The following is a 72,089-nucleotide window of genomic DNA, read 5'->3' on the forward strand; positions in this document are numbered from 1 at the left end:
GGGGAGAAGTATACCCTTTAGACATAAATATGCATATATATGTATATATAAATATAATTATCCTATACATACTTATATTTATCAATTCTTTCTCTAGATACAGATAATCTTACTTCATCTTTTCTATGTAGTTTGGTTACTTATAATAGTCAAAATAACTTATTTGCTCAGACTCATTCTTAAATAATATTAAAGTGATTGCTATAAAGCGTCTGCCCTACTAGATTTACTTCTAAGTGTGGCAAAGGCTTTGGACAGAGTAGTTGCCTTGCTGCAGGGCACAATGTCTGTTGCTATTTATCCACTTCTGGGCTGAATCAAGTGCTTTGCTTCTCAGGTCTGCACTCTTCCCTGGTCTCAGCTGTGGACAAACTCTTCAATGGATTCCATTTCATGCCCTAAACAGCTTGCTTTCCTGACTTGTTGCAATTGAAGAAGTCAAAGTCATTACCAATCCTTAACCTAATCATTAATAATCCTTCCTCTATGTTGGGGGAAATGTGGATTGTTGATGGAGTTGTGAAATGATCTAACTTCTGGAGAGCAATTTGGAACCATGCTTTAAGGGCTGTAAAACAGTATATAGCCTTTGATCTAGCCATAATACTGCTAGATCTTAACCCCAAACACATAAAAGGATTTATTTGTACAAAAAAGTTTATAGTAGCTTTTTCTGTGGTGGCTAAGAAGTAGAAATCAAAAGGATGCCCATCAATTGGGGACTGCCAAACAAGCGGTGGTATATAATTGTAATGGAATATTATCGGGTTATAAGAAATGATAAAAAAAGATGATTTAAGAAAAACATGGACTTAAGTGAATTAATTCAAAGTCAAGTGAGCAGAATCAGGAAAACATTGTACACAATAACATCAATATTGTTCGACAAAGAACTTTGAAGGATTTAGTTGTTCTCAATATTGCAATGATCCAAAGCAATCTAAATTCAAAGGACTAATGATTAAGCACATTATTCACCTCCAGAGAAAGAACTGATATTGTTTGAATATACACTGAAACATGCTATTTTTCTCTTCTTTTATTCAGGTCTTCTTGTACAAAATACCTAATATGTAATAATATGCACATGTATAACCTATATCTGATTGCTTGTCATGTCAGGGAGGGAGAGAAGTAGAATTTGGAACTCAAAACTTTAAAAAACAACAAATGTTTAAAAAATTGTTTTAATATGTACCTGGGGGAAGTAAAATATATTTTAAAATAATCCTGTGAGAAGAAAAGACATAAGAAAGATAAAAAGGAGTAGCAAGGTCATATGTTCATAGCCCAGCTCAGAGACTTACACATGTGGTCATGCTCATCTGAACTGGCTTCCTCTACCTTTCCACTCTTCTTGCACTCCCTTGCACTCCTTATTCACTCCTCTCTTCCACCCAGTAATATTGAATTGTCACTGGACAGTCTCCACCTGCTGGCTTCCTTCAAGTCCTAGCTAATGCTGAACCTTCCACAGGCAGATTTTCCCAGTCCTTCTTAATTTTAGTTCCTTCTCTCTGTTGATTATTTCCAACTTATCCTGTACATAGCCTGTTTGTGTATCTTGTCTTCCCCACTAATCCCTGAGCTCCTCGAGACCTGGGACTGTCTTTAGCCTTTCTTTAGATCCCCTAGCACTTAGCATAGCACTTGACACATAGTAGGCAGTTCAAAAATGCCTACTGACTGGCTGGCTGATTTTAAATTCTAAATTCATGATCCTCCTAAAAATCCTATAAGAGATATTTCGGCATGTTGATCATTCAAATGAGGTTCTGTGACTAATTTTCCAGAAGTCATCAGGCTGCATCAGTTGGAGAATGACTAAATAAATTATGGTATATAATGGAATGGAATATTATTATTCTATAAGAAATGATCAACAGGCTGATTTCAGAAAAGCCTGAAAAGACCTATATGAACTGATATTAAGTGAAGTGAGCAGAAGCAGGAGAACATGGTACACAGCAACAAGATTATGTGATGATCAACTTGTGTTGGACTTGGCTCTTTTCAACAATGAGATGATTTGAAGCAATTCCAATAGACTTGTGATGGAGAGAGCCATCTGCGTCCAGAGAGGGAATTATGGAGTTTGGATGTAAATCAAAGCATAGTATTTTCATCTTGTTGTTTGTTTGTTTCTCTTTCTTGTGTTTCTTTTCCCCCTTTGATCCGATTTTTCTTGTACAGTATGATGAATATGGACATATGTTTAGAAGAATTACATGTTTAACCTGTATCCGATTGCTTGCTATCTAGGAGAGATGGGAGCAAGGAAGGAGGGAGAAAAATCTGGAATACAAGGGTATGCAAAGCTGAATATTGAAAACCATTTTGCATGTATTTGGAAAAATAAAAAAAAAACTGTTAAAAAGAAAAGGAAATCATAGAGCTAAGTCAAATCACTGAAAGCTGATTTTCTCATGCCAGTAACCTGACATTGTTTCCTCATTTTAGTAGGTAAATGGCCGGAATTCAAATCTAGCTTCTGACACTAGTTATGTAACCCTAAACAAATCACTTGACTTCTACTTGCCTCAGTTTCTTCAACTGTAAAATGGGGATAACAATAGTACCTTCATCACAGAATTGTTGTGAGGAACAAATGAGATATTTGTAAAGAACTTATCCTGGTGTCTGATACACAGTAGATGCTCAATAAATACTTGTTTCTTCCCTTTCTTCCTCCTTTTTCATCCCATTGCTTTTTCTCCTAAACCATACAGCTTTCAGTTCAGAGTAGATGATTTCTTAGTATCATAGATTCAGATCAGGGAAGGGAATTGAAAGTCATGTGGTCTAATCTCATTTTTCAGAAAAAGAATTTAAGACACAGAAAGATAAGATTTGCTAAATGGGACACAAGTAGGAGATGGTGGAATGGTGATTTGAACATGGATTCTACCAACAAGCATTTATCAAACACCTACTATGTGCCAGATGTTGTGCTAAATGTTGGGGACACAAATAAAGTCAAAAATTGTCTCTGCCTTCAAAGAATTCACCTTGTGCTAGAAGTCTCTAACTTAAAATTAAAAAAAAAACTAGTCTTTCCATTGTGTTGTGGTACCTGAGGCAGGATCCCCAAATAATGTCAGCAGGTAAAAGAAAAAGTTTTGTTCTTGGAATAAATAAAACACTACTAGCAAAATTGCAAGATGATAGTCACACGATGATAGTCTTTGTGAAAAAATCTGGGGATTTAAATGGACTATAAGTTCAAAAGAAGCCAAATGGGGTGAATCAGCAAAGAAAACATCAATACAACATCAGAATGTATTAACTGAAGTACAAGATAGAACTAAAGGATAGAAATTTTTCCATTTAAGAATCAGATGGTCATTTGACCTTTGAGAATGATTATTAATAATAATAATAATGTCACTTTTCTATGGCATTCCATGGGACTCCCTTCGGGTCAGTAGAGTGCTATGATATTATTTCCATTTAGAAATGATAAAACTGAAGTTCAGAGTGCAAATGACTCATTCCTGGTCACACAGCACACACATAACAAAGCTCTGACTCCAAGTTCTTTCCATGCTGTCCATGTTGCCCACCAAGCTGCTCTCACTGGCTCCAGACCATTGCGGTTTCTCAGTTATGATAGATCAGAAAACCTTCTGACTCAGGGAAAGATGGGGAGGGGGGCAAAAATACCCTGTGTCTGGATCTACCCACCCCGTATTTATAAAGTTTCTAGAGGAACAATGGGAAGGAAATAAGGGAGGCAGATGTCCAAATCTATCACTTCCTCTTCTATTTCTCTGATGAGGGCAAAGGTTCTGCTCTTCCAACCAAGACCCAGAGTCAGGAAGGTCTCCTACAGACCGGGCTGCTCCTAAAAAGACAAGAGAGACAGAAGGAGAATCTCAGAAAACAAGACCCAGAGTAACATGGCACCTCAGACTGAAAGGGGTGAGGCGTGGGGGATCCCTGGGATGGGTGGAGAAAAGGACAGTTCTCTGGAAAACCAGATCCAGATGGTTAGATCTTTCTGAGAAGTCACTAAACCAGCCCTCTCAGAATGGGTGAGGAAGTTAGGACCCAGGGTCACCCAACGTGTCAGTGGGTGAAATTCAAACCCAGATTGTTCTGACTACCAACCCAACCCATTATTCACTAGATCAAACAGCCTCGAGGCTCATTCCCACAAGCCTCATCATTAGGATTGTCTTTTTTTTGGGGGGGGGTTAAGTTTGCCTCTTGAGGAAAAAAAGGAAAGCTGAAGTCTAGCCTGTGCCCTCAAATTCTGGTAAAGTAGACAAGACAGTCCCCCTGTAACCAGAGAAGATGAGCCTAGAGCAATCTACTTGATGTTGGGTCCAGCTCTACTATTTACGAGCTGAGTGATCTTTGGGTCTCAGTTTCTTTATTTATAAAACAGGGAAGGAATGAGTGGGTAATGAACCCGAGGGTCTCTAAGGATCTTTCTCACTCTGACATCCTGTTTCTGGGATTCCTTCTATCTATAACATGGATTGTCCTTTTTGGTCCTTGCCAGACTACATTGGGAATTGATTATAATTGATTATATAATTGATATAAGTTTCAAGTTCTGGACTCCAAAATTTAAGAAGAAAATTAAGAAGTGGGAGATTATTCCAAGGAAGGCAGCCAGGATACTGAAGGGCGTTGAGTCTATTTCATATGAGGATTAGGGATTTTTAGCTGATAGAAGACTGGAGGGGTGAATGATATCTGGGTTCAAGTCTTTAAAAGATTTTTTTAAAATCCTTCTGTTTAAGGGATGATATTTGTATTGTTTGATCCCAAGCTACACAACCAGGACCAATAGATGTGAGTTTCAAAAAATCCAATTCAAATCTGATGTCAGGAAAAAAAAATCTCCTCTTAATGATGATGGTTATTCCAGAGTGGGCAGCTGGGAGAACCATTGAGGGTCCTCCCTCTATGGCATTTTTCATGCTGAGATGAATGGCCAGTTTTTATGTGTGTTTTAGTGGTGATACCTTTTGGATATGAACTAGATGGATACCTTCTGTGATTCTATGACTCTGACTAGATTAATCCATCAATGGGCGATATTTATCTGTGTTAAATCAGAGGAGTCAAAAGAAAAATGAAACAGGTCCTGAAATCAAGAACCTTATATGTTGCATGAATGGAAATAATATTCAAATAAGCAGAACTAATGTGGATTCAGGGAGCCCAGATTTTTGGACTGGATCTATCAATCAAAGTTGCTAAGAATCAGTTCTTAATCAACCTGGGAGAAGTAAAGTGCTCTGAGTCACTACATGTAATTAGATGGTACTAAAAGGGAATTGTATTCAGATTGCTTGAAAAAATTAGACCCACATCTGGATCTATGTATAAGAGATAAAGGAGTTCTACAAGGAAGACGTCCTTCTTGTCCCTTTCTTGCAGGGGAAGAATTCCTGTGCCTGATTGTGAGCCAGAGAGCATCAAGGGAGTGGGGCAGAGGAAGTGATCCCAAAGGGAATGTCACATTCTCCACCACAACCTTTACACTGACCATGTCACCATAGAGACCATCCCAGATCTGAGAAAGGACAAAGTAGCCATATCAAGAAAAGGCATTTTCTGGAAGTAAGAAGAAAGAAGTTTAGCTAAGGATTGTGCAAAGGCACAGTTGCTCACAACCTAACATAGAGCATCATCCCAGGAGGATTCATGAGGGTACAATAAGGACAAAAGAACCCCTAATGAGGAAGAGCTATGAGTTGCCTTTTAGCCATCTATGTTTGAGCCAACTTCCCCCAGAAAAGTTGTATGTGGGTGGAGAGTGTTTTTATGCCAATCGTTCTTACTAGGACACCTTAGTAATACCTCTTTTAAAAGCTAATTAAATGTGACTGGCTGGCAACCAAAAGGAAGCATACTGGATGGGGGCTTGTGAACAAAAGTATTAAGAAAAAAAACCAACTTCTCAGAATTATTCTTAATAGCTTGAGGTAGAAACTAGGCACCTTCTGACTTCCCAATCTGAATAATATTTAAGAGAAGTATATCTAGATGAGGAGCCACCTAGATATATATAAATAAAGTACAAAATACTTTCGAGTGAAGATCCCAGCACCCGTGGGCAGCTGGGTAAGAGGTGACACTTAAGCTGAGCTCTGAAATAAACTAGTGGGATTGAAAATCAGACATTTTTAGTTGACGGATGAAGCTCAGAGAAGGAAAATTCCTTCTTCAAGAAACAACGAAGCTAGGGATTAGAGACATTTACTCCAGGAACATTTTAAGGAACTGAGGCCCAGAAAAGGAAAGTGACTTTCTTGGAGCTGATTCATTAAAGAGTTGTCTCTAACAGGCAAATTAGACTCTTTAATGCAAAGAAAAAGGGAAAGATCCTAGAGTGAGGTCCAGACTTACTAATCAAGAGCAAGAGGGTTTGTGAGGGTCAGCCTGAGAGGTTGAGACTGCAGAGGAGTTAGTCTCAGTGGTCAGGTAGGAATCCACTGCGTAGAGAGGAAAGGATAGTGATGGACACTAGACCTGACGTTTCAATGGTATCGGCAACTCCTGGATACAGAAAGTCTAGAAATGAAAATTGGTCCTTCGTCTGTAGTTCAGAATTAGAAAGTTGCCTAGAGAAGTGATATCAAACTCCAGGATCACCAGACCAGATCATGGGGATCCCCAGAGGCTGCATTTTTACATAGAAAGCACACATATTAACATTATGTTCCCTTTTTTTTATTTTGTTGAATATTCCCCAATTATGTTTTAATCCATTTTGGCTCCATTTGGGAGAGTATTGTGGACCCCTTGGGCATGCATTTGATCCCTCTGACCTTAATCAGTGGGAGACTAAATGAGTTGTCCAAGGTCACCTAGAGGTAGGGCCTGAATCCAAATTTTTTGTAGTTTTAAGGCTAGTTTCTAATGATTGTACCATGCATGTACCCCTTAAAGGGGAAGGGAAAAAAGAGGGCATGTTAAATATATGACCACAGACCCACTACTGTAGCCCAGACCAAGAAAACTCCATCCCCCCCCCAAAAAAAAAGAACAGTCCTAAGGATGAGGCTCATGGGAATGAGCCTCGAGGCTGTTTGGTCTAGTGGATAATGGGTTGGATGGGTAGTCAGAACAATCTGGGTTTGACTTTCACCCACTGACACATTGTGTGACCCTGGGCCTTAACTTCCTCACCCACACAATGAGAGGGCTGGGTTTAGTGACTTCTCAGCTATACTGGGACCCTTGTTTTTGTTCTGTGTCAGAAAGGAAGCCTTCTGAGCTGGCAAGATCCCTAGCAGTGGAGGCAAAAATCCCAGGATGGGGTGAGAGGGGCAGGGTGGGGGAGGAGTCCTGGTTCTAATTCTTGCAAGCTGTGTCACTGAAGAGAAGTCTCGACTTCTGTCCTTTCCCTGAACACTGAGGGCTGCCCCCTCCAAACTGGCTGACCTCTCCTCTCCTGTTCCTCTCTCTGTGATGTTACAATCCCTTGCCCTCAAGGTTCCTGTATTTCTATTTCAGTAATGTTCCATCATTTGGTCAGGATCAGGCCCATAATAGCAGTTCCCCATGTCACTTCCTCCAACTTTTTGAGCATGAAATTATCATTTAGGGAAGTCATACATCTACCAGCTGCTTTGCTTTTGGTAGCGTCAGAGCACCAGCAAACATTAGGATGCTAGAAGTCCCCAGTCACTAGAATATCATGTGTTTATGCTAGATATGTCATGTTTCCCCAGTTCTTTATTTCATTTCTCCTTCAATCCATCTCTTTCTCCCTTCCTTGCTTTTTATCCAAATGCTTTTCCTTTATCGTACTTCTTGCCCTGAGTAACTGTATTTCCTCAAAAGGGCATATTTTCTCACAAGATAATAATGTATAATCAGACCATATACCTATTTTGTTTCTCCAGAGACATAATCTAAGTTACAAAAATCATCCTATCAAGCCTCATAGATATTTAGGAAATCAAAATTTCCTTCTTCTACCAGGATGTTTTGTACTCCTTTTGAAATAGCTAGGGGGTAGAATGGATAGAACATCAGTTTGGGGAGCAAGAAAATCTGAATCCAAATTATTTCTTAGGCACTTATTTGTTGTACAGCCCTGGAAAAAATCACTTCATCTCTCTGAACCTCAATTTTCTCATCTATAAAATTGGGATAATGGTAGTACCTATGTTACAGGGTGATTGTACAGAATAAATGAGAGATAAGATGCTTTGCACTTTCAAATATTCAACGAACTATCTCTTATTATTTCCCCAGATTTATTTTTAGACATCTGAAAACAGAGCATGTTATTGATGGCCCTCTTCTTAGAGTTTGCTTTCTAATTAATTCATCTACCTTTTTTCTTCCTGTGTTATAATTCATCCTTTCTAAAATGTCTGAATTATGGGGAAGTGATCCTCCTTCCATTATCTCTGCTTCCTCTAAGCTTTTGTCAAAAGCTTTTCATTTTCTCTTTCATGTTAACATTTTATTTAAAGTAATACATGCACCATGCTTAGCTAAGACAATTTCAAATGAGCATACAGTATGAGAGCACATTCTAAAACAACGCCTAAAGACTGAACCATTTGGTACCACAGAACAATTGTATGAGACTAATTAAGATACACAAGACTGGAGGTAGAGCCAAGATGGCAGAGAAAAGGCAGCTACTCACCTTAGCTCTCCCCCAAACAGCTTTAAAAATTCTAGAAAATAATTCCTGGAGCAATCGAACCCACAAAAAGATGGAGTGAAACCTTTTCTAGCCAAAGACAACTTAGAAGGTTAGCAGGAAAGGTTTGTCGCACTAGTGTGAGAGCGGAGTCCAGCTCAAGCCAGGTCATGTCAACACAGCCTTGACCCCAGCAAACCAGGAGGGAGCAGATGCTGGGAGTCACTAAATCAAGAGCAGCAGCTGCTGCTTCCAGTCAAAGAAAAAGGGGGTTGAATAACTGGTCAGAAAGAGATTATAGAGGTCTCTTTGTTAGCAGGGAGGCAGGACTCTATTGCTTTGTTCATACTAGATCTGGGTTGCAGATTTGAGTGTCAGTCTCAGGGCCAAAAGGAGCACTATCACACAAGACATTGAAGTTATAGTGAAACAGGAATTCTCATCACAGTTTCAAGAAAAAATTCCTTGTGATCACTCACAGACTAGCACACAGGTCAGGAGAGGAATAAACACACATCTCCTTAGATTACACTACTTTGGGGAACTTAAAACTCACAGTTCCCTAGAAATATTTTTGAGAAAAACAATGAAACTTAGGACAATGTATCTTCTACCTTGGAAGCAGGGCCCCACTTTAACAAAGAATTAAAAGAAGCAAATTAGAAAAATAAGCAAACAACAGAAAAATATTCTTATCATAAAAAGTTACTATGGTGAAAAGGAGTATCAAAACACACACACACAATACAGAAGAAGATAACAAAGTCAAAGCTCCAACATCCAAAGCTTCCAAGAAAAAATATGAATTGACCTTAGGTCTTCAAAGAATTTCATAAAGATTTTTAAAATCAAATAAGAGAAACAGAAGAAAAATTTGGAAGAAAAATGAGTGATAAAAAAAGAATCAACAATTGGTAAAACACACACACACACACACACACACAAATACTAAAGAAAATAAGACCTTAAAAAACTGAAATTGATTTTAAAATTCAAATTAAAACAACTCTGAAGTACCACTTCACACTAATCACATTGACTAGGATGACAGGAAAAGATAATGATAAATGTTGAAGTGAAAACGGGATATTAATGCATTATTGATGGAGTTGTGAACTGATTCATCCATTCTAGAGAACAATTTGGAAGTCTGCCTAAGGGGTTATCAAACTGTGTAATCCAAAAGTGTCTCAATTGGGCCTGTATCCCAAAGAAATTATACAAAAGGGGAAAAGGACCCCCATGTACAAAAATGTTTGTAGCAGCCCTTTTTGTATTGTATTGTATTTCCTTTAGAGGAAAAATTAATATTCAACAAAATAAAGGACTTTCAAGCATTTTTTCCCATTTTAAATTTAAAACTAAATATAAAATAATAATAAAAAATAGAAAAAGAAAAAAACAAGACAACACATTGTCATGTGTCCAGCAGAACAATAGGAGGGTTTTAAAATGTTACAATACATTTCCATTTCAAGAGACCATATATAATAACAGAAGACATTATATTCATGACCTTCCATTTTCTTTTTACTTCCTTGGATGATATTCTTTTATTCTCTGCTGTATCCTTTTTAGTTTATTCTTTTTTTCCACTTTCATTCTTCCCATCTCCCTGAAGCAAGCTACAATCAAGCATACACACACACATACACACATACACACCCTGAATACATGTAAAAATACATATATCTATATCCACACAAACATACATCTACATGTGCACACATACATATACACATGTATTTATGTATGCATAACACAAATATGCATACACAGATATACATAGTTAACATGAGTGATATAGCAATTTCTCTTTTGATTGAATATTTAAATTTGACTTTATTTGAGATAATGATAACTAGCTCTACTTTTTTCCCTTAATAAAATCTATTACTAATTCTTATTACTACTTTAGTTCTACTCTGCAACTTGTCAAGGCAAGGATTAATTAACCTCCCCCCTCCCTTATATCTCCCTTTACCCCTCCCTCTTTATCCTATTCCCATTAAGCTATAGATGTTGTCCCACTGCCATAAATCTACACACCCTACTATAATCCACCTTTAGCTCATTTCTTATGTGAATAGGTTTTCAGAACGACCAAGCCTCCTGCCCCATCTACAGCCTCTATGTTGTTTCTTCCTCTGCATCTCATTCATGTAGCATAATTACTATTTTTGCCTTTTCCTAGTCAGTTTTGCTTTTTAGAATCAGATTATACTCAGCTCTGTTTCAATCTTTCTTTAGAGCAATCCAATTACTGATGTCAATTTTAGACATATGGTTTACATTTCCACATATAAAACATAAACAGTTTGTTCTTGTTGAGTCCCTTGAAATTAATCTCTGATGTTGGCTTTTATATGCTAAATTTTCCATTGAATTCAGATTTGTTGAGACAAAACCCTGAAAATCCTTGCATTTTCTTTTTTTTTTTTCATTCAATATTATGTTTAATTTTGCTGGATAGATTTTTGGTAGCAGGGACTAGTTCTTTTAATGATAATAATATTCAAAAACATGTAGTCTTTTATTGTAACTGATGATAAATTCTGTACAATTCTAATTGTAGCTCCAGCACATTTGAATTTTTTTTTCTTGTAAAATTTTCTCTTTAATCTCTTTAATCAAAATTTTAAATTTTGAAATTTAGCAATAGCGTTTCTATGTGTTTTCCTTTTAAGATATCTTTGAGATGATGATCAGTGGATTTTTTTCTATTTCTACTTTCCCCTCTCATTCTATCATTTCAAAATAATTTTCTTTGATTATTTCTTGTATTATTGTGTCAAGATTCTTTTTTTGGTCAAAGCTTTCAGGTAGCCCATTTATTCTTTTTTTTTTTAAATTATAACTTTTTATTGACAGAACCCATGCCAGGGTAATTTTTTTTATAACATTATCCCTTGCACTTGCTTCTGTTCCGATTTTTCCCCTCCCTCCCTCCATCCCCTCCCCTATATGGCAAATAGTCCTATATATGTTAAATATGTTGCAGTATATCCTAGATACAATATATGTTTGCAGAACCGAATAGTTCTCTTGTTGCACAGGGAGAATTGGATTCAGAAGGTAAAAATAACCCGGGAAAAAAAACAAAAATGCAAATAGTTTACATTCGTTTCCCAGTGTTCTTTCTTTGGGTGTAGCTGCTTCTGTCCATCATTTATCAATTGAAATAGAATTAGGTCTCTTTGTCAAAGAAATCCACTTCCATCAGAATACATCCTCATACAGTATCGTTGTTGAAGTGTATAATGATCTCCTGGTTCTGCTCATTTCACTTAGCATCAGTTCATGTAAGTCTCTCTGAGCCTCTCTGTATTCATTCTGCTTAGCCCATTTATTCTTGTTTTCTTTTTTTGATCTGTTCTTCAGATCTGTTGTTTTTCTTATAAGATGTTTCACATTATCTTCTAGTTTTTCATTCTTTAAATTTTGTTTTATTATTTCTTAGTCTCTCATACCTTCATTGGCTTCCTCTTGCCCAATTCTAATTTTCAAAGAATTATTTTCCTCTTTAAGACTCTGTATCTTCTTTTTCTAGTTGTCTGACTTTCTTTTCATTTTATTTTTTTTTTGGATTTTTTTTTGTTGTTGTTTTTCCTCAGTCTTTCTCATTTGATTTTTAAAGTCTTCTATAAATTCTTTTATGGGCAGGTATCTATTTAAGCTTTTTTTTTTTACTTCAATATCCTCCTCTGAAGGTGAATAGCAGCTTTCACCTCTCAAACACTATGAGGAGTCCAGGATCTCAAGTCTGGGAGGACTGAGGGAAATTCGGTTGATTCAGAATCAGGTCCAGTTATGCTATACTCAACACTGGGCAAGAAGGAACCAGCATACATTATGGGAATGAAGACACTGTGGGACAGGGATGTTGCCAACTGCAGGCATTTGCAGGAGTGTAGAGTTCTTGGTTTGGGAGTTCCAGGTCAGAGAAGAGAGACAAATTAACCCCAGAGACACAATCCCCTTCCACCACCCTAGGATCAGAGGTGCTTACGCTATTAAGCTTTTATTTAAAAAATGAGCTGAAAAGGAGAAAGAATCTAACATAAAAACTTACTATGGAAATAGAAAAGACAGGGTTCACCTTCACATTTAATGCATTGTTGATGGAGTTGTGAACTAATTCAATCATTCTTTAAAGCATTTTGGAACTATGCCTTAAGATCTATAAAACCATACATATCCTTTGACCTAGCAATACCAATATTAGATCTGTATCCAAAAAGAAATTTTTTAAAAAGGAAAAGAATCTTTATATTAAAAAATAATTACAGCAGCTCCTTTCTGGTGACAAAGCATTGGAAATTGAGGAGTGCCCATCAATTGGAGAATGGCTGAACAAATTGTGCTATGTTGTTGTGATGGAATATTATTGTGATATATAAAATAACAAGCAGGATGCTCTCAGAAAAACCTGGAAAGACATGAGCTGATGCAAAGGGAAACACACTGTGCATAAAGTAACAGCAATATTGTAAGATGATCAACTATGAATGACTTAGCTAATCTCAGTAATACAATGATCCAACATAACTCTGACGGACTTATGTTGAAGAATATTATCCATCTTTAGACAAAGAATTGATGGTTTCCAAATACAAACTGAAGCATATTTTTTTACTTTATTTTTCTTGACATTTTTTGTTTTGGTCTACTTTTTCTTTCACAACATGACTAATATGTAAATATGTTTTGCATGAGTATATATGTATAACCTATATATTAAATTGTTTGCCTTCTCTGTTTCTAGAATATTGGGGCAGTTTTCTTTAATGAGCTCTTGTAGAATGCTATCCAGGCTCTTTTTTTTGTCTTGGCCTTCAGGTAGGCTAATAATCTTTAAATTGTTTCTTTTGGATCTATTTTCCAGGTCAGCTATTTTCCCAAGGAGAATTCATATTTTCTTCCATTTTTTTTTTAGTTTGACTGATTCTTGCTGTCTCACAGAGTTATTAGTTTCCATTTGTCCTGTTCTAGCTTTTAATATGTGATTTCCTTCAGTTAGCTTTTGCATCTCTTTTTCCTTTTGGTTAATTCTACTTTTTAAGGATTTATTTTCTTCAGACAATTGTATCTTTTCCTTTTCCAAGCTGTTGACTCTTTCGTGCATACTTCTCATTTCCTTTCTCATTTTTTCTTCTGTGTCTCTTATTCGTATTTTAAAGATTTTATGAGCATTTCCAAGAAGCCTCTTTGGGCTTGAGACAAATTCATATCACTCTTTGAGATTTTCTCTGTGGACATTTTGTTCTTGTCTAAATTGGTCTTCCCAATCACCATCGTAGCTCTCTATGGTCGAGTTTCTTTTCTATCTCTTGCTCATTTTCTTTCCTTTTCTTTTGGTATTTCCTTGTTTTTTACTTTTGTGGTTGAGCTCTGCTCCTGGAGCAAAGGGAGAGTTATTCCAAGCTTCCTGTACAGTTCTGAGCCTTGGCTCGGAGGCTAGCTTTGACTGCTCTTTTCAGGAAGCAGCCTGGTTTCCCAGAATTTGCCTTCTGAGCTGGAACTGAGGCTTCCCCATTGATGTGCTCCTGTACCAAACCAAGACTGAGGGTCTTAGCTGCTGATTTTCTGTGATCAAGACCCTCTCACCAGCTTTCCCAGAGTCTGTCTGAGCTTGGCTCAGCACCCTTTTCACCCCGATGAGACTGACCTTTCTTGAAGTTTTTCCAGTCTATCTTGAGCTGGAGAGAGGTTTCATTCTGCCAGACTGTTCAAAGGCTCGGTTTCGTATGGTTTTTGAGGAAAACTGGGAGAGCTCGAGCAGCTTCCTAGCGTCACTCTGCCATCTTGGCTTCACACCCAGAAGTGGGAATTGTTTGCCTTCTCAGTGGAGAAAGAGGTGTGAGGAGGGAGAAAGGGAGAAAAATTGGAACTCAAAACTTTTAAAAACAAATGCTAAAAATTGTTTTTACAAGTAACTTAAGAAAAATAAAATACTAAATGAAATTTTTAAAAAGACACAGAGTTGAAAATGACTGTTTCATTCTCATCATAAAAACTCACATTTTCCAGTGCACTTAATTCACTCTTTTAAAGCCAAGTATAGCATTATCTAGTCACTTTGATGGATAGGAAGGTATACTTAGAATTAATCAACATTTCTGGTTTTTAAGTAGATTCAACTTAGGATTCATTCCTTGTGATAAGTGAGGGAAAAAAAAACTATTTACATTTTTTCTGAAATGCAAAATTAGATTTTTCCAGAGATGCTTGAGATTTATTTTCCAAAGATGTTTGCCCTTTGTAATCTGGCTCCTTCCTATATTTTTCAATGTTCTCACACCTTAGTCTTCTCCATGTATCTTGTGATCCAATGATATGAGCCTTGTTGTTGTTGTTGCTCACATAAGAGCCTCCTAACATATCTTCAGTTTTCTAGAATCCTTGTAACCCCATTTGGGTTTTCTTAGCAAAGATACTGGAGTGGTTGGCCATTTCCTTCTGCAGCTCAATTTACATATGGGGAAACTGAGGCAATCAGGGTAAAGTCACTCGTCTAGGCTCACAAAGCTAGTGAGTGTCTGAGGCTACATTTGAACTCAGGAAGGTGAGTCTTCCTGACTCCAGACCCAGTGCTCTATTAAAACACTGGGCCACCTGCCCATGTGTCCTATTTTATAGTTTTTTTATAATCCATGCCTGAAATGTTCTTTCTCATTCTCTCCACTCCTGGCTACCTTCAAACCTCAGCTGATATCCCATGTTCTATAGGAAAACTTTCCTGATCTTCCTTATGTTAGTACGTTCCATCTGTGATTATATATTTGTAATATATCCTGCTATATGTAGTTGTTTGCATTATCTTCCCTATGAGACTGTGAGCTCCTTGAGGACAGGCATTGATTGACACATTTTTGTAGCCTCAGAACTTAGCACTTTGCCTGACAAGCACTTGATATATGTTTACTTCGACTTGATTCCCACATTGTCATCATAATCTAAGGCAGTGCTGATCCTGGAGCTAGGAAGACCTGAATTCAAATCTGGCTTCTGGGAAAATCATTAGATCTCTTTTTGCCTCTGTTTTATTATCTGCAAAATAAGAGTAATAAATCCCTTGCCTCCCAGAACTGGTATGAGAATCAAATGTGATACTTGTAAAGCGCTTTGCCCATCTTCAACTACTCTCTAAATGCGAGCAATCGGGGTTATCTAGAGAATCCAAAAGTAAAAATTACAGGACTGAAGAGGTAGCGACAATACGAGGCACTTTCTCTTTCTGCCAAATCACAGCATTGAAACTCTCATGAAAATAAACAAAATCTCACGGCCAGCTTTATGGATCGATGATTTACAGCATCATGCTCATAATCTGACTATTTATAGGAATAATTTTAAAAACAAACACCACCAGAATCCGACCTTCTTCATGAATTTTTAAATAGCCTGACGATCATAAATTCCCTAAACCAAAGATTTTACTTAAAAATCAGACTTTTAGGGCAAAGTTTGGCTCCTGAAAATAGGCATTTATTTTGATGGAAGAGAAATGTCTTGAGATCTTCTGCCTCAAAGGCTTCTGATATTCAGCATGGCATTATCTTATTTAAACAGAAGAGGAAGCCTCAGTATTTTCCCTAGAATTTCATGTTCTTTTTTTTCCTTTCTTTTCTTTTTTCTTTTTTTCTTTCTTTCTTTCTTTTTTTTTAGAATTTCATATTCTTAACAATATTTTCAATGTTTTTTTCTGGTGGGATCATGAATTTATTTGTCCCTACACAAAACACTGGAAGTATATAGTAATTATGAAATTTGACAAGTCTCTCAAAGTTCTCCATTATGACCCAGATACTTGTTATGAAAAGAAAAGAATCTCTTTTGTTTATGTGAGGAAAAAATATATCCCTTAGAATGGAAATATTAACTGCCTGCTTCATGTCTTTTCCTGTTGATCCTTACTAAATGTCCATTCACTTGAAATCATCATCACTCCAGGGGTCCTCAAAATTTTTAAATAGAATGCCAGTTCACTGTCCCTCAGACTGTTGGAAGGCCAGACTATAGCAATAGTCCTTGAGATAGTTCAGGTTGTTTTGTAGGCCTTTAAATAAAGAAATTTCGTAGCACTGGGTGAGGGGGATAATCATCCTCAGTTGCCACATCTGGCCCATGGACTGTAGTTTGAGGACCCCCTGCTAAACTATCACAGCCACAAAGAAGCTGCTTTCTCCAGAGATAGCCCAATTCCCCCTCTCCAGAAAAAGCCTTAAATCTATCCGTTCCAGAAGATCAGAATTATTTCTTCTTCCCTTCCTTCCCAGCATGTCATTTCTTCACCCTCCCATCTCATGGCATAAGTGAGAATTTCTTTGGGCCTTCTCACCTCCTTTTTTTCCTAAGGTTTTTCCTTGAAGCGCTTTTTATATTCTTTCAAGGAACACTTCATTTTTCCTGACAACCTGGAAAGTAAACATCTGTTTCTCCAGCCCTTTCACTTCCACCATCACACATCCTTTTTAGGCCCCACCAAAATCCTCCTTGCCCCTTATATATGTTTGAAGTAAGGTCCATGGTTTGGGTCTTTCCCTTTACTGGCCCTGATGGCTGGTGTAGCAGTTTGCCACATATATCTTCTGCATGATTGCTCCATCCTGGGAGACTCATGACCAAAATGTTTCACAGTTGACCCTTTCCTTTTCCAGAAATAGACTGCTGCAATCTGTTGAGCCTTTATTTGGATATTAAGATATTATTGTCATGACAACACAGATAGAAGCAAAAAACTCGGTCAATAAGCACACACTCATTTATTTAATTAGATCTGTCCACGTTTTCCTCCTGCAAGGTACCTCTATCATTGTAGTGCAGTTAGAGGAAGGCAGGAGAGAGTTTGACTAAATTTATTTAGCAGTAAACATAAGATAGAAGCACATAATACAGAAGGAATCATTTAGCTCTTTAGAGACTCGGTTTCTTTAACTGTACACAAAGAGAATGATGACATCCAAGCCCCTCCCACACCCCAGCTCTGGAACTCTGGATGTTCATCGTTTCCCCATTTCTGAAATCCTGGAGTTGGCCCAGAGTGGGGGAAATCTTGGAGCAGTCAGGGAAGGATGGACACAAGCAGACCCCAGATCATTTTAACACCTCACACCAAGCTACCTCTTCCCTCCTCTACAGACTCTGGCTAATTTCTTCCTACAGAATAGAACTGAAACTTTCTAGGCAAGCTTTCTGGGTCCTACAATTCGTGGCTCCAACTTAGCCGCCACTGGCCCTCATCAGGAACCTTCCCTGGCCAAAGAAGGATTTTTCTCATCATTCTTAGAACATAGGTTCCTTTTCTGGTTCTAGCCACTCCAACCACTCCATCAGTCAGATCCAGTACGCTCACTCTCTCACTGATGAATATCTGACTTCTCCAGTAGAGGGCAAGTCTTCCCCATCTCTTAGTTCCCACTATGCTTCAAGCTGGGACCAGCATGTTAACATAGTAACCTCCAGAGTCTTGTATGATGTTACATGAGTATTTCTTCTCTCCCATACTCCTTGAGAGCAACACTGCCTTGTATTTAGGATCAAGATCTGAAACTGGAAAGGATCTCAGAAGCCATTGGGTCCATACATTTACAGTTTCCAGATAAAATTCCATACTTTTACAGATGAGGAAAGTGAGACACAGAGGTGAAGTGACTTAAATAAGATCGCACAATTAGTCAGGCACCCAAGGTGGGTTTTGAACCCAAGACCCCTAACTCCAGAATCAAAATTCTTTCACTATGTCATTATATCATCTCCCTGCTTCTCTGTCTCTACAGTACCCAGTACTCTGTCTTTCTGTCTGTCTCTTTGTGTCTCTGTCTCTGTCCTGTCATGGGATACTTGTGTTTTCCTGAGCAGGTTGATTAGCTTTCTCAAAAAATTGACATTAGATCTTCATGTCATATCAGGGAAACAAATGAGACAGTCATTATAGTAGTCTCAATTCTATTCAACAAATATTTAGAGGTGAGACACTTTTCAATGACGCTAATGCTATACAGTTGTCTGTGTTTGGGTATTATCCCACTTTTTAAAGATGAGAATTAGGTCTTCTCTAAATGTCCTTCTTCCCCCGGGCTCTGGCATGGAGCCCTGCACACTGAAGGTGATTATTAATGTGCTCTGACGACAAGAAATACTGTATTAAAAGATTTGCTGAGTGAATGAAGGCACTTCTTGTGTACAGAACAGGGAGCTAGGCAGTTTGGAGATCTAAAAGTCATGGTAAGACACGGCCCTTGTACTTTTAGAGTTTGGACACTAGTGAGGGATCAGACACCAATTATGAGAAGCTCTAATATACCATGATCCAGGACCAAAGCATCCTAGAGGTGCACCATGAAGGGTCATGGGATTGCAGGGGCAAAAATGGCTGTCAGCAACAGGGGAGATCCGAGGAGGCTTCCAGGAGAAGGGAGGTTGAGTTGGCTTCTCGAGGATGGCTAGGATTTCAATGAGAAATGAAAAGAGCGCTGGTTTCAGGGATAAGGAGAACACAACAAAAGACACTGAGCCAGGAGAGAGAGAGAGAGAGACACCCCAGGAACAGCAGACATAGGATGGTAGATGGAACATATTTACTCAGGCAGGGAGTTGGGCCGGTTACAAAGAATGGTCCAGGTTAGCTGGAGCATAATTACTGAGGGAGCGGAGGTGGGGGGTAATTGGGGATAAGACTTGAGAATGATGAATGGTGATAGGCTGTACAAGGTAACAGAGAGAGCCACTGACTTTTTTGAGAAGAGGAAGAACAGAGAAAGACTGAAGGCTAGCAGGTAACTGTGTCATCTCATGCATGAATCAGATACAAATATAAAGAGGAAACAAAATATAACGATAGCAGTTCCATTTATTTTGCATTTAAGTTTTGCCCAGCACTGTTAAGTATGTTATCTGGATAGATAAAATATTGTGAGTTAGTGGAAAGAACTTTGTATTTGGATTCAAGGGACCTGGGTCCAAACCTCACTTGGGACATTTACTATCCAAACCTCACCTAGGTTCCTTATTATTTCTTTGACTTTGGGCAGGATTCTTCACATCAGTCAAATGAGGGTGGGATCAGATTAGTTTGTCCCTTCCAGACCTAACATTCTGATCTTATAGTCAAGATATGGAAGTAGTGAAAATTCTGGGTGGATTCTGTCCTTGGAAGTCATGGCCCCCAGGCCCTGCTAATACCCCTTTTCTCTCTCTCCCTTGTCCAGGCTTCAGGAAGCTAAGGATCACCCAAACTGTCCTGTCACTCTTGGTTCTTGCCTTGGCTGCTGCTCTTAAAGTTGTGGTTATTCTCTGTAAGTTCTCATCTTACCAGCATGTCCCACACTTCTTTCATCAATAGGGGGCAAAACACCAGAGAAAATGGTGGGAGGGAGCAGAGTCTAGACTGACATGGGAGTGGAGAATCATCCGGGCTCCACAGACACCCCTTCTGCTCCTTCTTATAGATTAAAAAAGTCAAAGGCACCTGGAATTCTAATAGAGCAATCACTTATTAAACCCCTATTGTATGTCAGGCAAAATTAAAAATTGAGAATCCTTGCCCTCAAGGAGCTGATATTTTGTCAGTATAAACCACAAATACTCCTTAATGTAAACCAAACACACAAAGTAATTTGGGGTTGTGGGTGTGGAGGGAAGCCCCAAGTATGGGGGGAAGAGTCAGGAAAGAGCTCCTGTAGGATATGACTTTGAGTTGAGCCTTGAAAGACTGTGGGCAACTGGATGGCACCATAGTGCACAGAGCACCAGCCTGGAGTCAAGAGGAATTGAGTTCAAATACAGCTTCAGACTCTGCCGAGCTATGTGACCCTGGGAGAGTCACTTCACCCGGTTTGCCTCAGTTACCTCATCTGTAAAATGAGCCAGAGGAAAAAAATGGCAAACCTCTCCACTATTTTTGCCAAAAACAAAAACCAAAAGGAGCCATGAAGAGTCAGACACAGCTGGAATATGACTGAACAACAATGAAAGGATTCTAAGAGGAGAGAACATGTGCCAGGAGTGGGAGATGAACCCTAGAAAGGCTCTGAGACGGGAGATGCAAAGTCACATGAGAGGAATGACGAGAAGGTCGGTTTGGCAGAATAGGACCAGGAAACTGACCAACAGTCCAGGGTCTCATAGGACAGCAGTGATCCTAGTCTGGAGAGCAGATCTTTCCATCTTTCTTCAGCACCATGTTGTCTCCCTTATCCCTTTATGGAGAGTTCCTCCCAATAGAATATAAAGCTGAGGGTTACAGGTCTTAATTCGATAGGCATAATTTGGTAGGCTGATAATCATTATGCCCTCTCCTTTCTACTGCTTTGTTTCTCCGTTTTTAATCAGCCAACCGTTACAACAATTCTCTGCCTCTGTCTCTGTCTCTCTGCTTCTGTTTCTCTGCCTCCGTCTCTTCCTCCTCCCTCTCTCTTTCTCTTTATGGCTCTATGTCTGTCTCCTTTCCTCCTTCTCTTTGCCTTTGTTTCTGTTTTTGCCTCTGTCTTCTCTTTCTCTCTATCTCTCTTCTTCTCTGCCTTTCTGCTTCCTTTTCTCCTTCTCTCTCTCTCTCTGTCTCTCTCTCTCTCTGTGTGTCTCTCTCTCTCTCTCTGTCTCTCTCTCTCTCTCTCTCTCTCTCTCTCTCTCTCTCTCTCTCTCTCTCTGTTTCTCTGTCTCACTCTCTCTTGTTCTTGCTCTCTTTCTCTTTGTTTCTCTGTGTCTCTGTTTCTAGATCTGTGTGTGTGTGTTTCTGTCTCCGTCTCTCTCTGTTTCTCTCTCTCTCTCATTTTTTATCTCGCTGTTCTCTCTGTTTCTCTGTGTTTCTGTCTCCATCTCTCTCTTTCTGTCTCTCTCTCATTCTTTGTCTCTCTGTTTTTCCCTCTCTCTGACTCTACTTTTCTCTCTTTCCTCCCTCTCTCCCCATCACTGTCTCTATCTCCTTCCTTTCTCTTCTTTGTCTCTCCTCCCCCCTCTCTCTCTCCCTTCTCTCCTCTCTCTCTCCCTCCTTCTAAAAATCTAGAGATAATGTAATGAGACCCTTCTTCTGATGCTTCATGGAGTTTAAATTAAATTAAAAGTTAGGAATATAATCACAATAGCTCAGAGCTTCCAGTTTGAAAATAACTAATAGTGTCTCAGCCTTAATTTAAATGAATGCTTAAGTCTAATTAATGACCGGCCTCTATCACTGAGGAAAAGTTGAAGTTGCCAAAATCGTAGATGTAAAGAAATGAGTGGAGCGTATTCCAGACACTGAGAGGGGAAGTTGGTAGAAGAACAGAGCTTTTCTGGACGCTTTCCTTAGTCCTTGCAATAGTCAGCACAACAAGCAGCTTCATCCCCAGTTTTCTGCCCCAAGACGCCTCAGTGGGCCTCCTTGATGTCTCCCTGCTGGGCCCCAGCTGAACCTTATTTTTTCCTTGCTTTCATACTTATCCCTCTGACACCATTTCTTGGTGGCTCCATTCCTGAGCTCCTTCTTCCCCTCAATTTGTCTCTTGAAGACTGTTTGTGACTCTTAAGAACTCAGGAACCGGACTCGATCCGCCATTCTAGTCAAAGATCTAGATGGCTTCAGATCCTTCTTAGGACCCAAGTAGAAAGTTCATCCTTTCCAGCTGCAAGGTCTAGGATGGCAGTCGGTTCCCAAATCTCTGCTCCAGGGCCTTCGCTGCTTACTGAGTTATGACTAACCCCCTCTGTGGGCTTCCATCTCCCTAATGCCTTGCCCCCGGGATTCTAGATCTTCAAGGAAAAAATGACCAACTCGAGAGGGCCAAGGTCTCCAACGCAGCTCTACAACTGCAAAACCGTGAGTCCCCTCCCCTCCCCCACACCCTCTGCACTGGCTTCCAAGCTCCTGCCCAGACCCTTTCTCCCTCAAGCTTGTGTCTCACTTGGAAATGTATCTGAGATGCAGACCGCCTCTTCTTCCCCTGCCAGCTTCCTCACTTTACAGCCACTTCAGAAAAATGGAGGAAGTGAAAAGTACTTCATCCCTAACCCAACAAAAGCCCCCCGAGATTCCCCGGGCCCCAAGAGACTTGTGCTCCGACAGCGATAGTCTGACTCCGACTGGCAGTGACCAAGCTTGGCTCAGTGGCTTGTACCCTGCCCTCTGAGAGGCAGAGCCGGACCCTGCTCAGCTGCGGCCTTTCTCTCTCCTCATTCTTGCTTCTCTTTCTCCCCAAGAGATCCTTATTCAGAGAATCTCAGAGCGGGACATTGTTCATGGCGGAAATCTCTACTACTTCTCCTGTGGCAAACTGCCCTGGGATGCTGCTGAGCAGTACTGTGTGTCAAGGGGCTCCCACCTGGCCTCGGTGACCTCGGAGGAAGAGCAGGTCAGTGGTGGCCCTGGAAGGGGGAGGCGGAGAGGTCAGCGAGTTGGGCGTCCGCGGGCAGCTCACGCCACCTTTCTGCCAGGCTACAAGGGACCCAGACATAGTCTCACAGGCTTATTGAAAACACACAGAGAGACATAGACTCTAAGTATGATCCTGGGCAAGTCACTTACCTTTTTTCTCAGTTTCCTCATCCATAAAGTAGGAATAATAATAATAATAACTTCCTCCCAGATTGAAGAGAAAATAATTGTAAAGTACTTGGCATAGTGGCTGGCACATAGTAGGTGCTATGTTTATGTCATTATTATTGCCCAAAGTCCCACAGTCAGTATGTGGAAAAGGCAGGAGTGGCTGGGTATGACACTAGCTCTTTAGAGACTGAACAGCAGCTACTTGTGCAAGATAAATATAAATATTTACAAAATAAATCCAGGCTGGCTTTCAGGGTGGGGTGGGGTGGGAGAACCCAAACACCTGAGAAGGGAGGAAAAACCTAATGGTATCTGAGCTGAACTGAGGAGGAAACTAGGGATTCGAAGGGGCGGGGAGGGCGAGGGAGTGCGTTCCATCCACGAGGGACAGCCGGTACAAGACAGGAGATGGGGAATGTGTCATCTGCAAGGAAAGACAGAAAGGTCGATTTGATTGGACCTTAAGGTTGGTGAATAACACAACTACTGCTTATATGGTTCCTACGACATGCGCTGTGTTAAGTGCTCTAAAAATCCTCATGACTTTTAATGCTTTATTATCCCCATTTTGCAGTTGAGGAAACCGAGGCAGACAGGGATGAACTGACTTGCCCAAGATCACAGAGCTAGTAATGGAGTCTGGATTTGAACTCAAGTTTTCCTGGCTTCAGGTCTAGTGTGCTATCCTCTGCCCTATTGACTAAATGGTTATTCTGGAAGGGTAGATCAGAAACAGGGGTCAGGTAGAGAAATTTGTATCTGGTTCTAGAATGTGTTTGGTCAGAGGAGTGACGTGATCATGCTTGAGGAACACACACGCCTACAAACACATACACATGTACACACAGACACTGGAACACACGTAATAGTGCACAATCCATACATGAGTGCACACTTCCATCCACAAAAATATATACAATTAACCCTTAAAAATACTCTTTTCACTTTATAGAATTTTCTATATAAAAAAGCCAATGGTACCTACTACTGGATTGGACTGAGCAACCAAAATGATTCAGACTGGCAGTGGACTGATGGGACCCCATACGATGAAGCGAAAAGCAAAGAGTGAGTCCAGTTCCCCTCTGTTTCCTCCCTTCCCCCTTTCTGCTCCAAAGAGACTCATGTGTATGTGTGTGTGAGTGAGAATGAGAGAGAGACAGAGACAGAGACAGAGACAGAGACAGAGACAGAGAGACAGAGAGAGAGACAGAGACAGAGACAGAGAGACAGAGAGAGAGAGCAAGCAAGAGAGAGAAAGAGAGAGCGAGCAAGAGAGAGAGACAGAGAGAGAAAGAGATAGAGGGGGGGGAGAGACAGAGAGACAGAGACAGAGAGAGAGAGACACCCCAGGAACAGCAGACGTAGGATGGTAGATGGAACAATCCTCTAGGTAGTCTCCAGAAGGGATTAGACACTGTGTCCCGGAGCTCACCTCCTGTGCCCCAGTCTTTCCAGGCTCTGGCTGTGGGCTGGATAGGAGGGCACTATTGAGACCCCAAGCTGCGGCAACATTGGAGGCCAGGCCTCCCTGAGACTGCTTCACTCCAAGGAGAGGGATTTTTTTTATCATTCCCTGGTGACCCACTGGGAATTTGAAGGATTTATCCCTCTCATTTCAAGATCTCTTCTCTTTGCAGGTTCTGGGCCATTGGGAAACCAAGCAGTGACAACACCAATAACAACTGTGTCCATTTTTGGGCAAACACACAAAAATCGTGGAATAATTTCCTTTGCATATTTTCCTGCCAGTTTATCTGTAAGTGGAGCTGTGAGTCATCTGGGATGTGCCAAAACATATAAACATCCGACTCCTAAAACGCCGCTGACCCCTAACTCAGAGCAGGGGGGCAAACGGCAAACACTGGTCCACCACCCGGGCATACAATGGAGTTTATGAGCGCCATTTTCTTTTCCAATTTCAAGTTCTCCTAAAGGAACCTAGAAGACTAAATAATGGTCTGGTCACTTGTGCCACATGATGTCCCCACAACTTCAGGTTTCTCTCCTCATCCTTCACAAATTGAGGAACAAAATTGAGGAGAGGGACTTACTACTACTACTTAGTACTTACTTACTACTGGTTCTGTTACTCTAAGAAGAACAGATCCCAAGATTCCTACACATTGATCTGGAAATCATAGGATGCCAGGTCCCCTTAGCTCTGAAATACCCCCATCAAGGCAATTTGTCTCCTTTTTGTGACACAAAGCTTGGCTAGTTTTATTTCCTACTGAAGATCAGTCAATTAGACTGAAATGTTCATAACAACCAGAACTCTACTGAAAAAGGAGAAGTTAGAAAGCATAGGAAGGGTAGTGTTATATAATAGAGATAGATAGATAGATAGGTAGATAGATAGATAGATAGATAGATAGATGATGGATAGATGGATGATAGATGTGTGTGTGTGTGTATATATGTATATATATATATACACAAATGACAAGAGATTTTATACAAATACATACACATATAAATAAATAGATTAGATATAGACAAATACTTTGCAAACCATTAAATGCTATATAAATACAAGTCTTTGCTAAGATCTCATTTACATTTTTAAATGGTGTTTGGATAGAAAAGATCCTGAGCAGGAGAGTGAAGAACTGATTGTTAAATTTTCAGTGTGAGCATTTCCAACTTGGAAATCAACAATAGCTCTAAATCAGGACTTGAATTATTGTTTTGTTGATTATCTAGGATTTATAAAATATTACTAATAGAGATTAAACTTAAATGTTTTTCAAGAGTTAGGTTGTTAATCATTTATAAACATACCCCGGTTCTGGAATAAGTCACCAAAGACAGCACTAAGTTACTAAAAACAAGTCAATATTCTGCTTTGTCTTTAAAAAAAAAATTAATGTTCTCTGTACTATTATCCAGGTGGTTAAAATAACTGTTTTCTGTAAGTAAAATAAGAAAGAATTAATAAAATAATTCAGATATAAAATGTATATTTTTGTCTGTGTATCCCTAGTGCCTAGGAGTATTCTGAGCACATAGTAGGTGTTTTTTCAATGACTGTGAATGATTTGTAACTTCCTGATCTTTTCACGGACCATCTTTAACTGATCCAGATCCTCAAAGTACAATGAAATTGAATGAGTCTGCAAAACTTCTTTCAGGGTCCCAAATCTGACCTCCAACAAGAGCTTGAGATCTGGACCCCATGAGACACTAGTGAAAATAGTATGTGTTGTCTCAGTGATGGGGGACACTCTGTTCCCTTCCCTTGAGCCAACGTGGGTATATTGCAGATAAGTTTTACTGTTTTTGTGACTACTACTTCTCAAGGTTGTTGTCAGAATCAAATGAGACTATTTTTAAAGCATTTAGCACAGTGCCTGGTACATAGTAGGCACTATAAAATGCTTCTTTCCTTTGTTTTGTTTTTTTTATACTAAAATGTACTTACAACTTCTTACTGTGGTTATAGGTTGTTTTCTTGTTCTTAACAAAGAATAAGATAGAAGAAATGATGGAAAACAGCCAACTTCTATCCCCTTCCCTCTATTACCAGACTCACTTTCTCCTTCATAGCCATCTGAGTCCAGTGGCAAGACAGGTCAGGATGATTGAAGATGATCCCAGATGGGAGAGCTTTGTATTTCTAAGCTGTATTTCCCAGGTCTCAGTTTGTCTGAGACAACATCTATTCAGTGATTTGAGACTAGGTAAAAAAATGAAGTAAAAAATGGCCTAGTTTGCCTATTCGATAAAAATCAAACTTCAGAGTTTCTGGCTAACACAGAAACAATGGGGCTAGGAAGAAAGAATCAAGATGAATCACCCTAACCCAGCTAGGAATAAAAAAAAAGCTGTGTATTTCTGCTTGAGATGGAGACAACTGAATAAAGAAGAAAAAAATAATCTAGCAAAAAGAAATAGAATATCTTGTTACATTAATTCACTAGCTATCTTATTTTAACCTATGTGACATATGTGTGTATGTGTATGTGTGTGTAAGCATCTATATAGATATAGATAAACATATATACGATGACCCATAAAGTTCAAGTGATTCTCTTCTCTTCATATTTAAGCAATTTATCTAATAAACAAATTTTAAATTCAATTGCAAGGCTTCTGAGCCATCAGTGAGGAAAAATTCCTACTATTTAGACCGAGGTTGAATTTTCTATTTAACCTGACACTTTTATCTCTAATATTTTAATGCAAAACTCAATTTACTGGAAATAATTGTTTATTATACTACGCTACATTTGCAGATAAACAGAAGCCGAAAAGGGAAATTGGTGTAAGAGCCCATTTTTTTCTTGGGACTTCCTCTAAGATGCCTGGAGAGCCAATGACCCCCATGAATATCTCCCTCTTTTCTCTCACAACTTCAATCTACCATTGCAACTCTGAGATATACCAGAATCCCATGATTTTGCCAATTTCTCTACTTCGGGAGCTCAGGATCTCTTTCTGCTTGAGAGCTAGCGCCTTCTTTTATATGAATTCCTTAACTATGACCAAGTCTTTTCCAAAAGGATTTATTGATTTAACGAGATTTTCAGACTGATTCACATTCAGTTCTGATTTATTGACTCAATCAAGAATTGTTCTTCCATAACTTTTGAGTGGGTGGGGTCCTTAAGAAAAAAGGAAAAATGGGAAAGAAGAGAAAATTCAATTAATATTATTTCACTGAAACTTCCTTTGATACTTATCAAATAAAGAATGTAAAAAAAAATAGTCAAACAAACAAAGAATATTTTTAAAAATCTGATAACTTTTTGGCACATGGCCAAGACTAGTCTTGAAAAAGCCAGAAGACAAAGTTCCTCCTCAGTGGAAGTCTTCAAGCCCAGGCTAAAATGGCCATTTGTTGAATATGTTGTAGTGGGAATTTTTTTTTTCTAGTTGGCCACTGACTTCCTATCCAACTTTCTATCAATTTCCAGGCCCACGATGATACAGATGGAACTGAATGTTGATAAAATCACTTTTTTAAAAATGTGCTTTGGAGTGAAATTTTTGCACGAAATTAATAGTTATTCTTCTCTAATACCTTTTTGTTTCTCCTTCTGGGATGTTTTCCTGACTTTATTCTATGGAAAATCTATTTTTTCCCTTCCACTCTTGACCTCAATTCTTTGCTCGATCTAGTTAACTCCCTTAATCAGGAGTTAGTTATTAGTTAATTAGTTAATTGACTGGATCAGTCAAAAGGCAACATGGAATCATAGAAATGTGGCTCTATGTGGTGTCAAAAGACCTGGATTCACAAGTAGACTCTACGATTAAGTAATTGTATGATCTTGGGCAAGTGTTATATCAGGGGGATGGAAAGAGAATAACTTGGCAATCTCCAGACCCTTTGGTCTGATTTCTTAATTATGGATTCAACTAGAATTAAGAAGTGAAATTTCTTATTAAAAAAAAAGTTTTCACTTTCTCCAGTGGTCTGAAATTGAGTTTGATTTATGAGGTAAGAGAAGAAAAAAGAGGAACTTTTCTGCCACATGCAGCATCATTCAACAAGTCAGAAACTTCCCAATTCCAAGTCAACAGTTGGGTGGAATGTATATGTCATGAAGTGTGAAGGTAAATTCTCATTATTATCCTGGAGAAACCACCAGGGCTGCTCATCTTTACTCCTAGAATACTCTTCTTCTGTAACAACAAAAATAACAAAAACCATGGTAATATTTCTTCTACTAGTAATAATCAACTCATAAATTTAGAATTGAAAGGGATTTTAGAGGTCTAGTTCAACTCCATTTTACAGATCAAAAAACTGAGGTATTTTACAGTTTGGGGGGGCAGAACCAAGATGGTGTAGAGGTAGCCGCCCAGATGAACTCTCCAAACATTCCCCTCCCAACAACTTTAAAATAATGAATCCCTCAAATTCAATTCTGAAATGGTAAAGCCAACAGAAGGTCCAGTGGAGACTTGTTCAATCCAAGAGCTCTCAGCAGACATTGACTTTGAAATAGGAGCTGGCCATGAGTCCATAGGTAGCTGCCACAGTGGTGGCAGAAAAATGAAACACTCTCTCTCTCTCTCTCTCTCTCTCTCTCTCTCTTTCTCTCTCTTTCTCTCTCTCTCTGTCTCTCTCTCTGTCTCTCTCTGTGTCTCTGTCTCTCTCTCTCTCTGTCTATCTCTCTCTATCTCTCTCTGTGTGTCTCTGTCTCTCTGTCTCTCTCTGTGTCTCTCTCTTTGTCTCTGTCTCTGTCTCTCTCTGTGTCTCTGTCTCTCTCTCTCTCTCTCTGTCTATCTCTCTCTATCTCTCTCTGTGTGTCTCTGTCTCTCTGTCTCTCTCTCTTTCTCTCTCTCTCTATACACACGCACACACACACACACATATATATATGTATATGTATATAAAAGAATTCTATCTGTTCAATAGTGGAATGGGCTGCCTCTCAAGGGGACAGATTCCAGTTCCTTGAGGGTCTTCTGGCAGAGGTTGGCCAACCACCTTTCCAGGGTCTTATATCGGAGTTCCTTTGGTGAATGGACTGAACTGGATGGAGGCCAAGGTTTCTTTCAAATTTCAAATTCTTTATTCTGTGTGAATCTAAGGATTCTTTGGGCCAGACATTGAAAAGCATGTGTCTTGTAACAGAGGGATGGGTTTACAGTGTTTGGACTACAAGTGAACTTTGAGGTCACCTAGTTTGACTCTTGCATTTTTAAAACCAGAGAGCAGTTAGCTCTTTCTAAACAAGGTTTCAACACTAGGATAATAACAGTAAAGAAAAGAAAACTGAATTTAAAAAAAACAAAGAAAAGAAGGAACTAATGCCCAGAGAGAGGAAATAACTTGGCCCAAACTTCATGGAATGTTGTCAGCACAGCTAAGACCAGCCTTCAGTCTCCTGATCCTCAAGTCTGGACAAAGCCTGAGCTTGAAAAGAATAGACGTGGGTTTTAGGACATCCTAGTCAACCTTGGGCACCAGCTAGGAAAAAATCAATGGGTTGGATGAGAAGGTCCCTTCCCACTCTCAAATTCTGATGTTGAAATATCACTTCCCATCTCTAGGCCTCAGTTTTCCCATCTGTAAGAAAAAAAGGTGCTAATAATAATGCATGACATGTCCACTTCATAAGGGATGGGCTGAATATGACACTCATCTTGGCGGCCCCTTGACCAGCACATCAGGAAAAGGCATTTTCTCTCAACAGAGGCTATTTTGGTTACTCCTCTGTTGTGTCCCCTCACTTATCTTTACTGATTGAAAGTTTCACTTGATTTCAGGGTTTACTGAAAAATCAGGTCGTGAAAACTTTCACTGTATCAATTGTCTTCAGAGGTTACTCCCCATTATGTCATCCCTGTTTGAGTTTATTCAACTCATTTCATTTTATTGATTCTCCATTCCTTAAATGAGGGCTTTGGATGGTCTCTGATGTCTCTTCCAGCACCAGTGCTCTATGATAATGATCTAATCCCTGTCATTTCATCTCAGTGGCTTTTCTTAACCCTTTCCTCTCCTACCTTCCCTCATCAGATCATCTCACCTGCTACCTTATTGTTTTCATTTCAATTTTCTTTTGCATTTTAAAAATGAGCCCTTTGCTATTGACAGTGAAAGTGCTGAATTTTTGCCAAGAAAGGACTGGATGCTCTCCAGCTTGCAAATGCTACCCAGATCGGTGCTTCCAAGTGCAGTTCTGGCCTTAGTATAACCAGAAATTATATGTTGAAGAACAAATTATGCGAGGCTATGTTTTGGATGGACTTTGTGATGAGAAGATAAAGACTCAGAATGATGGGATCTTAATGTTCAATGAACACGGGTCATGACAAATGTGTTCGCTGGGAGGCCCCATTGTAAGGTTGCCATATCTACACATGTGCGGTTTCCAAGAACCCAGCCCCCAGAGTACACAGGGATGGCCCGGAAGTTTTCTTCTAAATAATGAGGGACTAGAGTTCTCTGAAGTCCAGATACTGGGACCTCCCTTTCTCCTCTATGTCCATCCCCTTTCTATCAGAAGAGGAAGCTGTTAATGGGCTTCATACTTCGAGCAGTCAAAAGAATAGAAACAAAGAGCTTGAAACCAACCTTTTGAAGCTCTTTAATTCCCCTGGAGAGAGCTGAGAAGCGTCCATTGGAATCAAAACAGATATTTGCACCATGCTGCGGGAGGCAGATAGTACTACAGGTGTGATTACTCCCATTTTACAGATAGGCAAACAAGCTAAGATAGGATTTGCTCAGAGTTCCCCAGTTACCAGATTTCAAATATCAATGACCCAGGTCCTTTAGCACATTATCCGCTATATGTCACTGCCTCCAATAAAACCAGCGACTTTCAAATCAGCCTCTGAGCAGGTTCCCAAATCAAGGACAACTTCTCTGTATCTAAGGCTGTCACTCAGTAGGGTTCCTGGAGATGCTCTTAATGATTCCAAAGCCAAATGATTCCAAAAATGACATCGCTGAGTCAATTGAGGAAACTGAGTCAAAGCCCAGATTTCTCCAGCCAAAGCTGGGATTGTTCCTTACTTACCGTACTCCCTCTTCTGGGACCAGATTCCCAAAGTTATCTCCACTAGCTTCTTAAATCCTCAGAGATCTCATCAGTTCCCAGGGATTTAATTATTATCTTTACACAGAAGCATTCTGATCCCTCAACTTGCTGGAACTCACTGAAACCACCTGGCTTTTATCTACTTGGTAATATTTATTATTATTTTATTTTATTTATTATATTATAGTTATTATTATTTATTATCTTGGTAGATAATTGTATTTCATTTCATAATTAGGTACTATGTTTTTGGACATGTTTTTGCTGCTTCTCCTCTTAGGATATAACAGATCTGAATCCTTCCATCTTTGCATCCCTACTGATAAGCCCAGAGCCTGATGGAGTATAGAAACTTAATCAATAAATGATTGACAGGAAGAGGGTTGACCTTGAGACCTAAATATATCAGGGGTGGCTGGAGCTGGGACCTTGTAATTTCCAGAAGTAATCATCCACCCAGGGAACAAAGACCTTTGATGAGTTTCACATCAGATCATGTCTCTGAATTTCCTTCCCAGCTCAAGAGGTAGAGAAAGGAAGCCTGAAATGAACAAAAAGCTGTAAATAAGTCTGTCTGTCTGTATATGTCCATCTGTACCTATACATATATGTGTATATCTATATGTAGACATAGAGAGAGACAGCCACACGCATGTGTATGAAGGTCCCATGGAGGTATGAATGGAGGGCTATGACTGCAGCAGTGATGATGTGAAAAGGAGGGTCTGTGGCTGCCTGGGATCAGGAGCATCCATTGGTCCAGCTGATCAGGCCCAGAATCCTCAGCGTTAAGTGAGAAATAACAACGGAACCCACAAAGTAGGCGGGAATGGTGGATGGAAGAATGCTTGTATCTGTACCCATTCTTCAAGTCTGGTAGTCAACAGAGCTCCGAGATCACTTCCACTTTCAAGGACACAGCCCAGATGACTTGCAGTCCCATTTACAGATAAACAGCATAGGTAAGAGACAATTGTTATCATTCCATGATTGAAGTCTGTTCTTTGAAAAGTGAACACAGTGTTCATTATCCATTTTGTTGTTTGGCTCATTTTGTGCCCAAAACCTAGAGAAGGAAAAAGGGGAGAGAGAGAGAGAGAGAGAGAGAGAGAGAGAGAGAGAGAGAGAAGAAGAAGAAGAAGAAGAAGAAGAAGAAGAAGAAGAAGAAGAAGGAGGAGAGGAGGAGGAGGAGGAGGAGGAGGAGGAAGAGGAGGAGGAGGAGGAGGAGGAGGAGGAGGAGGAGGAGGAGGAGGAGGAGGAGGAGGAGGAGGAGGAGGAAGAAGAAGATGGAGAGAGAGGAGAGAGAGAGAGAAGGAGGAGAGAGAGAGAGAGAAGGAGAGAGAGAGAGAGAGAGAGAGAGAGAGAGAGAGAGAGAGAGAGAGAGAGAGAATTTTTGAGATAAAGGAGATTTACCCTTCCTTCCATTTCCATTTGTACAGCAAAGTTTGACAGAAAGCTCCCTTCCTTTTATTTGGGCCTCTCTCTGTGGAAAAGTCTAGCTTAGATTCTACTCCAATTTGGCTATTTAAAAAACTCTTAAATGATGAAGTAACTTCCAGCCATGAAGATAAGAGACCTCAAAGGTACAGCTTATTAATGTTTTTGGCTGTCTAATAAAGCCTATGGACTTCTTAAAATATTATTTCTAAATACATAAAATAAAATACGTAGAATTACAAAGGAAGCCAGATATATTAAAAGTTTTTTTTTATAGAACAAGCTCATCAAGCCCAGGTTAAAAATCTCTGCTCTGGAATCATTCAAGCTCTATTCCTTCCAGAAAGCCCCATAATTTCTCCTAAATCTCTGCCTGAAGTTTCCCACCCAAAATGGGCATTTGGGGCTACATACTCACACTCACTCCATACACATGTACTCTATTCATGTGCACACATCACATAATACATATACCACATAAGTATACTGTGAACATGTCTACATTCCACCCACATGTGGGCCCACACCACACATATATGCACATATCACATGCACAATTAACATACATGTACCACACATCAAACACATGCATACAGCCACGTGCACACATTTGCCATACTGTGCATACATACACAAGCCACAATGCACACGCACAGTGTATGCACACAGCACACATAAATGCACATGCATGTATGTATACCGCATACATGCTCACAGAGGGAAGAGACCCACACAAGGAATGGAGGACACATGTCCCTTTTTATGCACCTTGGGTTTTCCCTGGCAGAAAGCTCTCAGTGCCTCCATGGGCATTTGGAAAAAAGAAGGACCAGAGGAAGGAGGGCAGGGGTGTACAGGACTCACTCTTTGCTCTTGGTCCCATTATAAGGGGTCCCATCAGTCCATCTCCACTCTGAGTTCCACTGTTTATTCAATCCAATCCAATAGTTGCTCCCATCAGCTTTTTTAACAATAAATTCCTATGGAGCGAGAAGAGAAGTTCTTTTTAGGGAGGCACATGTGCATATCAACGTATAAATGTGCATTTTGTGGGGAGAAGCTAAACACATTCCCAGTAAAATCAGGGTGAAACAAAGAGCCCATTATCACTGCTGTTAGTCAGTAGGGTACTAGAAGTGTTGGCTTTCGAGATAAGAAAAGAAAAAGAAATTAAAGGAATTAGAATAGTCAACAAAGACATAAAACTATCACTCTTTATAGATACATGGTGATGTACTTAGAGAATCCTAGAGAATCATCCAAAAACCTACTTCAAACAAGTCACAGCTTTAGCAAAGTTGCAAGATATAAACTAAACCTACACAAATCATCAGCATTTCTATATGTTACTAATGAAGCACAACGGTAAGAAATAGAAAGAGAAATTCCATTTAAAATAACTAGAATATAATAATATTTAGAAAATATAATAATAATTAGAAAATAAATAAAATATTTGGGAGTCTACTTGCCAAGACAAATCCAGGAACTATATGAACACAATTACAAAACCCTTTTCGCACAGAGTCAGATCTAAACAATTGGAAAAATATCAATTGCTCATGAGGTCAAGTTAATATAATAAAAATGTTCATTCTACCTAAATTGGTCTATTTGTTCAGTGCCATACAAATCAAACCGCCAAAACATTATTTTGTAAAGCTAGAAAAATAATAACAAAATTCATCTGGAAGAGCAAAAGGTCAAGAATCAAGGGAATTAATTTAAAAAATACTAAAATACTCATTAATGAAAAAAATACTAAAAATACTAAGCTGTACTAGACCTAAAATTCTATCATAAAGCAGCAGTCATCAAAACCATCTGGTACTGGCTAAGAAATAGAGGAGTGGATCAGTGGAACAGATTAGATCCACACCACACAATAATTAAGGTCTATAGTAATCTAGCAGTTGATAAACTCCAAACTCCAGGTTCTGGGATAAGAACTCACTATTTCACAAAAATTGCTGAGAAAACTGAAAAATAATATGTCAGAAACTTGGCATAGATCTACATCTCACACAATATACCAAAATAAGGTCAAAATGGGTACATGATTTGGGTGTAAAGGGTGAAACCATAAGCAAATTAGGAAGGCAAGGGAGAGTTTATTGCTATACCACAACACAACAGGAAGCTTCAACAGAGGTAAGCTGGTGGCTGTGTCATATTGATCCGTGAGCAGGATTTATAATTCAATCTATAGATCAGACATCTATGACGTCTATAGCTGATTAACCAGATTGTAGAATATGGACCAGAAATGAACTTTCTATTCTGTTGTGGTATAGCAGCAGAGTCTTCCAGCTAATTGATTTGGGCTGGGATCATCTGAAGCTCCCATCAGAGTAAAGGCTACAGTTGTGTCACCCAGACCTGACTGGATTCTGAACTCTGTAAAGCTCAGACTGGGAGGACAACAATTAGGACAATCCTTAGAATAGGAAATGATGAAAGTTTGCAGGTACCTCTGAGATTTTTGATCAGGAGCAGAGAAGTGCTCCAAGTCTGAACCTGTATTAGGTTCCCAATCCAGTCCCAATCCAGAAAGCAAAAATAGAGTAATGAGGTTTGTTTTATATATATATAATAACAATTATAGAGTCAGGAATATCAACTCACAAAGTCAGAAGGAGAAAATAGCTTTATGATATCTAAAAACAAAGCATCAAGTAAAACACAACTTGGTTACAAAGTCAACTACACTGCCTAGATGAAGTGAAGCAGGAGTTTAAAACATTATGTAAATCAAATGATGATTTTAGAGAAAAGAAAGAGAAAACAAATGAAGTCATAAAGGAAAGACTTGGGAGCAGAATTAACAATTGAGTTAAAAAGAGCAAAAACCTAAGAAAGGCTCTTTGAAAATTAGAATAGACCAAATAAAAGTTAACGACTTCATGTGACAACAAGAAATGTTAAAGACAAAAACAAAAGGAAAAAAAATAGAAGAAAATGAAAACTACCTCATATAGAAAAAAACTGATCTGGGAAACAATTCTAGGAGAAAATAAACCTAATGATATAACATAAAATTCCTGATCAAAAAAAGAGACTGAATACCAGATTTCAAGAAGTAGTTCATCATAACTAACCAGGATTATTAGAGTCAGAAGGCAAAGTAAAAGTAGAAAGAAAGCAATGATCACCAAATGGAAGAAACTCCAAAATGAAAACACACAGGAACATAATAATCAGAATCTAGAGATTTCAATCCAAAGGAAAAAAAAAAACATTGCAAACACCTAGAAAGAAAAATTCAAACAATGAGAAACCACTCAGTAATACACAAATTTGACAGCTACCATTTTAAGAGAAAAGAACTAGGAATATGGCATTGCAAAAGACAAGAAATGAAAAACTTAAAACTAAGGATACTTTGCCAGAAGACTAAAAGATTGTTCTACAGAGATTATGAACTCATTTTATAGATATGGAAACTGAGGCCCAAGAAGATTTAATGATTTTTTTCTCATGGGTAATAGCTGTGACTTTCTGACTTCCTTGAGGATTTTTTGGTATATTTTCTGTTTCTGGAGAAAGAACAATGGAAAAATGAATCTTCAGTCACTTAAATTATTTCTCAGCTTTCCTGATAAAAAGCCCAATTCTGAGTAAAAATTTTGAAATATAAACATAGGATTCAAGGTAAATTTGAACAACAATGAATACAATTGAGCAATTGGAAAGAACTATATAGATAAAGGAGGGCAGCAAGGAGGTACAGTAGATAATGCACCAAGTCTGGAGTCAGGAAGATCTGAGTTCAAATTCAGCCTCAAACACTAGCTGTGTAATCCTGGGTAAATCATTTACCCCCTATTTGTCTCAGTTCCTCATCTGTAAAATGGGGACATACTGGAGAAGAAAATGGGGGCAAATCATTCCAGTATCTTTGCCAAGAAAACGTTATGGACAAATCCCCAATGAAGTGAATGTAAACACTCTAATAGGTGTAAAAGAAACTCCCTTGAACTATAATGTTATTAAGAGTAATAGAGGTAGTTAGGTAAGACAGAAGCGGTTTTGTTATGTTTGGGTAATCCTTAAAAAAGAAAGAAAAGGAGGACACAAAGAGTTCTCACCAAGATGACTTCCTGAAAGCAGGAAAATTGATCAAGATCTCATGTACCTACTCTAGAAGAAAAATCAAGGTCCGAAATTCTCATTAGATTAAAAATCAAAAATGAAAAATGAAAAAAACCATAGTAAGTGAGCCCTTCAACACACACACACACACACACACACACACACACACACACACACACACACAGTTACTAGAAGCCTATAGACAATAATAAAAATGGTATTGTTGACTAAGCAAGCCCCAGAACAAGCAACAAGTTCTCAAGTACTGACAGAGAGGAATCAGAGACCCATATCTCCTGGAGGGTTCTCTGTCCAGAAGCAGTTAAAGCTTCTCAAGAAATCCCCAAAGAAGTCAGAAATTCAGTCATCATTCTTGGGTAAGCCATGAAATCTCCTTGGATGTTCGTTTCCACATCTACAAAATGAACTAATTCGAGTAGATGACTTTTGAAGTCACAAAATCAGTATCCAAGTGGGGAAAGATTTCAGGGATCATAGAGTCCAATCCATCCTTTTTATTCCTTCTATAACATACTTGACAGTCTCTGCTGACTTATTTCAGGTGAGATCTTACTCCTGAAATAGCCCATTCCAGTGCGTGACAGCTCTCTCTTAGGAAGTTCCCTCTATATCAAGCTTAACATGACTTTTTTGGGGGTAAAATCACCATTGCTTCTGGTTCTGCCCTTTGGGGCAAATGGATCAATTTGGGGTCAGTTACCATGTCCCTCTGAACCTTCACTCCCCAAAACTAACATTCCCAATTCCTTCAGTTGATTCTGCATGGACTCAGAAGCATTCATCAACCCAGATACTTTCCAGATTGTTTATTCCCTTCCTAAATTGAGATTTAGAATCGAAATCCCCAAATTCAGAGCCAAACCAATACTCCACGAGTGGTTTGCTCATGGCCAAGGACAGTGGAAACATAAACCTCTCTACTCCTGGATCCTTTGCTTCTCTGAGGGCATTTTTGTCCTCGGAATGGGAAGCTCTGCCTCTGTCCCTTGAAACCTAAGGCCAGATGAGGAGAGAGGGGAAGTGATGTGCCCATGGACACCGTGACATTTCTGTCTCCCACCCCCAATGGTCCCAGGACTAGCACTGACCTGCTCTCCCACTGAGGTCACTGAGGTCAGGTGGGAGCCAAGGGATGCACAGGACCTCTCAGCCTCTTCCCAGGACTTGTCCTTACAGGAAAAGTAGTAGAGACTTCCATTGTGGACAATCCAAGCCTCTGGCACCTTGTGAATGAGGTTTTCTTGAGAAGAAAGAGGATCAGGAATGAGGAAAGAAGTGGCCAGAGCTGATCCAGATCCAGCTCTGCCCTTCTGATTCTCAAGAGCCTGAAAAATGGGCAATGGCCAGAGCTTGGTCAGCGTGAGTGCCTGCTACTATCTGAGCAGAAGCCCCTTGGGATCCTGGCGTTTCGGGTGAGGAGACTCTTGGGGGCCTGAGAAAGAAGCCTTTTCTCTCCCTTTTTCTGAAGTGGCCAAAATGAAGGGCAGTGAAGAAGTCAGCAAAGGAGCCCTCCTTCCCATGCAGCATGTTGAAGCTTGAATGATGGAGGGACTAGATTGGGTCGGGGGTCAGTGCAAAGGGAGAACTGGAGGACCCGAACTTACTGTTTTCCGCTTTCAGTTTTTCATTGGAGGCTTTGACCTTCACAAGCTGCTCATTTTCCCCTCGAAGATTTAGGTCTATAGAGTCATGGAGGTGAGAAGGAGAAAAGGCCAGGGATCAGTCTGGCAGAGGGTTAATTCAGTAAAGCTTGATTAGTTCTCTGCTGTGCCATGAGACCTTGGGCAAAAATTATATAGAGCTGGAATTCAGACACACAAGCTCAGATGTTGTGCTTCCTCCTATACCGCCCCACCACCCACCTTATCTATGTGCTGTTTTACTCTCCAGTAGGATGTAAGCACTTTTTGGGGAGATCATTTCATTTTTGTCTTTATTATCTCAAGTACCTGTCACAGCATCTCATACATAGCCATGTAACCAGTCTGCAATCTCTTTCCTCATCTGTAAAATGAGATGATTGGACTATTTGACCCTCAAAGATCCCTTCTAAGCTCTTAATCTAGAATCATAATTAAATGCAAAAATTAGAAAGGAGAATATAAAGAAATTTCTGGGGAATGCTCCTCTTGTTCTAGACAGTACTCCAGCAGAGTCTCAGGTCTCAGGAAGCTGTGGAGGTAAAGAGTGAAGATATATACATATATGAATATGTATTGTTTATGTGGGGAGAGAGAGAGAGAGGGAAAGAGAGAGAGACAGAGAGAGAGACAGAGAGAGAACAAGGAGGAAGAAGAGAAGGAAAAGGAGGAGGAAGAGAGGAGGAGGAGGAGAGAAGGAAGAGAGAGGGAGAGGAGAGAAGTGAGGGAGGGAGAGAAGGAAATGGAAGGAGGAGGAGAGAGAGAGAGAGAGAGAGACAGAGAGAGACAGAGAGAGAGAGCGAGAGAGACAGAGAGAGAGAACAAGGAGGAAGAAGAGAAGGAAAAGGAGAGGAAGAGAGGAGGAGGAGGAGAGAAGGAAGAGAGAGGGAGAGAGAGAGAGAGGAGAGAGAGAGAGGGAGAGAGAGAGAGGAAAGGAGGAAGGAGGGAGAGAGAGAGAGAGAGAGAGAGAGAGACAGAGAGACAGAGAGACAGAGAGAGAGAACAAGGAGGAAGAAGAGAAGGAAAAGGAGGAGGAAGAGAGGAGGGGAGGAGAGAAGGAAGAGAGAGGGAGAGGAGAGAAGTGAGGGAGGGAGAGAAGGAAATGGAAGGAGGGAGAGAGAGAGAGAGAGAGAGAGAGAGAGAGAGAGACAGAGAGACAGAGAGAGAGAACAAGGAGGAAGAAGAGAAGGAAAAGGAGGAGGAAGAGAGGAGGAGGAGGAAGGAAGGAAGAGAGAGGGAGAGGAGAGAAGTGAGGGAGGGAGAGAAGGAAATGGAAGGAGAGAGAGAGAGAGAGAGAGAGAGGAAAGGAGGAAGGGAGGGAGAGCTAGTAAATACTGAATTTGACTTCGTCTTTCTGACTTCATTCTCTATCTACTGTGCTACCCAGTTGCCTCAGAGGGAATATATTTTAAATTAAGAGGGCATGGCCCTTTGGAGAAATCTCCCATGAAGCATGGGTGTGGCCACTACTGCCTCGCTAAAAGAATATTTGGTTTTAAGGATGGGGTTCTGGGGCTCGGGAGGCAGGTGGACACCTGCTGGATGAGCGGCCACGTTCTGTGGCTGGCAGAAGTGAGTTCACTGATGGGAGTGCAAGCCCCATCCTTGACACGCGGCAGCTTTGTGACTGGGCAAGTCATTTGACTTCATTTCACTTGTCTAGGAAGGGACAGTCAAAAACCACAAGTCTCGGAGTAAAATGAACCCAGAGACCAGTGAGTTCATCCTCCTTCTCATCTTAGGTACCAGAATCGTACCAAGGAGCTTTCCCAGAGTTTCCTCCTGGGGATCTCTCTACATGGCTAAGATTATAGATCTGAATCAAAAGAAAAAAATACAGAACAAAAACCTGTGACCAATAACAATACCATAAATACATGTATATGTGTATACTATATGTATATATGGAAAATCCTTTATGCACATCAAAATGTGTTAGAGTAGAAACAGTAGCAATAGCAGCAGCAGCAACAATAACTAATGTTTATACGGAGTTTACTGCAAGCCAGTCGCTGTGCTAAGTGCTTTATAATTATTATCCCATTTCATCTTCATGACATCCCTGGAAAATACTATCCCCAATTTGCAGATGAAGAATCTGAGGCAGGAATGGAGTCATTCAGTCAATGACCCAGAGTCATTCAGTCAATAAGTCTTTGTGACCTCAGGTGTTCCTGAATGGATGGCGAGCAGTTCTGATGGTGCCATTTTCCATCTGGGAACCCATCCAACTTTCTTAATTTTTAAAATGAAAGAGAGAGACATAATAATGATAATGTCTAACATTAATTAGCATTCAAGATTTACAAACCACTTTATATATCATTTGGTTCTCATAATAACCTATATATATTTATTCTCTATCATTATTCTCATTTTACAGATGGGGAAACTGAGGCTGAAAGCATTAAGTGACTTCCCCAGGGTCACACAGCCAATAAATGCCCAAGGTAAGATTTGAAAACATGTCTCCATGACCCAAAGCCCAGCATTTTATCCACTGGAGTCCATCTGCCCAGATAGTCAAATCATAAGATAAAGAATAGGAGCAGATCTTTGATGATCCCCATGACCCTCAGATTCACTGCTGATATCTGATGGCTTCTGCGACATTATTTTATTTGAACTCTATGACTATGTTATCCCCCTTATCCAGATGAGAAAGGGAAATATTGGTTTGATCTGGTTCTTTGGGCCCGTAGCCACATAGTTAGGAAGCCTCAGAGACAAGGCCCAAGAACAGTTCTTTCTGAAACTCTTCATGGAGCCCCAGGGCCTCCCCAGCCCAAGGGTGCTAGTACCACTTCACCTCTCAGCACGTATCCAGATCCCAAGTATTTATTCCCCAGCCAAAAGGCCCCACTTGCTCTTCCTCACGCATGGGATGCCCACTTGCATGCCTTTCCCTCCCCTCTGTAGCCCCCTTTCAAGCTTACCTCAAAAGCCCCTTCCTCTTCCCTGGAGTTCTTCCCTCAACCCCTCTACCCCATGTTGCACCTGCACCTGCATTGTGGCCAGCCCAGTGTACCTTACATTTTCTTTGGGTATTTTTGTTTATTTGCTCGATATATTCTCATGTGTAGGTGCCATCTCTCCGGCTAGCTTGTTGGCTTCCTGAGGGCAGGGCTTCCTTTCTGCGTGTTTGTGTCCCCAGTGCTGAGTACAGTAGCTAGCCCGCTGTACCCAGTGTACTAAAAACAGACTGGTTTTTTAGAATCTCCTTTGCCTTTGATTCCTTTCCTTTCCAGAGAAGCTAAAAACAGGGGTCAACACTTGCCTGTTCCCCCTTGCCACACCCCACTCCTTCCCCTCCCAAACCTATTACACAATTCAGTCTAAAGCCCCCAGACCCTTCTTGCTTTAGTCTTTTCTCTCCACCTGATCAGAGAAAGAAGTTTGCCTCCTGGAGCCCTTCGAATGGAAAACTTACACAGAAAAACCATCACTGTCAGAGCCGCAGCCAGGACCAGGGCCAGGAGAGCCAGGGCAGTGTGGATGGCCTTGAGGATCCTGTAGACTGGACAGGGGAAGAAAGGAAAGAGCCTCTTGTCTGTCACTGGCCACACTCCCAGTACAGGAGTGTAGGACACAGATTCAGGACTTGAAAGTCATCTAGTCTGAAATCCAATTTTACAGATGAAGAAATTGAGGTCCAGAAAGGTTGAATGGCTTATGGAGCTAATCCATGTGCAAGGTAGGATGCAAACTTGGGTCTTGCTGACCTCAAGTTTCACACTCTGTCCTGGAATTGGAACATAAATCCACTAGTCTTTCTAATGTGCCATGAGATCCACAGATAGAACTCGGATCAAGGGAAAGGGCTATGATTAAACAGCTACTGTATACTAGGAACTGCAGTAAGCACCTTACAAATCTTATCCCATTTGATGCTCACAACCCTGGGAAACAGGTGCTATTATTATCCCCATTTTGCAGATGTCAGGGAGCAATTAAGTGATTTGCCCAGGGTCACACAATTAGTGTCTAAATTCACATTTGAACTAAGATCTTCTTGAAATCACCTGTGGAATCACCGTCTTGCTATTTCAAACACCTGCTCCTCCACAAAGCCTGTTCTGATCCATCTAGTCCAGTCGTGAGGATCATTTCTCCTTCAGAACCTACATAGCACTTTGTTTCTGGCCTCCGGAATGCACTCATCCCATATCGGGAGCAATATGGCGGCTTCTCTCTCCGCCTTTTCCCTTTACTAGACTGTGAGTTCCATGTAGACAGGGAATCCTATCTTATCCTTTTGTGCATCAGACAGTGCCTAGTACAGTGTTCTCTACTCCTGAGAACCTTCCACTAAATCATGTATTCACTTGATGGAGAGTATTATGGGTTTCTGAGGAAGACCCATCAGTCCTGCTCCCAGGCTGCACACAGTCTAGCAAAGGGAGAAAATGCGAACACAAGTCCCTGGGGATCACGGTGTCCCAAGCCGGTAAAAAGTTCAGGGACCGGATCAGAATATGGTTCGAATTTCCCGCCCCCCCCCACTTAGAAATCCCATCTGGGTGTCTTAGGAATGACCCAGAAGAAGATCCAGAAAAGGAGACTGAACCAAGGTCGGACAGAGAAGGAGAAGCAGGATAGTGTAACATCAAAGAGTGTCAAGAGGAGGGGATCAACAGTGTCAGGGGCCGCAGAGAGAAAAAGAAGAATGAGGACTGAGAAAGGTCACTAGACTTAACTAAGATCCCTGGTAACTTTGGAGAGCTCAGTCTTGGTGGAATGATGAGCCAGACTACAGAGAGTTAACAAACTGCAAAAGATGGAGGAAGTCACAAGGGGAATTGAGACTGGCTTTGAGCCTGGAAAACATGGAGGGACTAGCAGATGAAACAGAAATTATAGGAATCTTGAAGACAAGAAGAAGGCAGACAGTGTTTAAGGTAGAGGAGGAGAGGAGAGTGAGGAAGTTGAATGGACATCGTAGTTGTGAAGAGGGAAGGTTTCTTTGTTCGGAGGGAGGACGGGTAAGTTCAGGGAGGTTGGGACTTGTCTTGAGTGACTCAGCTAACAAGTGTTGGAGCCAGCCCAGTCCACCCCCTAACCCCCACAAGGGCTCTGCCTTCCCTTCTGGGTTCTTGTGCCCAAAGTGTCCCCTGTTTTCCCTCTTGAACAAGAATCCCTAGCGTAGGATACAAGCAAACCCCAAGGGAGTTGGGTCTAAGCCATAGTGGGACCTCTTCCAATCTGTTGCCATTCTTCCCACCTTCGGAAGGCAGCATGGTGAGAGCCAGCTTCAGTCTGGTTCTGGGTCTGAAGAGATCAAGACCAAGTCTAATACATCCCCCCATGAGGCTCCTTTCAAATTCTTCATTAAACATGGCCTTCCTCCTCCTTTCCCCAAGCCTTCTCTTTCTTTACCAGGATAAATATGCCCAGTTTCTTCAATTAATTTTCCTAAACTCAAGGCTCTTCCTCATTCTGATTCCCCTCCTCTGGGACAGTCTACAATTAATCACTGCCATTCTTAAACCTTGGAATAAAAAAAACTGAGCACAGTACAATACCCCAAGTGTGATATGGAGTAGTGGATAGCGCCTTGGACTCAGAGTCAAGAAGACCTGAATTCAAATCCGACCTCAGACACTTACTATGTGATCTTGAGTAAACCATTTATCAGTTGTCTGCCTCAATTTCCTTATCTGTAAAATAAAAATAAGAGCACCTTCCTCCCAGAGCTGTTGTTATCAAACGAGATACTATCTGCAAACCTTGAAGAGTTATATAAATACTAGTTATTAGTGTTATGTGGGCTGACAAGAGTCAGATGCAAGAGATCTCCTAGTGCCTTATTCATGCAACATCTAGAAGGGACCCCAGAAATCTTCTAGTGGCTATTATAGTGAGAAGGGACCTTAGAGCCCCTCCGGGCCATTCCCCACTTCCAGATAAGTGCCTGACATAGGGTCAGCTTAGAAATAGTAGACCCATGAATTGAAGCCAGTTCTCCTTCTCAGCTCAAGACTCTTTCCATCACACCCCAAGGCTTATCAGGCTGATGGTTCTGTCTCTCCTCCTCTCTTAGAATGTCTACTGCTAAAAACCTGGAAAGATCTCCATAAACTGATGCTGACTGAAGTGAGCAGAATTGGGAGAACATTGTACACAGCAGCAACAAGATGGAGGAAGGCTTAGCTCTTCTCAGCAATGCAGTGATCCAAGATGATTCCAAAAGGCTGATGATGGAAAATGCCATCTGCATCAAGAGAAAAAGCTATGGAGACTAAAAGCACATCAAAGCCTCCCATCTTCACTTTGGAAGAGGGTTAGGTTTTTTCTTTCTTATGGTTTTTCCCTTTTGCTCTGAATCTCCTTTCACAAAATGACCCATGTGGAAATATGTTTAACATGATTGTATATGTATAACTATATTCAATTGCTTGCTATCTTGGGAAAGGAGAAGGAAAGGAAGGAGGGAGAAAATTTGGAGAGCTCAAAATCTTATAAAGATGAATGTTGAAAACTATCTTCACAGGTAACTGGAAAATCAACTAATAAAGAGAAAAATAATAATAAAAAGAGAGTATGTGCTGCTTCAATTTATAGATTAGAGCTCATCTTTCCTCTGCCTCAAGTCCCTGGCTTATGACCTAAAATGTATCTTGGGCAGAATGAGGTGAGCAGAAGGAAAAAGACTTTCTACTTCAGATTAGCAAAATTTGACCCCCTTTCTCCTAAGTTTTATTCCCCATCCCCAGTTCTCCAACTTACCTTCACTTACCTCAAGAGAATTATACCATGGATTAGTCAGCCTTGTGAAGAGTATGTTTGAATAACAGTCTGGACCACCTGAATTGGAAATCTACCTATATGACCCTGATCAGGCAGCCTAAGTTAACCTTTCTGGGACTCAATTTACTCATCTTTTGAATGAGTTGGTTGAACTTGATGAATTCTAAGGTTCATTAGCTCTAGAATGATAATCCTGATTTTCTGGAGATTTGTCTTCTCCACCTTTCTCAGGGACTCCCCAACACCTTACCCTTTTCAGTCTGATGCGATTCATTTTCCTGGGCCATATTTTCAGAGCTTTTCCATCAGTGCATCCAGTTCTCCTCAAGAGCAGCTGGTTAGTGGGATCCCTTTCCAGTTCCGGGTCCTAATTGAGAGAGCAGTGCCCTTCTCATGATCAGAGCAATACAAGAGGAAGTAACAGATTCAAATGTTTGGCTCCATTACTTCCTCCCCTTGTTCCCCCATGATGGGCATCCAATGGGAGGCAGTGCCAGAGATTGGTTAATCTCCCCTGTTCCCCTTCCTCTTTTCCTTATTGAAGAGCTGTACCTTCTCTCCCCTTCTTCCCCCTACTCTTCCTTTCTTCCTAATAAGGAAAAGAGGGAAATGGTAGGGAATGTTAGAGGAAGTACTGTGATATGCTAGAAAGAGCACTGAGAGTCAGGAGATCTGGAGTGAAATTCCGGCATTTTATGTGCGTCTCTGTAACCATGGGGAAATCACCTGAAGTCCTTGTCCATGTTCTCCCTTATAAAATGGGAATCAAAACAGTGATTCACAGGGTTGATGCGAGGGAAACACCTTATAAACTTTAAAAGTGCACAGAAATGTGATATTATTATGATGATCCCAAATCACCTCAGAAAGAAGTCCCCAGATGGGCTGGAAAGGATCTGCTTTGGGGAGATATCCTGTACCCTTTTGCCACACAGTTGGAAGCAGTTTCTTTCCATTGGCTGCATCTTTAAAAACAACTAGTCTCTGGTACTGTCTCTCTGACCATTTTTCTCTGTGGGTCTGTCTTTGTGTCTCTGTCTCTGTTTATGTGAATGTATCTGTCTGTCTGTCTCTCTCTGACGAGGGGAGAAAGCTCTACTTGATTACAGGATGAGAACTATGAAGGGAGGAAGGGATAGCTTTTCCTCTACATTTAGATTCCCCCAAGAAAGGATTGAAATTTCCATCTGTTTATTTATTCTTTTCACTTCCAGGAGCAGATGATGGAGTCCCCAGAACCAAGAGCTCAAGCTACAGCAAATTTGGAGCCCTATCAGGCCAGATTTGTTGCTAGGCTGAGAAAGTTGGGTTTGGAGACACAAGCCAAAGGGGTCTTTGGGTCTGGCACTTGGTGGGACCATGCTACATAGGAACTAAATTGAACAATGAACCTAATCCCTCTTCCCTCCCCAGAGACAGTAGTGGTGTAAGGTGGGGAAATTATGTCCCTCATATTAGCATGTTAGTTCTTGCTACATATTTGAAGCAAATACTCTTTTGTTAAAGTTAATCTTACTGTTATAAGTAAGAAGGCTAGAAACTAGGGGACCCCTAAAATTGAGAGAATATATCTGGGGAAAGAGGAACTTTATTCAATGGCAAAGAGAAGATCCCTTTCAAACCATTAGAGTACCTAAGAATCTAGAGGACTGTGGGACAAAAAATAGCACAGAGCCATGTCTAGCTCTCAGGCAGTGGGGCAATGTGTCATTAATCATTCAAAAATACCCACATGACCATAGTGATTCTTTAATGGTCTAAGTGACACCCTTTGTTTTCCATATAACTCTTCTCTGTGCATCCTGAAATTGTGTTTACATGTTTTGGCTGTCATGTTATACTTCAGATATTTTTTTATTAGCAGTCCACTTAAAGCTCCAGAGCTTTCTCACGTGGATTAATATGTAGTCATGTTATCTTGTACAGATTGTTGGTAGTACTGTTTCCCAAATCCCACATCTCAAATGGGAGACTTTATGTTTTCCCTGTTGAGTTGATTCTGATTCTACACCACCACCACCACCCCTGGCCATAGCACAGCACCATGCAATGACAATTGGATTTTGAATGAAAGGATCTAGGTTCAATCCTAGTTCTACCACATTTTCCCCATCTGGCCTTGGGCAAGCTTTATCATCTCCATGGGTCTCAGTTTCCTTCTCTGTAAAAAGAGGAGTTTGGACTAGATGGTCTATAAGTTCCTTTCCAACTCTGATGGAACCATCTTATGAAGCCCTGCCCTTGGCATTTGGTACAGAAAAGTCATGGGCTAAAAGATAAGAGAAACTTCTGTTTTGACCAGAATCAGTATCTAGCCCTAGAAACAGCACTAGACTGGGGTTCACTGATTAGCCCCATGGCTCTTAGGAAGTCCCAGAGATAGAAGCTGTTTCCTTATTCTGAGAAATGGGGGTGGGGGAATTCCTAGATCACAAGCTTCTGTAGGAGGAAGAAGAGATCATCCTGCTGGAATTGGAAGGGATCTTAAAAACATCTGCTGAAATCTCATTTCCCAGGTGAGGAAACTTCCCTCTCCCTCAGAGGGGAAATACCCCAGACCACACAGGTAGCTGGAATTCAAACCCACATATGAATCTTGCCCTTTTCCCCTGGTCAAATGACCAGATTCAATTCAATTCTGACCATCAAAAATATATTAAGTGCTTTCAGGCACTAAGTTTTAGGGATTTGGAGAGAAAGTTTCGATGGCCCTTGCCTTCCAGAAGAAGACATTTTTCCTGTAAGAGTATAATTAGAGAGTAATTTAAGCACAGAGAGAGAACTAACATCCAAAAAAGATCAGAGAAGGCTTCAGGAAAGAGGTGAGCCTTGAAGCAAGAAAAAGAATCTGAGGGATAAGGGTGAGCAGGCATTCTGGGTTGAGAAGAAGGGCTGCGCAAAAACTTAGAGGTGGAAGATGGATCATTAAGTCTGGAGAATGACTGATCTGACTGGAATAGAAAAATGAATAAGAGGGACCAAAATGAATTAAGGTTGGGATAGGAGATTGGAGTCAGGCTTTAGAGGATTTAAATACCAGATTATAGGTGGAGGAAAAGGAAGAGGAGGAGGAAGAGGAGGAGGGAGAGAAGGAGGAGGAGGAGAAGGGGGAGGAGGAGGAGGGGAAGGAGAAGAAAGGGGAGGAGGGGGAGGGGGAGGAAGAGAAGAGGAGAGGGGGAAGAGGATGGGGAGGGGAAGAAGGGGGGAGGAGGAGGAGAAGGGAGGGGAAAGAGAAGGGGGGAGAGGAAGGAGGAGGAGAAAGAGGATGGGGGGAGGAGGGGGGAGGAAGTGACTGAAGCATCAAGAGCATAGTGGGTTTAGATTAACACTCAATATAATAATTCTGCCAGCCATGTGAAGGCAGCAGTATCTCAGGGGAAAGAATGATGAATTCACAGAGAAGGCAGCCACTTTGAAATTCCAGTTCAATCCACCACTATGGGTCTCACTTATTTATGAAATGGGAAGTTGGACTAGATGGATTCTTAGGAGCTTCTAGATCTAAATTTAAGATCTTAGAGTCTTGGGAAGGATGGGTTAGAGAGGGGAAATGGTCAGAGACAGGAAGACAAACAAAAAACTATTGTAATAGTCCAAGATAAGTTGCTGAGATGCTGATACAAGGTGAAAAGCAAGTGAATGGTGAGAAGATGATGGATATGAAAGAAATAGCACTGAGAAGACTTCCAAACTGCCTGGAGAAAAGGAGTGAGGAAAAAGGAAATATGGATAATGACTGGTATTAGATCCTAGATCACTGGAAAAATGATTGCCCTGACCACTACCTGAATCTCTCTTCCTTTCCATCCCTCAGAAATCTCTCTTTTAAATTTCACTTCATTATAATTTTTTGACCATCACAGATCATGATGACTGCTATTTCCTTGTCCGCAGCTCATCATCCCTTCTTTCTCCTGGAGTACAGCACCTGGCTTACCATTTTCCTCTTCTCTCCAACTCCCAGTCTCACACTATGGACTTTTACCAATTGAGTTGATATGCACTCAAGCCCCAAAGCTTCCATTTCTTCAATCTACACAAACATCATCAGCTTCTTCATTGTCCCACATGAGACACAAATCACAGCCTAGAGCTCACCACTGTTGACAAATAGTTTAATTCCTTAATCAGAAACTTCAATATGAGCATTATGTCCTTTTATTCCATATCTCTCTGGACCGTGGCCCTCCAGAATTATCCTTTTCCTCTGTCTAGACTGAAGGAGATGAGATCAAAGGCTGAATAAATAAAGATTTGCCTTGATTAAAAAAGGGGGGCTCCCTCTCCTCAGAGACTTGAGCAAAAAAGGAAAAAATGGGTGAAGATATAGTGTGTGCAGAGAGGGAAAGCTCAGAAGAAATGGCTTCAGGGTTAATTCAATAATAATCTAAAAGTCAGTCAGTAATCATTTAAGCATTGGTTCTATCCCAGGCACTGTGCTAAAAACTGGACACAAAGTAAAAGCAGTCACTGCCCTCAGGGAACTTCTATTCTAATGTTGTCAATAAAGTAGCAAGGGAGATGATCTCCTGGGGCAAGTTGGTGAACAGAGATCATGGAGCTTGAGGATAGAGAAGAGGGTTGGAATAGCTAATGTGGGGACCATGGTAGAAACCATAAGGCCATAGACCTAGGACTGGAAGATTCAGAAGCCATTTAGTCCGATTCCCTTGCCAGCTTCTTTACTCAAAGTCAAACAGGGATGACTCAATCAGGGTTGATCTTAGAGAAGGAAGGTCCTGCTTCAGTGAGGATCTCATGAAATTAGACATTTTGACTTTATTGTGAGCCCAGGAATCACAGTCCAACTTTGAACCAATGAAACTAAGTGAGGAGACATGACAGGTTGGCCAGAATGGGCTGGAAGCTGGATCTCCCCACCTGGAACAGATTTTTCCCTGATATGTTGGCAAAAAAAAAAAGCCAATTAAGCAGAAAGAATTGCTCTGTAATACTCAATATTTACATTCTCTCAGTATTTGAAAGCTTATAGCTTAGGGCACCTCTGTGAGGTAGCCATACTATGTATTATTCTGTCCATTTTATAGATAAGGAAACTGAATCCTGGAGGAAGAAAGTGACTCCACGGAATCATAGATTTTGAGAGTTGGAAGGGAGCTCCATAGGCTTCCAGTCCAAAAAAGGAGTCCATGATCACATAGCTAGGAAGTGTTAAAGCTGGGAATTCAAGCCATGTTTCTTGATTTCAAACCCAAGCACTTTTTCAACATTAATCTACCACCAGAATGAGAATAGCTGGATGGAAAATGTCCTGGCTTGGGAATCAGGAGACTTGAGGGCTAGTCCCAGATCTGTCCTCACATTTCTGTGTGATATCAGCTGATTTCCCACCATCACCACCTCCCACTTTAGTGCTTTAGTTTTCTCTTCAGTAAAATGAGGAAGCTAGACTAGTTTGCTTTTAGCTCTGTGACACCATCCCTCATTACACAAACCCTGAGCCAAACAAGCTTTTTCCTAACATCGAGTCTAAATTTCTTCCTTTTTACCTTTACCCCATTGCTTCTGGTTCAGTCTTCACAGATTCAGATAAATACATGTAATTCTTCTATTTAGTGACAGTCCTTCAGGGTCATATAGATAACAGTCATGTCCTCCTGGAGACTTCTCCAGGCTAACTGTGGCCATTTCATTTGACTGATCCTCATACATTATGGCTCCAAGACCCTTTGCCAACCTGGGTCATCTTCCTTTGGACAATCTTGTACTCACTGACATTCTTCTCAAGAGTGGGCCCCAGAACCATACATAATTTTCTGGGTGAGAGTGGATAAGGGAAGAGTATCAGCACCCCATTCCTGGGAGCACTGCCCCAACTTAATGCCAGTCAATTCACACATGAGTCAAGATATCACCCTTGTGATGTCATTGGTGCTCTTCAAGAATGAAGGATGACAATTCTCCCTGTGCAGCAGGAGAACTGTTCGGTTCTGCAAATATGTATTGTATCTAGGATATACTGCAACATATTTAACATATATAGGACTGCTTGCCATCTTGGGGGGAGAGGGAAGAGGGAGGGAGGGGAAAAAACGAAACATAAGTGATTGCAAGGGATAATGCTGTGTAAAAATTATCCTGGCATGGATTCTGTCAATACAAAGTTATTATTAAATAAAATTAAATTTAAAAAAAATAATAAAATAAAAAAAAATGAAGGATGAACAACAACACAAACAATGATGCAATGATCCCCTTGCGGTACTTGGCAATCACGTTACACAGGTGATTCATACTGAGCTTGGAGAATATTTTTAAAATCAAATCTTTTTTACAACAATTGTTATATAACCACTTCTCTATCTTATTATTACAAATAATATAATTAATTATAATTAATATATAATAATTATTATTATGAATATATAATTAATAAATAATATTATTATAAATAACAAAAAAATTATTCCCAAGTGCAAAACTTTACATTTATCTCTTTTGAATTCCATCTCATTAGATTGAAGCCAGTACTCTACTTTGTCTAGATCATTTTGGATCCCAGCTCCATCATCCACAGAACTATCTTCAATCCAACTTCTTGCCACTTGCCATTACTATATACTTGCTATACCTTTATTTAAGAAATTCCTATAAATGTTTAACAGAATTTGGTCAAGTCCTGATTCCTGGAGTACTCTACTAAAGACCTTTTGCCATATTGACATTGAATGATTATTAACTACTACATATTGATTCTAATCATCCAACCACTTCATTGAAATGCCTTTTACTAATTTATCTATCGACCAAGGATAGGTCCCACAGGATCAAGAAAAGGTCATCACTGCATTTGAAGAATAATTAAATTTTCAGCTTCAATCAATTTTTGGAAAATTATTCTAAATGATAAGGAAAGGTCAAGGGAATTGGTAGAAGAAGGAACCACATAGATGAAGTCACAAATCTTTAAAGTACTGAGTGACCCAATAGGATAGAACCCAGGACTTGGAGTCTGACACACTCCAATTGGAATTCTGCCTCTGATGCTTATCAGCCATATAGCCTTTAACAAATCACTTTAGGGGCCGCTAGATGGTACAACGGATAGAGCCCCAGCCCTGGAGTCAGAAAGACCTGAGTTCAAATATTGCCACAGACACTTAACATTACAAGCTGTGAGACCCTGGCCAAATCACTTAACCCTAATTTCCTCACAAAAAAAGTAAAAAACAAAACAAAGTCACTTCAGTTTCCACATCTTTAAAATTAGGGCGTCAGACTGGATGAATTCTAAGGTCACTTCCAGCCCCAAATCTTTGATCTTATGGTCACTCTTAGTAGGAAGAATGTTACCAATATAATTTTTTTTAGGAAGAGAATTTTAAAATCACAAACAGATTTCCCTCAAATTATACCTAAAAGACCACAAGTGTGCACCCATAAAACTCACGGCAAGCACAAGTCAGTTTAGGTGGGAGTTTGAAAATGGGAAATTTACAACTTGTTCAGTGAGGTTGGGCATGAGAGTGAAGTTCCTGTTTGTTCCCTCTTCCCTCTTTTACCTCATAGGTCAAATTCATTTTCAAATCAGAGGGAAAAGTGAAATACTGTGTTTTTTTTAATCCCAGAAGAAATTTAACTTCCTTGTACTCTTCTTGAGCCCACCATGAGGAAGCCACATGAAGGTGGGGATTTTCTGGAGATTTGGAAAGCAAGACTAGATGTCAGGTGATCTTCCTCCTCCCTGCTTTCCAGAGGAATCTCAGGAGCAGACAGGTAAGGATTTGGGGATGATGTTGGGAAACTGAGAATGCCTGGAGGCCATTCCTCCTTTCCTCAGAAGCACAACGACTTTCTGGCCAAGCACTCATATGGTCTAGCAAGTGGTGAGTTGTCACCCGGTGTAGAACCCTCTAAGGAACATACTACTTGCAAAAGTCTCCTAATTAATGTTCCTGCCTCCAGCCTCCAATTTATCCACACAGCTGCCAGTTTGATGTTACTAAAACAGGTCTGATGATGTCCCCTCTTCGGTCAAGAAGCTTTTCTAGCTCCCCATTATCTTTAGGGGAACAACACAAGTCACTCTGTTTAATACTCAGAGCCTTTCACAGTTCAACTCATAAAATTTATATGTTTGCTGATGAGATAGAGTGAAGACCAATTAGAAAATCACACAAGATTGTAAGCAATGGGATGCAAAGGAGGCCCTCAAGACACTGGAGGCCTGGAGAAGTTAAAGGGCTTTTGAATAAGTGTTAAGTGATAGAACCATCATTTGAACTCTATTCTCCTCTCTTTTCCTTTTCCTATAGGGGCTCAATGACAAGAAACAGAGAGTCGACCATGCTGACAATATGGGTGAGTGTGACTGGTATCTCAAAGGGTCCAATTCTCAATCTCTTGCTGGACTTTAGATGATGATCCAGAAGGTACTTTTACTGAGAGAATGACATGGACCCCCTTGATGTAGGACCAAGACAAGAATCAGTGTTACTTTTGGTCAATTAATCCATGAAAGATTGGAGAGTTACAGTTCGTGCATTCAGCTTAAGAATCACCTACTCTGTGCTCAGCATAGGGCCATATAATAGCTAGCTATTATATAGATGATGTTTTACATGTGTGTTTATGTGTATATGTGGGCATAAGCATATCAGTAAATTAAACAATATTCATTAATATCAGGCTCCTGCCATATGAGCCATCACTCGGCTCAGCTTTATATCCTGGACAATGTAAAGGCAAAATGCAAATGAGCTTACATCCAAAATCTTTTTATTGAATTATAAAAAGCAGGAACATATTTTTTTATTTCTGCAACAGCATATATAACATTAATTATAAAAGAAAAGGATATTAACTTGCATTTATTGTCTTGTACTAGAACCATTTATATATGTAATTTCTATACTACAGAGATAAAATCTGTAGTATAGAAATTACATATATATTCATAATATATATTATGTATACAAATATATTATATTCAAAAAATTATGAATTTATCGAGATCATTTGTATACACAATATATTTATATCTATTTTATGCAGGAGACAACATGCAAGTAGCTATGCATAAATAGGACATATACAATCGACATTGGGGTAAATCTCAGAGGGAAGGCATGAAGGTTAAGGAAGAGTAGGGAAGACCTGGGCCTTTAGCTGAACCTGGAAGAGATCCAAAGAAGCCAGGCCATAGAGAAGTGGGGGAAAGAGGCATGGGAACAACCAGCTACTGAAAATGCTTGAAGTCGAGAGATAGAGTTCCCTGATGAAGGAAGAGCATGGATCTGGGCCGTTGTTCCAGTGAATGGGGAACACCACATCCTGTTATTGGCTACTGTGTGTAGCTCTAGTATGTGTTGATGATTTGGAGAGGATGCTCTATGGCTGCCCAATGGGATAGGCCATCACTCAGCTCAGCTGTTCAGGCCTCTATGATGTTCTAAGCTCCTTTGGGAAAACTCTAAGTTGGAAAGAATGAAGTCCAGAAGCTGGTGCAGGTGGTGGGTAGGAGGAGGCTTGGATGGTACTTAGCATGAGGGAACTACTTAGTAAGTTCTGGAAGATTTGCTGACTGGTTTATTGCATTTTCTAGATGAGTCACGTTTTCTCTTACAAATGAATTTGAAATGCTGCTGGCAATTTTTGTCCTTCCATGACTTGCGACTAACTGTCCAGGACACTACACAGTGCTCATTGTTTCCTCTGTTATTTGGCTGTCCTGGTGTCCAAAACCTGGAGGGAGAAAGAATAATACAAATGATTTCATTCCCAGGTTTATACCAAGGATTGAAAGGAAACTCCTTCCCCTGCATTTGGGCCTAGGCAAACAGGCTTCAGAAGGCCTTCCCTCTAAGGCTACCCCTTTCTGGTCCAACCCACAGCCAGAGTCCAGGGGAAAAGATAGGTACAAATGGTCTATTGCTCAAAACCAAAAATGTCCAACATACATCCCATGGGGAGCAAGCAGCAGCAACTCTCCAGAGAATGGTCAGAACCAGATTAAAACATAAAGAGGGGGTGCAGCTGGGTGGCACAGTGGATAGAGCACCAGCCCTGAAGTCAGGAGGACCGGAGTTCAAATATGGTCTCAGACACTTGACACTTGCTTGATGAGGGATCCTGGGCAAGTCACTTAATCCAATTGCCTCAGGAAAGAAAACCATAAAGGGGAATCGATTAACAGAATAAATAAAAACACAATAAAATATAGATATTGTTAATTTGTGTTTTTCAAAGTCAAAGACCTGCCTGGGGCATCCATTATATTTTGAGGTTGACACTGATGTTTTAAACCCTTCTAGGCATAATCCAAAGCACTCCTAATCCCATAACCACCTACAAGGCCCTTCAAATCCCTAAAATGTTCTATTAAATATAGAGTACAGATTTTACCCTCACCCGTGGGCTTTCTGAGATCATGGATCACAGAAAGAGCTCATGCATATATATGTACAGACATAGCAAAAGTGCTCACACAAGGCAGAAACACGCACAGGACTGGACATTTGCATAACTGTCTTATTCCGACTTGGCTATGAGCTTGGTCTTCCTCTTCCCAGAGTCTCCCAGGGGCTGTTTGCCCAAGAAAGGCCAAGAAGACTGGGAACATTCTGCATTCACTCACTTCTTGCTTTGAGTCTCATTGAATCGGCTGCTATCCGTCCATGTCCAGTTGGAGCTCTTCTGGTTATTTAATCCAATCCAGAATGTGGCATCAGCCCCTTTTTCATAAATAAATTCCTAGAGAATGAGAAGTGGGTGATTTTAAGGAGATATATGTCTAAATACATGCACGGATGCATACCCCGTGTGTATGCTCCTAAGTAACCCATTGGTGTGTGTAGGTAAGCCTAAAGCACATAACCAAATGAAAGACTGATCTAACCTCATTTGAAAAGAAACACTCCAATCTCTGAGGTTACCCTCATAACCCTGAGGGGGAAATATAGCCAGCCTTACTCTGAAACAATGATGCTAGGGGATATTTGCTATTATATAGCTGACGTTTTACATGTGTGTTTATGTGCATATGTGGGCATAAGCATATCAATAAATTAAACAATATTCATTAATATCGGGCTCCTGCCATATGCCAGACACTGTGCTAGAAAATGAACAAAGACAAAGAGAACAGAGAACAAGAACTGGGTCTGTGAATTTTTTGATATAGAGCAGGGCTTTTTAAACTTTTTTCACTCCCAACCCCTTTTCACCCAAGAAATTTTTACATAACCCCAGTTATATAATATATAAAATAGGCACATAAATCAAACATTTCCTGATTATAAAACATAATTTCACAACCTCCTTATTTAGTTTTGAGACCTCATATGGGGTCATAAACCACACTTGAAGGTGCTGGAGTATAAAGAACTTCCAGATGAGAAAAAAGATCTCCACAAAAACTACTACCCACTTTGGAACTTATATTGTTGGAGGTTTTCCTGGGCTACTGAGAAGTTAAGTGATTTACTGAGAGTCTTGAACCTTCCTAGTTCTGGTTTCCTAATTAGCTTTCTACTTCTCAGGCCATCTCACCTTTCATTATGCCACATTAAAATATTCTAATATAGGGACAGATAGGTGGCTCAGTGGATAGAACACCAGCCCTGAAGTCAGGAGGATCTGAGTTCAAATCTGGTCTCAGACACTTAACACTTCCTAGCTGTGTGACCCTAGGCAATTCATTTAACACTAAGTGCCTCAGCAAAAAAAAAAAATCTAATATAACTCAGACTTCTTTTAAAATAAGGATTTTTTTTCACCTTGGTAGACTTCAAACCCCTCCTTACCCTGGTGCCTAGTGCAGTGTTTGGCAAGGTAATAGGCTATTAATAAATATTTATTCAAAAACTGAATATTTATCCATGCAAGTTTGTATAAATAGATGGGCCTGCAAATATGGTACATATGCTTACTTTATTTAGATGACTGAGAAAAGGAGGGAGGGAGGAAGAGACAGAGACAGAAAGAGATATACAGAGAGAAAGAAAGAGGGAGAGAGAAACCCAAGGAGAAAAAAAAAGGAGAGATACAGAGACAGAGAGAGACATACAGAGCAAAAGAGAGAGGGAAAGAGGGACCCAAGGAGAAAAAAGGGAGAGAGAGAGAGCTGGAGAGAGAGGAAGAGAAAGAGGGAGAGAGGAGAGAGAGGGAATGATAACTTGGCTGTCGCTCCATCTCTTAGAGACAAAGAGATGAGACTTAGCTCTAGGGTTGCACCAGTTTGCAAAGAGGAGTTGATTTAAAAAAAAAAAAAACTCAGACACCTATGAGAGGACAGAGGTACTGGGCAGTCCATGGAGCTGTCCTAGGTACCTTCAGAGCCCAGGACTAAGGGGCGGATCACAGGAGGTGGCAGATCCATGGAATTCTGACCACAAAAATCTGAGCCCCCCCTTCCATTCTATCCCTGAAATAAAGGACAAAGATCATGTTTCCCTTGTAGATAAGATCCCCAGAGATTGAGGACTGAGACCTACTGCCCTCTCCAAAGGAAGAGGAGGGAAAAGGGGGGGAATTAGATCATTTGATGGACTCTCACTCATTCCACACTCTCAGCCTGGGGAAGGACACCTAAATGGTGCACTGGAGGGAGTCTGGGAGACTCATCTTCCTGAGTTCAAATCTAACCTCAGACACTTACTAGTCGAATGACCCCAGACAAGTCACTTAACATTGTTTGCCTCAGTTTTCTCATCTGTCAAATGAACTAGAGAAGAAAATGGCAAACCAATCCAGTATATTTACCAAGAAGATCATAAATGGAGTATCAAAGATTTGGACCTGAATAAAAAATACTGAACAAAAGCCTGGGAGAGGGAGACATAGGAAGGGAGATTAACCTGGTCTTCAGAATATGAGCTCAGAGAGAGCATATCTGGAAAACTTTGTGGAATAAGTGATAGCTAACAATTATTGAGGACATTAAGGTCTACAAAGCACTTTACAGACATAATATCATTAGTATATTAAATCAAGTTTATAGATAGATATACAAATATTATGATTATATCATATTATATTTAGAGATATTATTATTGTATTGAAAAAATGAGTTAATTATACCTTAGAGGAATGAAATGCCATGTCCATGACTAAACTGGTTAGCATTGTATCCAGCATTTGAATCCAAGCCCCTCTGAAACCAAGCCTAATTGTCTCCCCCCTGCACCATCCTGCCTTTGACTCTCATATAATCCTACTACCTTTGCTACCAAGAGAAAGACACTTCCCCTCTCTGGATCTCACTTTCTTATCTGCAAAACAAGCTGATCTCTATGGCTATTATCAGCTCTGAAGGCCTGTAATTTCCCAGCCATTGTGCAAAGTCCCAGTGAATGTGAGTCCGTTGAATAATTAGATTGGGCAGAAGCTGCTGCAAGCGCTGTGTAGTAATATCTGATACAGGTTCCTCAGCATATAAAGGAAGCTCAAATGTGGACTGGAGATCTCTATTGGGACAACTGGGAGCCCTTTCATTCTGTGAGATTCTCATCCATGTGTCACCACAAGCCCTGTAGAGAGCTGCCCCATTCCTGTGGAAGGCCCTCCTACGGGTATTGAGGCAGCCTTTGGACATCCATCAGCTACCTTGACTAATTAAAAGAGATATTATGGCACAGTGGAAAGAGTACTATCTTTAGAGTCAGAGGCCAAGGGTTCAGAACCCATCTCTGATGCTGTGTGACTATTTGAGACTGCATTTGACTTTAGTTATTATGTCTGACCCAACATCTGATGGTCTATGCCATGTCTCTGCCCTGTGCACACAAAAAGTGGTTTACCTTGGTACAGAGTCGGACTGCTACCTCAAGTGAGAAAGCAAATTGGTTAAGAGAGAATGAGAAGATTCCCTTGGTACAATGAAGAGTCAATTGACATTAAGTATTATAAACACAGGGGACCTAGTCAGCAATATTTAATTACTTGCTCTAACATCGTTCAACAGCTTCTGAGTAAGAGTTGAGGATGTAAAAGATGGAGGGAATCCAAGCCTGGGGAGTGGGAGGGCATAAAGTATGGGAGAAGACAAGGGATTCTCCAGTAGCAAGATAAAAAATTTAACCCAATATGTTTTTGAAATCATAGGATATTCTGAATCCATTCTTCTTGTACAACAAGAGAACTGAATGGATCTGTACACATATATTGTATCTAGAATATACTTTAACATATTTAACGTGTATAAGACTGCCTGACATCTAGGGAAAGGAGTGGAGGGAAGAAAGGGAAAAGTTGGAACAGAAGTGAGTGCAAGGGATAATGTAAAGAATTACCCATGCATATGTTCTTTCAATAAAAAGCTATAATTTTAAAAAAAAGAAACCATAGGGGAAAATCCTATAAAGCAGTGATTATGAATTCATGAAATTATAAATCTTAAGTTTAAAAGGAGCTAAGAGATTATTCCAGAGTTCCTGGCTGTGGAAGAGAACATTTCAGTTTGAGCATGAGCTGACTGTGGTAACTAGTTATGTAAGTTCTTTCCTTACTCTTGGTCTCAGTTTTCCTATGTGTCAAATGAACAGATTAAATGAAGTGTTTTGTGCAGCCTTTGCAACTCTAAATCCAATCTTCTCATGTCCTTTTCCAATCACCTGCACAATCTCTTTTCTGCCATTTCCAATGCACATCATCAGGGCAATAGCCTGCATTAGCATTTGGTCAGTCATAATTCTCATTTCTGGTAGAGACAGTGGCCCCTGTCTCACAGTTATAGAATATCACTTGCAGAATATTGCACCCTAGATGTGGCTAAATAAGCAGTCAATAATCCATCTTTCCACTACACGATAAGCAAAGAAGTCCCAATTACAGAATGGCAGTACAAGCTCCAAATTGCTGATTTTAGTCCTTCAGCTACACATCATTATACAATTCTGGGTGCACACACACTCTCTCTCTCTCTCTCTCTCTCTCTCTCTCTCTCTCTCTCTCTCTCTCTCTCTCACAACTTCTTCAATGGTGGCCAGTAGCATGTATTTCCATGCTCTGAAGATAGTGCTCCCATTGTCAAGGATCTCATTTCATGCCTTGTGGCGACTGCTCAACACTTCCTGCTGATTCTTTCATTTGGTACCCAGCAGAATCAAGAAAATCCCTCTTCCCTTGACATCCCTTTAAATACTAGCATGAAGTCTGCACGTTCCCTGCGTCTTCTCTTCTATAATTCCAACATTTCCATTTTTTAGTCAATTCTTTTGGGGGCATGGGCTCCAGGGATTCCTCACCTTGCTGGCCATGTCCCAGCTTACCAATGCCCTTTCTGTATTCAGAAATGAACCCCAAACTACACAATTAGTTTGACCATGACAAGGGAAAGGGGGACAGTATCACTTCCCTAGCCAGGGATGCTTTACTTCTCTGTGTGGTATCAATAAGCCTTAGCTGTATGAGAGAATGTCTGGATCCCCTCTACACTATCATAGAGGCAAAATGAGCCGCCCATGGACACCTACCTTACTGACCTCTCTGCCTCCCACTTCCAGGACATCACTGACCTGTTCTTCCGCTGAGGTCACTGACGTCAGGTGGGAGCCCCTTGACACACAGTACTGCTCAGCAGCATTCCAGGACATGTTGCCACAGGAAAAGTAGTAGAGATGTGCGCCGTGGACAATATTACGCTCCGAGAATCTCTGAGCTAGGATTTCTTGAGAGAGAAGCAAGAATGAGGAGAGAAAGAGACCACAGCTGAGCAGAATTCAGTTCTACCTCTTGGCCAGTAGACAATATACAGAGCAGTGACCAGAACTTGGTCTCTGTGAGCCAGACTTAAGACTATTATTGTCTCATCAGAAGCCTCTTGGGGCTATATGGGGGGGGGGCATTTATTGGGTTAGAGATGAGGTCATTTTCACTCTCTCCATTTTTTTGAAGTAGTCAGGAAGAGGGACAGTGAGGAAGTTAAGAGAGGAAGAACAGTCACCTTAGACACCTCTCCAAGTGATACAAGCTTGAGTGATGAAGGGGCTGGGCGGGAGCTTGGAAATCAGTGCAAAGCATGTGCAGGAGGAGAAGAGACTCACGATTTTGCCTTTTCAGAGCTTCATTGAACTCCTTGGCCCTCTCAAGTTGCTCATTTTTCCCTTGAAAGTCTAGAATCACAGGGTCATGATATTAGAGAGAAGCCACAGGGAAAGGGTTAGTCCATCTCAATAAGCAGAGAAGCCCCTGGAGGAGAGATCTGGGGACCGACTGCCATCCTATACCTTGCAGCTAAAAAGGATGAACTTTCCATTTTTGTCCTAAGAATGATTTGAAGCCATCTAGATCTTTGACTAGAATGGGAGATTGAGTCCGGTTCCTGAGTTCTTGAAGAGACACAGTCTTCAAGAGACAGACTAGAGAAAGAAACAGCTCAGGAATGGAGCCATTAAGAAGTGCTATCAGTGGGAAAAGTTGTAAAAAGAAAAAGAAAAAAGCGGTTAAGCTGGGGCCAGTAAGGAAACATGAAGGAGGGCCATTGAGGCATCTTGAATCATCAGAAGGCTCGGGCTAAAAGTACTTCTCGTACTAAGGACCTTTTTTTTACAAGGACTAAGAGAAGCTCCCTTCCCTAATTCCCCTTTCAGTACTTGGCCATTAACAGGCCCTGGAACATGTTCCACTCATTTCTTTATCTTTATGATTCTGGAACTTTTTCTCAGACATAAGGAGGACAGAGTTTTTAATGAGACAAAAGTATCCATTTAAAACAGAGCAGAGACACTCTCAACAGAGTAACTAATGAGGAAACTAAAATTATTAAAAGACAAATGAACATTCTTGTGGAAAGCAGAGTTCACAATCCACATGGAAGTTTGCATGTTGATAACAGTAAGATAAAGGAAGAGAAGACACAAATCTGCCCCTAAAGGGGTGCATCATGAGAAAGGGAAAGAGGCAGTAAAGATAGGAAAAGGAGAAGGGGAGGATTAAAGAGACAGTAAAAGTTGCACTTATTTGGAAACTACTAGACTAGAAAGATGGGGGATGGTCTTCTTGTCCACATGGGTCCCAGCTGCACAAATAATTTCCCAGTCTAGTACAGACTGACTGGTGCCTATCTTGACTCCCAATGACACACAGTAGGGTCCAGTTCGGTATGCAAACAACAAATTATGTCAGCTTGGAGTAGAGGTAAGGGACTTCATCCCTACACATTAAGGGCTTCCTGTATACTCTGGGTCCAGCGGTTCTGGAAAATATGGCAATTCAAACAAATACTAAAGATCCCTTAACATCACTCAGCAATACAAACCTCTGCCTAAATGTTCATAATTTTTCAAACTGCGGGTTCTTTGCTATTGTGACTATATTCCTAATTTTTTTATTTCATTACACTTCACAAATCATCAGAAGAGGGGACTCCTAGAACCTGAGACCATTACACTATCTATAGACGAGAGAGAGACAGACAGACAGACAGACAGACGGACAGATAGAGACAAAGACAGAGAGAGAGAGAGAGACAGAGAGAGACAGAGACACACAGAGAGAGACAGAGAGGGGGGAAGGGAAGGGAAGAAAGAAAGAAAGAAAGAAAGAAAGAAAGAAAGAAAGAAAGAAAGAAAGAAAGAAAGAAAGAAAGAAAGAAAGAAAGAAAGAAAGAAAAAAAGAAAGAAAGAAAGAAAGAAGGAAAGAAGAAAGAAAGAAGAAGAAAGGAAGGAAGGAAAAAAGGAAGGAAGGAAGGAAGGAAGGAAGGAAGGAAGGAAGGAAGGAAGGAAGGAAGGAAGGAAGGAAAGAAGGAAAGAAGGAAAGAAGGGAAGGAGAGAAGAAGAAAGGGAGGAAGGGAGGGAAGAAGGGAGGGAGGGAGGGAAGAAAGAAGAGAGGGAGGAAGAAAGGTCCCAGGTCCTACTCTGCCAAGCTGCTCTCTTTGTTGTTTCTCTCACATGATTTGACCTCGTGCATCCCACGCCTTTGTATGGAGCATCCTCCACACCTGGAATGGACTCTCTCATTGACAATCCTTAATTTCCTTCAAATAAATGCCATATCCCATAAAGTATCTTGATCCTTCCTCCCTGGTACTTGGGGCCTCCTCACACACAATCCCAAGGTACTTTGCTCATATCGAGCAGATATTAATAAGTATGTATCTGATAAAATGGCAAGTCCTTGACAGCAGGGCTTCTGAATTTTTAGCATTAAGTGTAGAGTGCCTAGCATCAGACCTGGCATACAGTAGGTACTTAATAAGAGATTGCTTCATTAGATTAGAAGCCCACACACCGCTGACTTATTTCCTCCCAGGAGGGTGAGCAGATGGACTGGCTGTGGAACCACCCACCCCATCAGTCTAGACTCTGCTTCCTCCCCAAATTTGCTTTGGTGTTTTCTCCCAGTCTGACCAGAGAAAGAAGTTTAAGTCCTGGAGCTCCACAGACCATGGTGGTTGAGTGAGAACTTACAGAGGAAAACCACAATCTTAAGGGCAGCAGCCAGAGCAAGAACTAAGAGCGCCAGGACAACTTGGGTGATCCTTAGCTTCCTGAAGGCTAGACAAGGGAAAGAGAGAAAAGAGTCATTAGCAGAACCTGGGGGCTTCCAAAGAAGAGCCCATTCTGCACCTCCATCATTTCCATCCTGACTTAAAGATTAGAACTTTAGGTCTGGAAGCAGCAAAATAATCCAACCAAATCCTCATTTGACTTATGTGGAAACTGAGCCCTAAATATGTGAAAAATCTTGCCCAAAGTCACAGAGCTTGTGAGTCATCGGTGGAATTCAAACCCATGTCCCTAGAGTTCAAATCTACAGCTCTTTCCACTGCCTCCCAATATCCTAAAATAGACCCAGGATCAAGGTCTTACCAGAAGTTAATTTTTTAATGAGATAACATGCAGTGCTTGGCAAACCTTAAATGCAACATAAATATTAATTCTGATTAATATACTTTATATTCTCTTTCTATTTGGATCCAATTTATGCATGAAACAACAGTTACCTGCAATCCTTCCATCAGTCGATAATATCTTTTCTGTTCTCAAGTTAAATCCATATGGCATTTAAGGCCCATTATATCCTCATTTTCCCCACTTTTATTTTCCAGTCATCCCAAATTACTCCTTCCAGTATACCTTATACTCCAATCTAAGCTTGAACATTTTTACTCCCAACCTCAGCTCCTTGTCTATAAGGCAAATGATGGGGCAATTTCCCATCTCACTGCCTGTATTCTTTATTTTTATACCCCCGACCAATGCTTTCTTCATTGTTTCTCATTGCAATACTAGCCATCTTGAGAGGTCAATTCGAACCTTATGTTTGAGTCTCCTGATCTTCCCCAATACCTTATCCTTTTCATCATTGGGCACCACGTTCCTCGGGGCCATGTTTTCAGTGATCCTTTCTCTGTCCATCCTATCTTCTCTCCAGGAGAGCTCTTTCCGACTCTAGGTCCTTCTGAGAAAGCAGAGCACTTCATATCCCCTGAGAAATAGTGGAGGAAGTAATTCAGACATTGGGCTTAATGACTTCATCCCTCTTAGAATCATCATGGTGAGCTGATGGTGGATAGTTGCTCCCACCATCCCCCTTCCTCTTTCTTTAAATTAGAAGCTGCCCCCTTCTCTGCTCTGGCTTGGAAGCCACCCCACTTCTATAGTAGGAAGAAGAGGAGACCAAGGATATTGATGTTTGTTGGGAAGTGTGGAAAGAGCATTGGTCTTAGAGTCATGAGATCTGGGGAAATCCAGATTTTTTTCATTATATAAATGTTATTTTGTTTTATTATATCATTTCTTAGTTTTTATTATATTATTATATATTTTATTTTTATTTTATAAGTGTTGTGTGACTATGGCTAAGTGAATCGAGATTTCTGACCTTCAATCTCCAAACTGCTAATATTAAAAATGCCTTAGGAATATGATATTACTATAATTTTGATCAATCAAATGACCAATCTAACTCTTTAATGGGTTCCCGTATTCCTTTATATTCTACACCAGTGATGGACAGATTTCCATCAAAAGCATGGCCCAGCCATACCAGAGAAGGATAATTTTGGCAGTAGCCAAGTAGAGAGGAGGATAAATTTGGGTTCAAAGGACTTTATTTCAAATCCCAACTCTACCACTTGCACTGTGGCCTTGTAAATGACTAGTCCTTTCTGGGTCTCATTAGTAAAAAGATAAGGTTGGACTAGATAAAAACCTGTGTCCATCTTAGAGGCCTTTTAATTCTAAATCTTCAATTCTATGAAGAAACAAGAGACTGAGAGGTAGAAAAAAACAATTAGGAATGAGAGGCTGATCCAAGGCAGGAGTCAAGTGAGTAGAGAAAAGTTGTTACAACTGCTTTGGTGGTAATATAGTTAGAATAGGACCAAGATGATTGGAAAAATGATGGCCAGGACCAGTACCTGCTTCTCTCTTCCTTTCCATCATTCAGAAGCCTCTTCTTTTTTCAAGTTCACTCCATTATAATTTTTGACCAATTATGGAGACTGCTATCTGCTGGCCCATCGCTCATTGTCCCTTCTTTCTCCCGGAGGGCAGCATCTGGCTCATCATCTGGCCAAGTCCTGGTCTCACATTGGCGAAGGGGCCTTCCCCAATCATGCTGATATTCCCTCAGCCTCCTAACCTTCCATTTCCTCAATCTACTCAAACATCATCCACTTCTCCTCTGCCCCACTTCAGACAGATCACAGCCTAGATCTCAATTGTTCACAGATATTTTACTTTCCTAATCAGAAACTCCAATATGGATCTAACAGGGTACTGCCTCTTCATGTTCCGTATCTCCCCGTGCCTTTCCCCTCCTGAATCATTCTTTGCCTCCTTATATTCTGAGGAAGAGAAAAGTAAGGGCTGAATAAATAGGAAAAATTGCCTTGAAGGGTCCTCCTCTCTCAGAGACTTGAGCAAAAAGGAAAGAATGGGGGAAGATGTAATATACATTCATTATTTACATTCCTTCAGTGTTTGAAAGCTTGAAGCTTAGATCACCCCATGAGATAGCCATGCTATGTATCATTATCCCCATTTTACAGATTAGGAAACTGAGGTCTGGAAACTGAAAATGACTGCATTGAATCATAGGTTTTGAGAATTGAAAGGGACCTCCTGGGCCTTCTAGTCCAAAAAAAGGAACTTTCACTAGCTTTTACCCATGGTCACACAGATAGGAAGTGTCATAACTTCATGGAAAGAGTCCTGGCCTGAGAATCAGGAGACTTGAGGTTAGTCCCAGATCTGTCACCCTGTTTCTGTGTGACATAAGCTGAGTTCCCACCACCACCTCCTCCCACTTTTTTCTCTTCAGTAAAATGAGGAAGCTAGACTAGTTAGCATTTAACACTGTGACATCACCCGCCATTACACATCCCTGAGCCAAACAAGCTTTTCCCTAACATAGAGCCTAAATTTCCTCCCTTGCATCTTCTCCCCATTGCTCCTGGTTCAAGTAATTCTTCCCTCAAGTAACAGTTCTTCAGATTCAGGAATATAACAGCCATGTTCCCCAGAAATCTTTTCCAGGCTTCTCATGGCTATTTCATTTGGCTGATCCTCATCTATTATGGATCCAAGACCCTTCACCAATTCGGTCAATTCCTTCAGATCATCTGCTGTTCACCAATGTTCTCAGGACTTGGTCCCCAGAGACAAACATAATTCTCTAGCTGAGAACTGATGGGGCAGAGGATAGTAGTACCCCCAACTCCTCATTTTTGGTAGCTCTGCCACAACTTAATGCCAAGATATCATCCTTGGGTTGTCACTGATGCTCTTCAAGAATGAAGGATGGGGGCAGCTAGGTGGTGCAGTGGATAGCGCACCAGCCCTGAAGTCAGGAGGACCTGAGTTCAAATCAAATACTTCCTAGCTGTGTGACCCTGGGCAAGTCACTTAACCCCAATTGCCTCAGAAAAAAAATGAAGGATGAACAATAACAAAAGGAATAAAGCCAACCAAGACCTCATTGCATTTCTTAGCAACATGCTAAGTTTGTAGAATTTTTATCTAACCTACCTGAATAGTTATCTAACCATGTCTCCCCTATCTTATTCTTCATAAACTGATTTTTTTTTATTCCTCATGGATCAACCCAAGAACATCTGTCAGGTTTTCTTTCTTCTCCCATTTCCCATTGCTTCCCAGAGGAATTTCATGGTGCAAAAAGACTTTTCCTTCATCCCTCAAGAGCATAGGGACCTTCCTGGCTAAGCAGGCACATAATCTGGCAAATGGGGAGTGGTAAACTCATCTGAGGAATTTACTTCTTTCCTGGATTATTGCAAAGTCTCCTAATTAACATCCCTGCCTCCAGCCTCCAGTCTAGCCAGATTGATGTCACCAAACAGGGCTGATCATGTTACTTCTCTGACCAAGAAGCTTCTCTACCTCCCCCTCGGCTTAGGGGTTCAATACAAGTCCTTCTGTTCAGTTAGCCCTTCGCAGTCTGGCTCATAAGAATTATATGCTATTCCTCTAATAAAGACAAATTAGAAAATTACATGGGACTCTAGGCTTTAGAGACGCAAGGAAAACCCTCATTCATTTTATAGTGAGAAAGCCAAGACTCAGAGAAGTTAAATAGTTTCTGAATATGTGATGAGTGACAGAACCGTTACTTGAACCCAGATCTTCAGACTGCAGATTCATTCAGGTTTTCTATTCTGTCAAGCTGCTCCATGTTCCATGCTCCAGCAAAGTGGCTGCTCCTTCTGCCCTCTACACAGCTTTCTATCCCCTGCCCTTTCTGCCTTTTGGATGCTCCCTTTCCACATCTCTGCTTCATAGACACTTTAGACCCCCCTGAACTTCAACCCCAAAGCTGTCTTCCTTCCAGATGACTTCCCTGATTTCTCTAGGGATTGATTTCTCCCCCATCCTCATCCTTGCACATTTGTGTGCCTGTCCACCTTGTCTTTACTTCTCTGTGAACCTGTTATCAACCTAAGTGAATAAAAAGCTCCTTCAGGCAAAGTCTGGCTCACTTATCTCATTGCCTGCCCAGGACTAGCGTGTAGTAAGCACTTGATAAATGTACTTGTAGTTAAATATTTCACAAGTCATTCCTCCTCTCTCTTCTCTTTCCCTACTCCTCCTCCCTCCTCTCTTATTCTTTCCTTCCATCATAGGAGGCTCAAGGACAAGGGACACAGTGTCAGTCATACTGATAATCTGGGTGAATATCTTAAGGAGTTCAACTCTCAAGTTCTTGCTGATCTTCAGATAGAGGATCCAGGAGGAACTTCAACTGGGACAATAATATGATAGGGGATCAAAAGGAGAACCACGGTTACTTTTGGTCAATTAATCCATAAAAGATTGGAGAGCTAAAGTTCATGCATTCAACAGACTTTTAAAATCACCTACTCTGCTCATCATAGTGTGAGGCCCTGGGCAATATAAAGAAAAGTGGAAGTGAGCTTCCATTCAAATTATTTTATTGAATTATAAAAAACAGGAATCGTTTTCCATTTCTGCAACAGTACATAGAACATTAAGGATAAAAGAACAAGAAGAGGAAATTAGCTTGTATTCATTGCCTTGTCTGAGGACCATGTGTGTGTAATTTCTATATCTACGTGTGTATGGATGGATGATCTCAAGAAGTTATACAGGAAACAACATGCAAGTGGTCATGTGCAAACAAGACAGATACAGGATACACTAGGAATATCTCAGAGGGAAGGCATGAAGGTTAAGGAAGACTAGGGAAGACTTTGTGGAGAAAGAGGGCCTTTAACTGAGCCTTAAAGAGAGCCAGAAATGCCAGGATATGGAGAGGAGGTGGGAGAAAGAGGCATGGGGACAGTCAGCCACTGAAAACACTTTAAGAGTTTTAAGTTGAAATTTAAGAGATGGAGTGTTGCGATGGAGGAACAGTATAGGTCTGTTATTCCAGAGAACTGGGAACATCACATCCCATTATTGGCTACTGTGTGTAGTTCCAGTATGGCTGCCTGATGGGAAAGAGCATCATTTGGCTCAGCTGATCAAGCCTGTCCAAATCCTTCTAGGCTTCTTTGGGATAACTTTAAGTTGGAAAGAATGAAGACCAAAAACTGGTGTGGGTGATGAAAGAAAGATGGTCGTATAGTGCTTAATATGAAGGTAATACTTAATAAGACCTTGCTGATTTGTTGACCGGTCTGTCCACTTTGTTCCCAACATGGTGGTGAGATGGCCCATGAACCTGGTTTTCATTGCATGGCCTGGATGAGTCACATTTTCTCTTACAAATGAATTTGAAATGCTTCTGGCAATCATTAGCCTCCCATGACTTGCGACTAATTGTCCAGAAAATGACACAGTGTTCAATTTGTTTTCTATTATTTGGCTGCCCTGGTGCCCAACACCTGGTAGGAGAAAGAATAACACAAATTATTTCATTTCCAGGTGCACAATAAAATACAGATATTGTTCATTTGTGTTTTTCAAAGTCAGAGGCCTGCCTGAGGCATCCATTACTATTTGAGGTCGATACGAATGTTCTAAACTCTTCCAGGCATAATTCAAAACGCTCCTAATCTCATTCCCATCCACAAGGCCCTTCAGAGCCTTTAAAATGTTCTATTAAGCACAGGGCCCAGGCTTTGCCCTCACCAGTGGGCTTTCTGAGATCATGGATCACAGAAATGGCATATTATTTATATACATACATATATATTACATATACATACATATGCATGTATATATTATATATACAAAAATATGTATGTATATATTATATATATACATAAATGTGTATGTATGTATATGTGTGTATAAACATAGCAAATGTGTTCACACAAGGCAGAGACACACACAGTGCTATATAAATGCCTTACTCTGACTTGGCTGTAAATTTGGGCTTCTTCTGGGGAGAGGTCTCCCGGGGGCTGTTTACCAAAGAAAGGCCGAGAAGAGGACAGGCAGACTGCACTCACTCACATCTTGCTCTGAGTCTCATTGAATCGGCTGCCATCTGTCCACGTCCAGTTGGAGCTCTTCTGGTTATTTAGTCCAATCCAGAATCCGGCATCAGCACCTTTTCTATATATAAATTCCTATGCGGTGAGAAGTAAGTGATTTTTTTATAATAGCTTTTTATTTTTCAAAATACGTGCAAAGTTAGTTTTTAGCATTCACTCTTGCAAAACCTTGTGTTCCATATTTTTCTCCTTCGCTCCCCATCTCCCTCTTTCCCTAGATGAGAAGCACTCCGATATAGGTTAAACAGGTGCAATTCTTCTCACCATATTTCCACATTTATCTTGCAGCACAAGAAAAGTCAAATGAAAAAGGGAAAAATGAGAGAGAAAACAAGCAAGCAAACAACAACAAAAATGGTGAAAATACTGTGCTTTGATCCACATTCAGGACCCATAATCCCCTCTCTCTGAATGGCTCTTTCCATCACAAGTCTATTGAATCACCTCATTGTTGAGAAGAGCCAAGTCCATCGCAGTTGATCATCACATAATCTTGTTGCTGTGTGCAGTGTTCTTTTGGTTTTACTCAAGAAGTAAGTGATTTTAAGAAGGTATATGTGTGTCTAAATCTGTGTGTGGATGTGCGCCACGTGTGTATGTCTGTAAATATTTCACTGGTGTATAGGTATCCCTAAAACACATGAAGGATCGTTCTAATCCCCTGAGGGTCCCCATAGACCCCCTGAGGGGGCAATTAGCCAGGCTTAGTCTGAAAGAACACTGGGATGCACTTGCTATATGTGTATGTTTATGTTTACATGTGCACAGCTATGTTCCTGTATGTGTGAATATGAGGATATATGTATATGAATAAATTAATCAATACGCATTTGTCAAGCTCCTGTCATGTGCCAGACATTGCACTACAAACTGGACAAAGGCAAAAAGAACGAGCACTGGGCCTCCAATTTTATTAATGCAGAGAGCTTCCAGATGAGAAAAAGACCTCCACAAATGTGGATTAGCAACTCTTTCGGAACTTAGAATGTTAGACGGCTTCTGGGAGTACTGAGAAGTTAAATGCTTTGCCCAAGGTCTGAACTAGGAGCTTCCTAAATCCCCAGGCCATCTCTACTTCCACTCTACCATATTCGAATATTCTAATATAACTCAGGCTTCTTTCAAAAAAGGAATGTTGGGGGGCAGCTAGGTGGCGCAATGGATAGAGCACCAGCCCTGAAGTCAGGAGGACCTGGGTTCAAATGTGAAAGGAGAGGGGGGGGGAGGAAAGGGGGAAGGGAGAGAGAGAGTGCTTGGCTGCTTCTCCCCCCTTTTCTGGGGATAGAGGGTTTAGGGGTTCGCACCACTTTGCTAAGGAGCTACCTTAAGGAAGGTCAAACAAACACCTATCACAAGCCAGAGGTAACCAGGTAGTCCATGGAGCTGTCCCAGGTACCTCTAGAGCCCTGCCTGAGGGACAAACTACAAGGGTGGACAGAGCCATGAAATGCTGATCCCAGAGGTCTGAGCCTCCCCTCCCTCACACTCTGCCCCTGAGACATAGGGCAAAATCCATGTTTCCCTTAAAGATAAGGTCCCCGGGGACTGAGGACTGAGACCTAGTCCCCTCGCTAAGGGAAGGCAGAGTAAAGGAGGGGGGCTAGGTCATGTGATGGGC

The 72,089-nt window shown here is 40.7% G+C and overlaps 2 protein-coding genes across 2 annotated transcripts; one reads left to right on the top strand and one right to left on the bottom strand.

Annotated features, from left to right (window-relative positions):
- The first annotated feature begins 3,790 nt into the window (after positions 1-3,790).
- LOC127547370 (C-type lectin domain family 4 member K-like) lies at positions 3,791-26,107 on the top strand. The gene is made up of 6 exons (XM_051974252.1): positions 3,791-3,921; positions 19,834-19,920; positions 22,350-22,418; positions 22,799-22,950; positions 24,097-24,212; positions 24,785-26,107. The coding sequence occupies exons 1-6, from the start codon at positions 3,900-3,902 to the stop codon at positions 24,945-24,947; spliced, it is 609 nt and encodes a 202-aa protein (XP_051830212.1). The 5' UTR covers positions 3,791-3,899; the 3' UTR covers positions 24,948-26,107.
- A 5,071-nt stretch (positions 26,108-31,178) lies between these two features.
- Positions 31,179-45,970, bottom strand: LOC127547371 (C-type lectin domain family 4 member K-like). The gene is made up of 6 exons (XM_051974253.1): positions 45,836-45,970; positions 42,269-42,355; positions 38,803-38,877; positions 38,287-38,438; positions 33,950-34,065; positions 31,179-32,714 (listed from the first exon to the last, which is right to left on the bottom strand). The coding sequence occupies exons 1-6, from the start codon at positions 45,870-45,872 to the stop codon at positions 32,558-32,560; spliced, it is 624 nt and encodes a 207-aa protein (XP_051830213.1). The 5' UTR covers positions 45,873-45,970; the 3' UTR covers positions 31,179-32,557.
- Between the last annotated feature and the right edge of the window lie 26,119 nt (positions 45,971-72,089).

The sequence above is a fragment of the Antechinus flavipes genome, chromosome 2 (genome assembly GCF_016432865.1).
Source record: "Antechinus flavipes isolate AdamAnt ecotype Samford, QLD, Australia chromosome 2, AdamAnt_v2, whole genome shotgun sequence".
Classification (NCBI taxonomy): domain Eukaryota; kingdom Metazoa; phylum Chordata; class Mammalia; order Dasyuromorphia; family Dasyuridae; genus Antechinus; species Antechinus flavipes.

Bases quoted from the DNA above. Each gene is read 5' to 3' on its own strand.
- LOC127547370 (XM_051974252.1), top strand. From the start codon at position 3,900: ATGGCACCTCAGACTGAAAGGG. The intron at 3,922-19,833 runs GTGAGGCGTGGG...TCCCTTGTCCAG, and splicing joins GGCACCTCAGACTGAAAGGG to GCTTCAGGAAGCTAAGGATC. The intron at 19,921-22,349 runs GTAAGTTCTCAT...CCGGGATTCTAG, and splicing joins TAAAGTTGTGGTTATTCTCT to ATCTTCAAGGAAAAAATGAC.
- LOC127547371 (XM_051974253.1), bottom strand. From the start codon at position 45,872: ATGGCCCAGGAAAATGAATCGCATCAGACTGAAAAGG. The intron at 38,878-42,268 runs GTAAGTTTTCCA...ATGACTCTATAG, and splicing joins GACAGTGATGGTTTTTCTGT to ACCTAAATCTTCGAGGGGAA. The intron at 34,066-38,286 runs GTCAGTGCTAGT...CTCGCTCCATAG, and splicing joins TGACCTCAGTGGGAGAGCAG to GAATTTATTGTTAAAAAAGC.